Source organism: Crassostrea angulata, chromosome 8, assembly GCF_025612915.1.
Source record: "Crassostrea angulata isolate pt1a10 chromosome 8, ASM2561291v2, whole genome shotgun sequence".
Classification (NCBI taxonomy): Eukaryota; Metazoa; Mollusca; class Bivalvia; order Ostreida; family Ostreidae; genus Magallana; species Magallana angulata.
Window position 1 is genome coordinate 43,543,566 of NC_069118.1, and position 72,089 is coordinate 43,615,654.

The window sequence follows — 72,089 nt, forward strand, 5'->3', positions numbered from 1 at the left end:
ATTTAGATTTAAGAAATAGTCTGCAATTTTGTGAATGTTGCAGAATACTTAACCCCCAAGGTAAAAGATGTTGTTTGAAATATTAAAGCTGAGGCATTCGCTGAGACTTTTATGTTTCAAACAACATGTATCGACCTCAGAGGTTATTCTGCATCATTCACGACAACAAGGGCTTTATTTCTATTCTACTTACAGCTTTTAAATAGGAATGATCGTTTCCTCTATAGAGAACAAAACAAACAAAGGCCACTATGTCTGGAATACACAATGTTTCATTTTACACTAGAGGATCAATTTGTTTTTACTTGTATATCAATTGCATGGGATGCAGACGATTTTAGCTTTTGTTGGGTTAAAATATTCTTTATTAAATGTATTTATAAATCTGTTTGTAACATATATTAATTATCTTTTATGAAAGTAAATTTCAGGTGTCTATTTCATTGCTTCAAAAGTAAAATCATGTAGTGTATTAAATATTGGAGGAGGTCAGTGAAACAACCCAACTTAGCTATAAAAAGTGACATTTATCAGCTGTTTTAGGCAATACAAACTCATTAGACTGCAGTAGACAATGCATCGATATGGTCTAAATAAGAATTAGATTCTACAGTGAAAATTCATATTAACTGTATAGAATAAATATGTGTTTCTAATGTTATTATTTTTTTTAATTATTATTTTTTTTTATGAAGTTTGTCATTTATTGGTGAATAATAGGGATGGGACAATCCACCGATGCACTGATGCATCATGGTATTTATTTTGACGAATTTGGATCGATACATATACCATTAATACAACGATACCTAAGCAACCCTTTTTTTATTTTCCAAAAATATTTGAGCTTCATATATCAGCTATTTTTAGTCCGCTCGCCTAATATGAAAGTACAAAGATGACCGAATACCTTGTAAAGTAGTCAAAACTGTTAGGAAGCTAAATCTGGAGTGTGGACAACTTTTGTATTACTTGTTTATGAAAAAGTAGTGGATACGAGACTAAAATAATGTGTAAATTGTGCAACGCTTATTTTAAATATAATAAAAACAACTTTGGACATGCGGTAATACATCAACAGATTGAATAAATTTTAAAACCATTATTCATGTTTTCATTTAGTTGCAATGTATCATAATATGTATCGTATCGCATCTCATGCATCGTGATATTTACCAAATCAGCTAAGTACAGTATTTCCCAGCCCTAGTAAATAATGTCTGCAGCATTTCTTTGATCTTGACAATAGCTGTAGTAGAAATGAAAATTATCACTAGCTCCTTCTTAGATTCTGAAACGTAAATTTGTTTATCTCTGATGTTAAAATTCTTTATTTTTTGCAGACTGGGGAGTTGTAACAGAAAAACGTCTATGTTAAGGGGATTTTATTGCAGAACACAGGGGCCAATTATGCATAGAAGAACCAACGGAGAGTGCTTACACATTTTTTCACAAGAAGACGAAGTACTGGTAAGTCAGTTTTGTACTAGTAGGTCAATATAGATGCAGAGGTTTTTTGAGGCAGTAAGTGGCTGACAACCTGCCCTGTAGACTGTAAAAAAAACCAATTGATGTTTATCACTCCTTTGATAATGAGCACTGATTTGAAAACATTTTTAAAACATGTATGTTATTTTCCTTTTAAACAAAGTCGAAGGGATCTGGTAACTTGTGTTTTAAAGTAAGAAAGTGTGTCCATGTGTAACAGAAGTAATGATTGACATGAGGTTCAATGTTCTCTTGTGAAGGGATTCTACACTTATGGTGCCAATGTTCAAAATTAGAATTCACACAATATCAAAAATACTTTCAAGGACTAACCTAGACCCAAAATGTAGTGACACTTCACTTTTCTTTTCAAAGCAAATTAAAAAGAAGTTTTGAAGATCAGGGAGACATGATGCGCAAATCCACTAGCCCTGTCTAGGGCATGTGTCTCATGATTGTCTGTGTCCAGTTCATTTTGTGATCAGGCAGGTCGATTTCCAGACAGACTTGTCTGATTAGCAAGAGAATCGTTTTACCTTCGAAGAATATTGTGAATATGATTTTTTTTTAAAAATTAATATTCCACAGAAGTTTTAGCCACTAGCTGTCATAGTTTTGAAATGATGCCATCAGGGTTCAGTCTCTTTTCACTATAGATATTGTTAATTGACAGTGGTGTTCAAGACTAAGTTGCAGACAGTAATACTGCATTTTCCAATTGTAAAGTTTAGAAAAAGCATTTTGATTACAGTGGCTAATGCACTGATTTTTTTAGGGAGTTAAACAAGCATTAACAAGAGTGAAAGCTTTTGATTGTACGTGTAATAAAACAAGAATGACGTTAAAACACAAACTTTATTGACATACATTTCTTATAAAAGAAGGTGTTAACATCAAACAATATGCATAATTTGCACTAAAGTTAGAATCTAAAATATCTGTTTTACCAGCTCCACTTGCCGATAAAACTCGGTTTGCGACTGTTAAATCAACATTAATGGTTGAAAATAGCAAATGAGAATACTTTATTCCCTAATTGTTTTGAGTTACAAATTAATGTTAAATATTATTATCGATATATCTTTTAGCTCTTCAAAATTCTTTATATATGTTCAGATTTGGGCAAGTTAATTAGGAATTCTGACAAGTAACATTAATGGGGTTGGAAACTTGATGGATGGACAAGTGGATATATTTCATGATCAGTTACTGGTAATATTGAGGACTGATGAAGACTTCTTTTTCTCAAAAGTAGATAATGAAAATGTTGGGTCTAGAAATATATATTGCTGTTGGGTCTAAGACTCTTGGATATGTGTATGTACATGTAGCACAGTATTATTGGGTCATAAACATGTGACAGGAAGTGGCATGGAAAAGAAAATGGAAGAAGAAAATCTCCTTGTAACTCTCCTTATAACGGAAATAATATCATCCATTTTTTTGCTTTTCATTTGTGTAGTTATCTTCTATGTAAGTGTGAGGTGGACAAGGTTATTCCATTCATGGAATACAGACATACAGTAAAAAAAAAGGTATATGTATCACTATTAAATGTCTTAGTATTTTGTCTATGCATCTGAATGCTTTTCCATGCCCTAATGCTCATCTCATGTATGTAAATTTTTCACATAATTGTCTAGAGCATCAGGCAAGTTAAGGATAACTTTTTCTATAGTGTGAAACTAAAGATTAAAAGCTAGACAACTAAATTAATTGTGTGCAGATTGTTATCTGCATTTTAACAACAGTTAGCAGAAACAAATTTACTGATGATTAGCATTTGGTTTGTCTTAAATGTAACCCCATAGTATAGGGTCCATGTTCTTGACAGATTAGAATAGAATTAGTAATTGATACATTAAATATAGGCCCTTTAGTGTGGTCTGACACGTGTGACCCAATAATTTAAGTACATGTTCTAGACCTTTTTTCATCGCAAAACATTACTCATTTTGATTTAACTTTCTGACAGAAAATATCTATTTGGAATATGATTATGTATTGTAGAAATGAGAACTGATGAAAACACAGGGTGACCAAGGAGTTTTCAGCATCAGAGAGAAAAACCAAAGATATGTATCAGCAACCTGCATAGAAAAGTCTGGGCTCTACACATAGACAGATAGTCATGGCTCTAGAATAACCAATGAAACACTCATTGAGGATCTTGGCAATGGTAATGTATTTGATACATTTGTATGATCCACAATATTGTCTAACTATTAGGCCCATGTTTCTCAGCAAAAATGTCTACATGTTGATGATTAGCAATTGGTTTGTCTTAAATGTAACCCCATATTATAGGGTCCATGTTCTTGACAGATTAGAGTAAAATTGGTATTTGAAATATGTAGGCCCTATAGTGTGGTCTGACATGTGTGACCCAATAGTTCAGATACATGTTCTAGACTCTTTTTATTGCAAAACCTGCCTCATTTTGATTAAACTTTCTGACAGTATATATGTATCTAAGATATGATTACATATGATTGCGCCCATGAGAAAAGGGTCCTTATGACGTTTTGTATAAAACAGAGAAATAACGTCACAAAAAAATGACGTTACGTAAAAGAAAAAAAAATCTCGTCTGAAAGTACAAAACAAAGTAATTTCGTTACTTCGTTTATGAACATGTGTCTTAATGCTGAAACGTGTTTAATAGCAGTGCCCCACACTGCAGTATCTTTTATAAAAAATAAAATGAACATATTGATATCTATTAAATATTTGACTTATTTATATAAGTCACGACCGAATGTAGATTCCGTGCTTGTTTGATACGAACAAAAAAAACAACTCTTGATCATCCGCATAAGAAAAACTTGTACTGCATACTGCAGTGTCGGAAAGAATAACACGATTAAAAAGTTTACATTCCGTAGATTAACTTGCGGTACTGAATCTGATTTCTGAATTTTTGAATATAATATAATTTTTGAGTTACCGGTTAATGAGAAATCATTATAATCACGACCACGTTTTTTCTACCGATTATAACTTGTTGATCCGCCCGTCGGCATCTGTTTACTCGTGCGACCGACTTTAACTTCATGTAGGTCTTCCATTTTCATCTAAACAGGCTCTGAATTTCTGAAGATTCGGGTCAACAAAGAAGTTTAACAATCTGGGTGAAACCCATATCCTTTTTATAACAAGATAAATATTTTAATCACTGTTTATAAAGGCATTTCGGAAAACAAGAAAGATAATCCACTTCTGTAGAAAATACCATGAGGCTCCGCACGGGGAAACCGATATTAAATAAGATGTTCAATGTATTTCATGTTCAATATTAATGAGTGTTCTTAAAATCTGAATTAAATAGACTAGTGAATGAGTTATTATCAAAAATAGGTAGTCTATAGGTTGATACTACTTGCAGATCCAGTCGTTTATCAATTGATATAACTTGATGTTGCGTTTTATTTATAGTAAGCCAATTTTGTTGATTTTTTAAAATAGATAATAATAGGTTTTCATTTTAACTCCGTCTAATATTCAGACTTTCTAGAGATTTTATAGATCATATATACATTCCGAAAATTGTTTTAACTGAATGTTAAAAAAAAATGTTTACATGTAACTATAAAATGTGTTGCATATAGATTTAGGCGCAAAGGCGCAAGTGAGCTTTACAATTGTCATTTATTTGTTGCGAACATAGATTTATACAATATAACCAACACCTTATTTTTTGACCCCGCTCTTTTTCTCCTGTGGTCGGCCAGTTATATTTTTTAGGCAAAATAGCGGTATTATTTAATAGGTGCTTATACAGTGCGGATTATTCCGAATAAAAATTAAAATATTTTTCTTTCAACTCTTCATTTGTTTGAGTGCAACAAATTTGTAAAGAACAGATAGACATTGACCACGAACATTTAATCGGCTACTTTCTCTGAGTCATCAAAATGTGTTAAAAAAGCGTACATGTTTATTGTAGTATATAATAATAAAACATTAAAAAAAAATTAAGGCAAAGTTACGTTTACAGAACCTTTTTGTGCAGCGATTCAGTGATCTAATATTTCAAATACTTATGTTGGCTAGCAATGTACATGTACTGGTTTAGATTATTTAAAGCTACTGTATTGATTACAAGTCCGTGCAAAAAAATTAAACAATAATTAACAATTGATTAGATTTTTTTTTCAAATTCAAATTAGTTGTCCAAAAGTTTTGGGAGCCTGATTTCTTTCAATATATATATTTTTTTTTGGAGGGGGAGAGGTATTGACCCATTTCTTCTGAAAAATTTCCTAAATGACAAACGGTATATGCATGTAAATTGTGCGTACAATATCTATTGTAAATAGCTTTTAGAATATAACATGCTCAGTTTGTTTTATAATACACGTAGATGCATTTCGGCAGATAAGATACAAGTAATTTTAGAGGACGCTTAAAAACATGAAAGAAGTTTTTTAATTTAAAAAGGTTAGTGTGCTATTCATTCAAAAACTACGGGACATTTGAGCTACATATATAAGCGCTAAATTATTCATGTGTCTACAAATACCCCATGTAAACAAATGAGCTAACTCATTGTATTAACGTGTGTTTAATCACATTAATCACATGTCGACAAATAACCCATATAACAAATGAGCCAACTCATTGTAGTAACATGTGTACACGTTGAGTCATTACATTCTAATTAAATTTCGACGTAAACTATAGTTTTCATTAAACCTAAGAGTATTTAACTTGTGCCCGATTTTATTCTTTGACAAAATCATATTATAATTTATTGCTTCAGGAACTTGATAATCTAAATGATAAACAATGTTGTCTTGACAAAAATAGTGGGTGCTACAAAAACATTAAGAAAATGCTACGAGAGAAAATCACAAGCTTTTAGTGCTTGTATTGAGATTTCAGTAAAAGAAATGTCGAGTGGAGAGGGTAAATAAATCAAGGTTCGCGATTCGATACCTTTGTACAATATCATTTCCATATCACTCCTATTAAAATGGAACCAACTTTTTTTTTCAATTCCACTACGCTTTTATTTGTCATACATACAGTAAACTGTTGTCAGTTAACTTTATGAAAATATTGGTGCTCACGATTTCCATGATTTTATATTCTTGCAATTTCACACAAAACAGAAACAATGCGGAATAAGTGCTCGTGTAAAATATGAAAATCTGTAATATCAGTAACGTTACATATTGATTTACACATAAAAAGAAAACAAAATTAACTACGATGAAGAGTTTTAATTGTGGCAATAAACGTGAGATAAAATAAACATACGTTCGATCCTGGACAAATTTAATTGAACTCAAACAAGAGCATATCTCATTTCATACTTTGACTAGATAAATATTATTTTCTTTTTTAACTTTAATTTTAATTCTAACTCAAACACATTTACGAATTTATTGAAATGTCCATGTATCTGTATCGCACATTATCATGCTTACTTTCAATATGTAGTCCCCATTTAGTTTTGCAGATGCCTATGCTAATTGTCAAACTCTCAAAATCCATGCCAAGCTTGCGAAGATGATTATAATCATTATATGGATATAAACTAAATTAGAATTTGGTGAACTCGGTGTATCTTTTATTGATGCACGTAGGAGCAAAATGACCGGCGCGAATTGTCTCTAAGACCGAAACTTCCTGCAATCTTACTAAGCTTGCTGCGTATTTTCATAAACCAATTACAGCAAATACACTACCGCTTTGCCTAAAAAGCGACTTTTCATTTAAACGACTTGATCGAATTCACGTGTGAATAGAGACAATTTTAGGTAAAGTAATGTAGTAAGGAACAAGAGTAAATACAGTGTATGAAAGAAAGTAATTCAAATTATTACGGATTACAAAAATATTAAAGCAACATAGAATTTAGCAAGCCATGAAGAAATAAAAACCAACGAATCAAAGTAAAAAAAATTATAACCATTGAAATGAAAACGCTAAGTGTCAATCATGTGTAAATGTACAAAAAAATAAAAGAGCAAAATAAAAAAGGAAAGATCTACTTTTGGCAAAGTTTTTTTTTCCATATAGCATGTGCTTAAGAGTCCAATGTGCATATACATTGTATTAACACCATGCAAATGAAAAATGTCATGTTCATTGTACTTAGTTATTGATAATGAATAACTTTAGAAAAATTATTGGAATTGTACATGTAGTTTATATAAGTAGTTCGTTACAAGACTAAGATATGATTTATTCAGAAAACATGAATGTGCGTTAAAAAAACTTCACAGTTTTAGTGACAATTTCATTTTCAATGTGCACGAATTGTGTAAAAAAATATGCATTGATATAAATGCAGTATTATTACTTAAAGTTATTAATAAGGAATCAAAAAAGAATTGAGTAATGAAATCTTGAAAAGCAAATATATGATAAACAAATAAAACTATGGAGCTATGTACCTTATATAAAAATGACGTTGATGAAATCATAGCGTAACGTCGCAAGGTGAACAACGTCATAGTTAAAAAAACCGTAACTTTAAAAGCCAAATAAAGATATTTATAGTTATTGGATCTTCATGAAACTTCATAACTTTAATCTTCTGACAAATATAGATATAAATCCGTAAAAATCTGAAATTGTGAAAAAAATGTCTTAAGGACCCTTTTCTCATGGGCGCAATCATATTGTAGAAATGAGATCTGATGAAACACAGGGTGACCAAGGAGTTGTCAGCATCACAGAGGAAAACCAAAGATATGTATCAGCAACCTGCACTGGAGAGCATGGGCTCTACACAGAGAAATTTAGTCATGGCTCTAGGACAATCAATGAAACACTCATTGAGGATCTTGGCAATGGTAATGTATTCGATAAATTTGTATGATTCACAATATTGTCTAACTATTAGGCCCGTGTTTTTCAGCAAATATGTCCACATGTTGTTGCTTAGCAATTGGTGTTGTATTAAATGTCACCCTATTGTATAGGGTCCATGTTCTTGACAGGTTAGAATAGTATTGGTAATTGATGCATGTAAATGCAGGCCCAATAGTGTGTTCTGACATGTTTTATTTTTGTTTTAACTTTCTTACAGTGTATATGTATTTGGAATATGAATGCGTATTGTAGAAATGAGTGCTGATGAAACTCAGATTGACCAAAGAGTTTTCAGCATCAGTATGGAAAACCAAAGATATGTATCAGCAACCTGCACCGGAGAGTCTGGGCTCTACACAGAGACATATAGTCATGGCTCTAGGACAACCAATGAAACATTCATTGAAGATCTTGGCAATGGTAATGTATTTGATACATTCATCAGATTCGCAATATTGTTTAACAATGAGGCCCATTTTTATTATTAGCAATTGGTTTGTCTTATTAAATGTAACCCCATATTATAGGGTCCATGTTCTTGACAGGTTAGAATAGTATTAGTAAATGATAAATGCAGACCCTATAGTGTCGTCTGACATGTGTGACACCAGTAGCTCAAAATTATGTTCTTAATCCTTTTTATTGCAAAACATTTTGTATTTACTTACGGATAGAATATCTATATCTAAGATAAGATTACGTATTGTAGAAATGAGAACTGATGAAACACAGGGTGACCAAGGAGTTTTCAACATCATAGAAGAAAACCAAAGATATGTATCAGCAACCTGCACCAGAGAGCCTGGACTCTACGCAGAGAAAGATAGTCATGATTCTAGGATAACCAGTGAAACACTCATTGACGATCTTGGCAATGGTAATGTATCTGATACATTTGTATAATTCACAATATTGTCTAACTAATATGCCAGAATTTTCAGCGAAAATGTCCTTATGTTGATGCTTAGCAATTGGTTTTGTCTTAAATGTAACCTGATATTATAGGGTCTATGTTCTTAACAGGTTAGAATAGTATTGGTTATTGATGAATGTAGGCCCTATAGTGTGGTCTGACATGTGTGACCCAATAGTTCAGATACATGTTCTATACTCTTTTTTATTGCAAAACTTGACTCATTTTGTTTTATCTTTCTGACAGTTATCTGTATCCAAGAAATGATTTCGTATTTTAGAAATGAGAACTGATGAAACACAGGGTGACCAAGGAGTTTTCAGCATCAGTGAAGATATCCAAAGAGATGTATCAGCAACCTGCATAGGAATGTCTAAGCTCTACACAGAGAAAGTCATGGCTCTAGGATAACCAATGAAACACTCATTGATGAAACTCTTCATTCTAAGTCTATTGGTTTTGTGTCAACAAGAAAATACGGTATATATGACGAAGTTAATGCCTTTTGTTATGCAAAAAGGATTGATTATATGCCAGTGTATGATGATTATGAAGGAATTTTTCGAATATATTTATTATCATCGAAGCCTTGCAGACCATTGAATTTATTGAAAAAAGAAATTTAAATGCAGTGTTTGTAAAATTTTGTATGATTTAGCTCAACATGAAGGTAACTAATTAGATTGATAAAACTATTTTTCTGAATATGTTTTGGGAATTTTACTGCTATTTCTGTCTTTTTTTTTTACTTTTAAATCAATCAGCGAGTGAAGATCTTTTTATTGGGCTCATCCTTTGATTATTATGCTACAAACTGGTGTGCAACATGTAACACTTGCATGACATACTGGAAGTTTATCAGATAAACATTGACAATAAAGACCACAGGAATGATGTGTTCGTCAACAAATGAAAAATAAACATGATATTTTAAGTGCTAGGCTAAATTGATAAATATTCAATGAAATGCATATGGAACTTAAACGAAATGGAATTAAGAGAAGGGTAAACTTAAACAATTTTCAAAGATATGATACATGATGTCAACGATATTAATGTTGTTTCAGGTATCCCAAAAAAATTACTGTATGCAGAACTTTACAAAAAAAAATTTTTTCAATTATCAGATTTGTTGATTTTTTTTAAAAAATGTGTCCCTATGCACTTTGACTTTCTATGGAAACCATTATGACATTGCTACAATTTTAGAAGCTGACCTGCATTATCATGTATATTTACTGTACAATGTAACATTTTTATGAATGCATATTGGATTTTGTGATACACACTTTTGAAATATTGATTTTTTAAAAATAAGTTTTCAGCTAATACATATCAGTTTCAGTTTTACTTTTATGCACCAAGTAGTAATAAATGAAATTATCATCCATGTTGTTATTTTTTATTAAGACGACAGGCAGATAATTCAGATATCCCTCCCCCTTTTTTTCTTAACAAAAATGTTTGTGTCACATGAGCCTGCAGTGCACAGGAAATACTACATGTATGAGAGACAAGTAACCAGATATAAATAATTTCTGAATTGTTTGTACACTTGTGGAATAATATTTTGCTCTTAATAGTACTGGCCATGGAACTGAAGAGTTCGTGTTATTCTAAAATTTCCATATGACTATATAAAACATTTTTAATTGATGATAGGAAAGATTTCTCATGTTCACCAATAGCATATTGTTGCAGCCCAGTTCAAAGTATTTCGTTGTGGAGGTGTCACCTTGTCGACGTAATCTTACCTCGCCGTGATACTCGGTTGCGATGAAATTATCAAATTTTAGACAGTTGTCCAAACCAAGAGAATATAGATATTGCATTAGACCTTCCCTACGGTACCAACAATTTGACCGAGTTTGACCTACTTTTGAAAATTTTATCCTTGGCCATAACTTTAGAACGGTTGGTACTTTAGGGTTTTCATATTTCACATGTATATTCCTTAAGGTACCTCACTACACCTACACTTATACTTTTTAAGACACTACATCACAAGATGGCGATTTAAATGTTTTGTTAAACTGTTTATATCGTTCAAATGGGTTGTATATCGTCGTATCTCACTGGTTAAAGTATTGGGCTTCTGAACTGCAGATCATGAGTTTGAATCTGCTGGGAGCTTTTGTTCATGGATTAAAGTTTTGAAAATGTAATTTTTCATCCAAAACTTGCACATTTTTTGGCCTATTAGACTTTAATACTTTTTACCCATTATGATATCTATCATAATCAAGTAATTTTCGCCTGATTTGAGAAAATATTTCACGGTGTAGTGAGCCACCTTAATTGTGATAGGTCAGGTACACGAACTTTTATGGAAAGCATTTTTCACATGACAATGTTTTCGTCGAACCCATTCTCCAATTAATTGAATGAATCGCAAAGCATGGCGGTCTACTACGTGTTTACGATTCAATAGCGACATGTGGTTCTCGTTGGTTTACTGCATAATATTTACTTGGTCCCCGGAAAAACCGTACCGCTTCTTTATTTTATAAGGCTGACATTGAAAGTAATTGCGCACGATATATGTTTTTAAAGTAATGCACAGTTTCTTTTTTTTGCTAATATATTTTTAATAATTGGGTCAACGACACAAAACTGTGATGTAAATGCAAAACCATATAAACAGTAACTGTTGCAAGTTAATTTATTTTTAAATAATATAATCATAGCTTTCAAGAATGGTAGAAATAAACGGAAATAACTAAAATGAACATGAATCTACGCATAGAAAACAAGTTTTACTGTCTGAATATGAACACCTGTACATACATAAGAAAAAAAATATCATTCACATATTTATGACATGTTAAATTTTTAGCTCACCTGAACCGAAGGTTCAAGTGAGCTTTTCTGATCACCCGTTGTCCTCACCCGTTGTCCGTCGTCCGTCTGTCCGTCCGTCTGTAAACTTTTCACATTTTCGACTTCTTCGCAAAAACCACTGGGCCAATTTTAACCTTTGGTACAAAGCATCCTTAAGGGAAGGGGATTATAAATTGTTAAAATAAAGGGCACAGCCCTTTTCAAAAGGGAGATACTTGCGAAACAGTGAGTATAGGGTGCGTGTCTTTAAAAATCTTCTTCTCAAGAACCACTGCATCTGTATATATAGTGAAGATTCTAAATTGTAAAAATCGTGACCCCGGACAAAAATTGGGGCCCCATGCGAGGTTCAAAGTTTAACATACAAATACATAGGAAACATGTTTACATGACTTTTGTTCCATTTATTCAACTAAATTGTGCACCAAAAAACCCAACTGTGTCTCCCTGATTATTGACAACTCATTGCATAAGTGTATAAGGTTGTTTAAATAAGAAATGACGGATGAATACGATAAGGTGTAAACAATTCACTAAATGTTATATTAGTTCATCGCTTACATTTTATTTGGATACCATGCCCGATGAAAATAGAAATTAATAAATAAATTTATTTGTTATCGGGCACGGTCTCCCAAATAAATATAAGCGATACATTTATCTTGTGATTTTGTTGCAAGATTGCAGCTAGTTTGGTTGAGCATTATAGATACGGCAGATCAACGCACGTGGTGTGGATTTATTTTTAAACAACCAGACCATAGATAATCTTGTTGCACACGGGAATTAAAATTAAAAACAAGTATGTTTTATTATAATTAGGGAAACACTGTTTATGTGTTACCCTCGTATACAAATGACGAACCCGTAAAATTTGTTCAAACTTGAAGAGTGTTTAAAGCAGAAAGAACATAATTTATTTATGAACTTTGAAATTTCTTCGATTTTTGTAACCGTGATGAGTTATGATTCATTGTATTACAAATGCATCACTACGTATTTTATAAGGAAATGTACTGGGAATACAGTCACATGGTGATGTTAAAATTGCATATACAAATGTAGTTACATATAGTGGTATTTATGGACTTATTGTACGTACGACCTAACTCAGACAGTGCCTGCAGGTGTCATAACAGTATTTCACTGACATGGCTGAGGCAAAATAATTACCGAATTTTACATTGAATTCGGGACGTTTCCGCACGCGACGGGAGCTGATTGTTTTATAAGATGAAAAACAATGTGTAAGAGGTCTAACTATCCCAGTTTTGTAATAATGCGAGGTCATTTGTATTTTTGATTCTTGTTGTTTCCGGAGGAGGGGGGGGGGGGGGGGGCTAAAGGCCCGGGCTTGATTTTCAAACACATGTGTAACTTGGAGGTAAACAAAGTCTCACGCCTTGCTGGATGACCGTGTGTATTTTGCTAGAAAATTGTAAATGAAGCGTTGTTTAAAAATATGTCAAAAGGCTTTTTTCCAGAAGCTCGTTTTGAACTTTTTAATCTGTATGTCAAGTTGTGCAACTTTGGTAAGAATAAATAGTAAAATTTAATACTGTAGTGACACCTGCACGGATCTCCGCAGGCTCCCTGGTCGAGAACGGATGTGTCCCGGTGCACGGTGATGGTTATTGTGAACACTTGTTGATGAACCCATGTTTTATGTGTATTTGTATGTTGTCTGCTTGGCAATAGATACTAATATGTAAACGGTGTGACCGTTGGACCAAGCGCAGACTTAACACAGTGCAGTTTCATTTTTGTACAACAGAATTTATTTGAAACGCACACAGTAGGATCCGCCTAGTTGCCTACTTTAAAAATCATAAGCCAAAGTTTAACTAAACGTCGCGTGCTCAGTCTGCATTATGACGTTATGTTTCAGACGTAAAACGTACACGTTTTGTTTCCGGAAATAGCCGAAGAGAGTTACGTTATTTCGAACTTTTTGTGATCGGCTTCGGCCGATCACTCTTGTGTCCATATGAGGCATCCAGCAACTACTTCCACGTGCGCACACATTCCGCTTGCATAAGTTGTTCTTATAAAAACTTGAAGCTTTGGTTTAGTATTTATATAAAATTTTACTCAGTTTTATATCAATTCATTTACCTTAAGAGATGCAAACATACATTAAATACAATTCGACCTGTTAATTCAAGAATGCGTTTTTTGTCTCACGCGTAAGAATTTCGATCGAAAGATTCATTCAGTAATGCAGTTGACATCGATGAGCTGACCTCAATCATAAGAAGATGCTCCATGAACTGACCTCGATCTATTGATGTTGCATCATAGAAGCTAGGAAGACGGCTTGATTTATAAACAAGGTTACGTTATAATGCGACCTCAATAGCAAGTTATGATTGCATTCAATGTGTTTCAGTCGTATTAGATTATTTTAATACAACTCACTGGCGTCGGAAGCAAATTGAAAGTGGGTAGGGGGGGACGGGCTAGACTTATCATCAGAAATATTGAGGAAGAAAAATAATTCCCAAAATCAATGGAAATCCTAATCCGTGGGGGGTATACCTATACCTACCAAAACATTTGGGGGGGGGGGGGGGGGGGGGTAGGCTAGTATGCCTATGACTCCAACTTCTCAATCTAGGAACAATTATCTTTGCTGCGAGAAAAAGTGTGTGTGTGTGGGGGGGGGGGGGGGGGGGGGGCTGAACCATCTATGATGCTATGTCCCTAATGGTTAGGTCTAACTTTGCACAAAAAAGTGCCCCCCCCCCCCCCAGGATTCCGACGCCTATGCAACTCTTTCTTTGTATAAGTGTCAATGCTTTTAGAAGAGTCCTACTCAGTATTCTGAAGAAGAAGAAGAAGATACATTAACATTTAATAATTACGATAAAAATATAAAACTAGGCAAGGAGTTTACAAACGGCTTTCCCCAAATTTATTTCAAATTTAAATTTGTTTACGGTTTATAATGATGCAATTATGGTGTACGGATTCAAAATATTCTATATTTTGTAAACATACAGTATTTTGAAATTATTTTACATCAAACTGATTATGTTGATTGCTTCTAGCTATCTATATATCATCATTGCCGATCATTCCTTTAAAAGGAATACTTTTTTATATTTCTTCTTTTATTGATTATCAATTTAATTCATATAAATGCAGCGCTAATAAAATTGAATACTTTATTCAGTATTTTAAAGATCAATTCCTTGATGTTAATGTTTTTATTTACCATCAGATAATTTGATAAGATATACATAGAATTAGTCGTGTTTCTTGATTGAAGCACTATTGAAACTTATCTTGGTGTCCTCTTTTATTTCTTTTAATTCAAATTACCTTTTATTGAAACACTAGAAAATTTCAATCGAGTTTAGGTGCAATAAACATCGATAAGTACCAGTCAATCAATGATCGAACTAACTTTTTAAAAACAAAATGGCTGCCAATATTGCGGTGCCCAGGGCTGGAAGAAATTTTGTTTGGCCTTAGTACCCCTGATTCAACTTTCATTTTTCACCGATTTTCTTATATATACGTGTTACCATTAATCCTTGCTTCGCGAGGCGGGCTTCGACCACCTCTCGCTGCGCTCGGTATAATATGTACGAATTTAGTTACACAAAATATTTGTTATTCTGATATTATTTGATATACGACTATTTGTACAGAAATCTAAATTAATGATACCTATCTTAAAGAAAATTTCAGCTCGAGGCCTTTGTGGGCGTTCCGGCCTTTGATATGTATAGTGAAGACGCTAAATTGTAGAAACCGTGACCCTCGGACCAAAACTTGAGCCCCAGGCAGGGTTCAAAGTTTAACATAGTACTACATAGAAAAAAAATTAAAAATTTTCTTCTCAAAAACTACTGCACCAAAATGCCAATATTTACACAAAAGGTTGTATATATAGTGACAATTCTACAGTGCTGCTATCCTGAAAGTTGACAAGGATAGGATAGGATAGGATAGGATGCAGGATGCACGATACATGATAGAAATATTAAAGTTAAGTTCTATCCTATCCTATCCTATCATATCCTGCATCCTGTAGCCAATCAGATTCGATTATAAATTTCAGAGTTATTTAGCGAAACGAAAACTGGCTAAACAATGTATTTTCAATGTCAATTTAATACGTTTTACAAGTTAAAGCATCTAAGAATAATTATTATATCAAGAACGCGGTGCATAACATTGATGCGCGCTAAAATGTCGGCGCTACATCTTTGTCAATTTGTACGCAAGTGCGGAGTTACTGCGAGAATTCGATGGAACATTTGACAACGTCAGAAATAGATTTCTGTATTTACTTCTTTTAAAGTCTGCAAAGTAATAAAAGCTTGAATTTATAAACGACAAACTCGGCATTTTAAAAGATAAACATGTATACAAGAAAACATACATTGTTTCACGTTTCATGTAATTTCTTCGATGCCCAATAACAGGGACACATATTTCTGTCCGATATTAACCTGAACATATCGAATTAATAAATGTTAGCTAGCTATAAATGCTTAAATATTTATACTTAAAAAATAACTCCGAGTGGTTTAACTATAAACGATATAAACTTTAAGTTACTAAAGGAATTCTTTATTTCCAGATCGTGTTTACATTTATCGCCGAACGAATCGCTCGAATAATGACAATTACGCTCAGTTATATGTGCTAAGAAAATAATTTGATAAAAATATGTGACTAAACAGTTCCTAATAAGTGCATCGAAGTTATTTATCTGTTTTTTATGCATAGATATAATAAAATCAAACATCGAATCGCTTACCTGTTTGTTTACGTTACTGTGTCCATCCCGCGTACGATTTAATTTTACCGTAGCACAGGTAAATAAGTTATACCGCTCGAAGAATATTCGGTCTTAAGATTTAATTATTCATTTTGAGTACTACATTAATTGATAAAATCATTTAATTCTTACATTTCTTTTCATTTAACTTGCATTCGTATATTTTGAAGGTATGGGATAGGATAGGATAGGATAGAGCTTATTTGCAGGATAGGATGCAGGATACAGGATATAGGATAGGATAGGATAGTTTTGTCAACTTTCACGATAGCAGCACTGTAAATTGTTTAATCGTGACCCCCGGACAAAAAGTGGGGCCCCAGGAGGGGTTTAAATTTTAACATATACAGGAAAATGTTTTAAAATCTTCTTCTCAAGAACTATAATGCAACAGTTTGGGATATTACTATGCATACATGTACATCCTTAAATAATGTAGATTCTAATTAAATTTTGTAAAAATCGTGACTCCCGGACAAATAATGGGGCACCAAGAGGGGTTCAAAATTTAAACATTTTTAAAAATATAAAGTAAACGTTTAAAAATGTTCTTCTCAAGAACTACAATTCTATAGTTTGTGGAATTACTATGCATGCATCCCTGGGTTATGTAGATTCTTGATTGGTAAAATCATGACCGATACTGGGGCCCCAAGAGGGGGTCTAAGTTTATAATAGAAATATAAAGGTAGCATGTTAAAAAATCTTCTTCTCAAGAATTACAATTCTTCACAATTTGTGAGATTACTAGCATGCTTACAACCTTGGATAATGTAGGTTTGATAGTTTTAAAATAGTGACTCCTGGACTTATACTTTGGACGACCCAAGCTGGATTAAAAGTTAAATATAGAAGTATATAATTATGCAAAATGTTTTAAAATCTTCTTCTCAAGAACTACGATGCTTCAATTTGTCAGATAACTACGTAAGCATTCTCAAATAGTTATATTCGAAATTATAAATGCCATGACCCTCGATCTAATACTGGGCCCCAAGAGGTGTTCAAAGTTTAGCATAGAAATATAGAGGGAAAATGTTTAAAAATCTTTTTCTAGGGAACTATAATGCTTCAGCTTGTGAGATTACTATGCAAGCATCCTTAAATAATGTAGATTCCAAATAAATAAAGCTTTGGCACTGGACGAATACTGGGACCCCAAAAGGGGTTCAAAGTTTAACATAGAAAGATATATTGAAAATGTTTAAAAAAAGTTCTCGAGAACTATAATGCTACAGTTTGTGAGATTACTATGCAAGGATCCTCAAATTCTGTAATCTCTAGTGTAGTGGACCAAGAGTTATCTTTCTTGATGTTGTTCTGTACTCCTATTGATGTGGAACTCTTCTACGTTCATTTTTTCAGGCTGTGTACGTGCTGTCCCGCCGCAGTGCTACACATTTTCATTCCTATGTTACTATTTATGTTGTTAAAGCCAACTATAAACCTCGGACCAATACTGGGGCCCCATAAAGGGGTTCAATGTTTAAAATAGAAAAAAAGCATATGCTACGAAATAGAATGTCACAAGGAACTGGTGTTCAGGTGAGCGATGTGGCCCATCGGCCTCTTGTTTATTAATCTTTTAATTTCCCATTTTTAAGGTCTTCCATTTCCAACGGAAGACCTTATTGTTATTGCTTTGTTTCTTTTTCACTATTATTAAGGTCTTCCGTTTCCAACGAAAGACCTTATTGTTATTGCTTTGTTTCTTTTCCCCTATTATTATTATTTTTTTTTCTTTGACGTTTTCTCAAAAACGCTTCAGCCGATTTTCATGAAACTTTCAGACCTCACTGAGCACAAAATTTTTAAGAAATTTATCGATCAAAATTTTGGTCGTCACTTCCGGTCCCGAGATATTAAAGATTTTATGTTTTTGCTTGTTCACGCGTTTTCTCAAAAAGTATCAAAGATAAAACTTTCAACTTTTCAGTGGTGGTAGAGAGTCGTTAGCCACAGTGCCTCTCATATATCCGAACGTCTGTCGTCACTTCCGGTCGTCACCGGAAGGAAATGAAAAACCTTAATTTTTCAATTTTTTGGATTTGAATTTTTTTATTTTTTCATTCGATAGAGACGCTCTCAAAACTACAGAATATGAAATTCGTTTTAAAATCAATCCACGCATTCTTGAGATTTGGGACTCCAAAGTTCTGAAGCGAGGGTCCGCGTAGCTCAGTCGTTAGAGTGGTGGACTTGTGCCCAGGCGACCCGGGTTCAGTCCCCGAGTGCCGAATCTTTTTTCTCTCTTATTTGTGTTTTGATTAATGGTTTTATCTTTAAAATAATGGATTTGAATGTTTACCGTTTTATTTTTGTCATAAATAAAAGAAAAAATAGCGGCTTTTTTTCAGTACAAATAGAGCAAATTCTGTCAGCAGCTCTCTAAATTCCGACGCTCGTCGCATCGCCCACATCAAAGACATGCCGCCGAAGTGCCCCTGCAGTTCGACCGCATTAGAGTTCGCTGGGTCGCTTTGCCGGCATCAAAGAAATGCCGCCATCTCAATAAATAAAAAAATATAATTGTTGTATGAATCATTGGTTGTTTACATAAAAACACACCACAAAGAAGAAAATAAGAGTTGGTTTTTCTAATTTTTATGGTAAATTTTAATATACTTTCAGCAACTTGTTTTGAAGTTTAACTATTTCTATTATCTTAAAGAATCGATTTCGTTACTGTAAGCATTTCTAACGGAAATTGTATGATCATTGCCATAGTATAAAGTAATGGAGAACACATTGATTTGTACATTACTCTAATGCAAAGTGCAACTCATCATTTTTCTCTTGGAGATTATGTATTTCAAACCATTTTGGGTTATTTTGGTTGCATTGTATTGAATGAAAACTTAATGTATTAGCATGATTTCAAGGGTCCTCATAATAAAATAAAAATTTATTAGTTCAAATTTTCCAGTCAATTCAAATTTTCATTTCTGTCATATTCTTGCGTAAATAATTGATATAATGTCATTTCATGAAATTTTCTACCACATTTTACATGGAAATATAATAAATACACACACAAACTCTTTTTATTTGACACGGCGCATAGAAATTCAAAAATATCATTCATATAAAATTTAATGACATTCAGGTCTTTAATATTTTAGGTCTTTAGTATGTCCCGCATACCGATCCTGATGCATTGTTTTGAAAAGAATGAAGAACTCCGATATTTTCCGAATAGATTATAGTCTCGATAAAAACGCGCCAAATACGACAATTTGCTAAGTTTGACCTACTTTTCATTTACGAGTAAAAGAAAAAATATGTGATATTTTCTAAAAGGCATAAAACATATTTCTACATGTAAATTGACTTTTAATTCATAAAAATAAGCATAGTATTAATTCTAATAAAAAAGAACTATCCCGCAGAAACGCAGTAACAATATTTAAATGTGTATCAAATAACGGACCGCCTTCCGGCGGCCCGTAATAAAAGTAAATATCAAAGAAAAAATCATAATTAAGATTTTGAGATTTTAAATTTCAAATCAATGGTACAGTGGCTTATACAGCGCTTATACAATGTTCTAATATATGTATTTTGTTTAGAAATTGTGTAATATGTGATATTTAGAATTTAATATTCTACGTTTAATAAAGATGTCACCGACCAACCCCCCCCCTTCCCAATTCATAAAATCATTTAGTTTTTCTGGCCCGATTTTACTTGATCTTTGATCTTGGGCCTTTAATTTCAACTAAGTACCATTTTAGATTACTGTACTAATTACCTGACCAATTCGTTCCTTATTAACAGAGTTATGAAGATTTTGGCATTTGAGTTTCAATTGTCGTGTTTGACATGCACCATGATGCACTGTAAAAAAAAATCTAACTCCCAAGCCCTTCACTCAATCCTAATGAAAATTCGTGAAAATAAACCTCGGACCCCATTCTTATCATCTTCGCTAGCCAAGTGTCCGATTCGTTTTCTGAAAAACGAATCGGACACTTGGCTAGCGAAGATGCATTCTTATTGTCTGTCAAATATTCAGCGGATTGAACAATTAAGACGAAATTCCTGAGATTAAACGGCGCTTATTGCCTAAACGTGGAAATTAAATTTACACAGTACACGCACCGAACCCCCCCCCCCTCCCCCACCTTCCTATTCACAAAATTATTTAGTTTTTCTGGCCCGATTTTACTGGATCTTTGATCTTGAACCTTTATTTTTAACCTAGTTCAATTCTAGATTACTGTACTAATGACCAGACCTATTCGTTCATTTTTAAGAGAGTTATGAATTTTTGGGCATTTGAGTTTCGATTGCGTGCTTGACATGCACTGTAGAAAAAAAATCTAACTCCCGAGCCCCTCACTCAATCCTAATGAAATTTTATGTAAATGTACCTCGGACCCTATTCTTATTGTCTGCCAAATATGCAGCGGATTGAAAAATTGAGAAGAAATTCCTGAGATCAAACGGCGAGTATAGCTAGCCTGTACGGGGACTTAAAATTTACACAGTACAAGGGATGTAAGCAGCCGCATAATATTTCTGTTGCATGTATATTTCTTGTTTTCCGTTTAGTCTGTATCTACGATAGCGTGTGAACTACTTATGAATATTAAAACTGTGAAACTACTGTCATCAAAGTTTTACCGAATAAATTTACGTGTTACTGATTTCGTTATTTCTACATTAATTGTATACAGATTTTATCAATCCTGCTGAAAAAAACCCAGTCAAACATAATAGTAAACGACACGAAAAAAAATTATCAACACTGAAATACATGGGTAAAATGCATCAGTCATTGTTTTAGGACTTCCCCTATTGTTGTTAACCGAATCCAAGATCCACACCTCAAAATTCTATTTTCGATTTATTTACAACGAAAATCAAGCTTGGGTCTTTTTTAATTTTAGTCCGAATTTCCTCTGTCTTGCTAAACGTCCAGTTTTGTTTGCGCCTAATTCCATAAATTAGTATAAATATTGAATTGTTTGTCAATAAAAATTCATTTTATGAAAACTTTTAGTGTTCATAACAAATTTTACTCAAGACATTGAACTTAATAACAATCCGAATTTTAGAACTCAAACCCTGAGTAAACAACGTCCTCAAGGACAGTTTCAATAACTTCAAGGGGTGTGTATTCTTCGTTTGCCAACATATTGTTTCAAATTGATTAGATTCACTTTTGTCCGTAGCAAAAATCAACATCATAAGGATTAGAAAGGCTATTTTAAGAAAATCGTAACACATCTGAGAAAGAAACGATGGATAACATCTATCATTCTAAACAGATTTTAGTTTAGCCAATATTAGTAATTAAAGCAATGGATGTACCTGCCTTAGTGAAGATATTAAAATAATTGAAAAATAGACATAGTATTTGCAAAAAATAATAATAATAGATGTGTTATATTAGTCAGCTCCCGGTCAGGCATGTAGTAAGGGAGAAAAGGGGGCAGAGTTCGGGGTTTTTCTCCATATAAATATGCTTAAAAAAGTACAGGATGCAATAAATGACTATGCCTTCTCCTCCAAGATAAAGAATTTGGGGTTTGTCGTAAATGCTGGAACTACAGAAAATATTGCCTTACTTTACAGGTCTTAAGAACAAGTTTCACAACAGTCCGAAATACACAATACGTAATATTACAACCTTGGGATGGTCTTAGGGCAATGTAAATTATCTCCTAAAGTTCGGACAAAGTAATGACGATTTTTAAATTTAGGAGAGCTTCGAGAAACAGACTAAACTTAGACTTAAGACTTAGACTTACACTTTGAAGACAGACTTAGGATGCACAATAGTCCTAAGATAGCTTTGTGAACATGCCTGCTGGTGTATATATTTTCTCTTAATATATGAAGTGATGGTTCACAATCTACATGTTTACTGTAGAGTATATTGAGGATAAGACGATTGGATGTCTTCAAGTTAGGATTGTTTTTAGGAAGTGCCGTTAGATGGAACGACTTGGAGAAACTCTCTTAAGACGAATATTTGTCCAAAGATAAATCTGAGACATATCTTAGTCTTATGATACTTTCATGAACATACCCCCTGATTTAAATATATTTCATTTCAATATCTTAATGCGTGGATCTTGGAATACGCACAAGACGAGCAAAATCACATGGACCCGCGAAACACACTGCATTCTTACACTTTATATTCTGTGTAAAAACAAACAATATTATCATTCAGCCAGAGAATAAATCCCATTTCTAGACGGATTATCTTTATTTAGAACTAGTTGCTGTCGCTAGGATACAGGTTTTCAGATCCATTATTTCATTGACTTATTCTTCCTCTAACCTTTCAGGTTAGTTTCAATTCACGGCTAGAAGGCTAAAATTAAAACAAAGAATTTACATTGTATGTGAGATTAAAGTACCCGGGTGATAACGGTGAAACAATTAAGTATCCTGAGTGACTTCTGAGTGGAAAAAAGATGTCAACATCTTCGTAAGAAATGTTATGGTTCCTGTGAGCTTTTACAAGTAAAAATGAATATGTATCAATGAAGATTTCTTGGATATTTCCCCTGTCATCTTTTTTCGATTGCACTTCTTTCACAGGTATGTGAAATATAATTAAAAATTGTCCAAATTCGCTGCATTTGTATGTTGTACATACTATAGTATTAACATAAACAGCCATAACCACGTATTCGATAGATATACCTCAAATAGGTTCATGTTTTCTATATGAAGCATGGATTGAGGAAAACAAGATTCGTGTTCTCACTAGGTACTATACTTGATATAGCCTCAATACATTGGCAACGCATGCTGCATGTTGGGTGAAGAATGGTCATGCATGGCTTATGTAAACCGATGTTGATTTGTTCTTTAGTCAAGGACATTTGAACAATTGTTTGGTTAATAACCAAATAATGTTACTTACTTAGTGTAGTTATTAATAATAAATCCTTTTAAAGGAATGATCGGCATGTGACATCATGTTGCTCATGTAATGCTAAACTAATTTATTCGATCTTACACATGTATTACTTTCAGTGAATTTCTAAAATTTATACATAAAACATATGATTTGGTAATTATCAAGTTTCTCGATAAATATGCGATTGAATTGAACAGCACTATTTGTATCAGAAATAAATCTGTTTAATAAGATGATATTAAATGTCGTATCATCGCTACTAGAAACATCAGTTTCAGTGTCTTTTGCACAGCTCAGAACACTATCGAGCATAATTAGACTCTGAAGTGCATTGTCTGAGTGTCTCTGAAGTCGTATATACCACAGTTCTGATGCACGTGGGTATTAAATCAAAATTCTTACAACTGCCTATTAAGCAGGCTCCATAATTAGACTGACAGTACCAATATTTTACATGGTCTCCCTAGTCCGATGCATCAAACTACGCCCACAAATGGTCGGCCTTTGTTGAGGCACGGGTGAATGTAAAATTAATAGATTTGAGTCACGTCTTAAGAGGTCAAGAAGGGTTGAAATTGGAAAACAACTTAACTAAACATGCACATAAGATTTTGCACTTTTAAATTAAAAAAAAATATATGAACGCCCAACTATTTCATTTTCTTTCATGGATTTAAATGATTGATATCATAATAACTGTTTTGATTGACTATATTTACGACAACTTGAAACAGTTAGGTGCTCTTATAGAAACAGGCTCTTACAATTTGGGCGTGGCCAAAAATCTATGAGAAATCAATGTTAGGAACATACCCCTGCTATAATATTAGAGACAATGCCTACATGTAATAACAATGAAAGGAAGAAAAAAGTGAAATAAAAATAAAAAAAAAACTCTCAGTTTGAAGGAAAAATAAAATAATAATACATAGAAAATCTCTACCTTCATTCTTCTGCAAATTATGGGAGCCGATTTCGGACGCTTATAAGATTCATTCTATTCGTCAAAATATTTGAGATAAATGATTCATTTTATTTTATATTTTGATTAAGAGAAAGTATATGTATACATCAAGCAAGCGATTCTGTATGTTTATTTCCACAATATCGTAATCAACATGTGCTGCCAATATACAAAATGTTCTTATATTTAAGAAATAAACAACGTTATTTAGTGAACATGGCGTTGTGTATAGCAACTGCTCTGCTGGCATATTCCATGATGCGCGCTAGCGCATCATGGAAAATATGCCATCAGAGCAGTTGCTTTTCTTAACGCCATGTTCACTAAGTAATTGTTGTTTATTACTTATATTTGCATTTTACCACTCGCAAATACCCTATACATGTACTAGCATAGACCTTGACATTCAGCTATTGCATCAAAAATAAACGTTTAGACTGTAATGTATTTTTTAATTCACATAGATTTTTAAACAGAATCAATGATCCGTAATTATAACAGTAATTCCTTTGACATGTTTTAAATACATCAATTTTAGGGAGTTGGAGAAAAACACATGACGTATCGTATAGTGGTTTTAGTTTATAATGTCATGGAAAAATATATAACGTCACACCTTTATGGCGTCATAGTACGCCAACAGTAAGGTACATAAATTATGGTATAGTTAGGAAGAGTTATCTTTCCTTATACATATACATTGAATTTTGTACATGAAAATATAAAGATAAAACACTTTCGTTTTATTTGGGTACATTTGTATTATACAATAATTAATAACATTTGTTATTGATTAAAATTAAATATGAATAAAAATAAAATACATAAAATTATATGCAATCAATCGGAAAATACTGTATACAGGGTTATTTTCGTACCGTGTTATTTTCGCTCTTCTACAGTTGCAGGCGGTTTTGCCCAGACCTGAATTCGCCAAGTTGCAGTTGTGTTAACAGAGATATTATGTGTGACATAGAATTCGCAAAGTCTTAAATTTGCCCTCTGATCAGTGATCAGTCTGTCCGTCTGTCCGTCCGTCTGTCTGTGATAGCTTTTTCAGAGCATAGCTTTTCTCTTGGCCAAATCTGGCTCATACCTCAACTACAGAGTGCCTTTGGGCAAAGGGTGTGCAGTGACCTTGAACCATGTTTCTAAGTCTAGGTCATATCAGAATTATGTTTGGGGCATATTTTCTCTCCCTTGGTCTAATCTGGCTCATACTTCACCTACAGAGTGTCTATGGTCAAAGGGTATGCAGTGACCTTGAATAAAGTTTGTAGGTAAAGGGTGAAGGTCATATCGGACCCCGCAAAAATCCTTTTCTAGGAGCATTTATACTTACCACTTAGCCCTATATTTCATATAAACATAGCTTTTGAGTGAAGGGTGTGTAGTGACCTTGAACCAAATTTTAAGGTCAATTGTGAAGGTAATAGCAGAATGATATAAAAAATCCTTGTCCGGAGTATATCTTCTTTCCCTTTTCACCAATCTGGCTCATACTTCACACTCATGGTGCCTTTGATCAAAGGATATGCAGTGACTTTGAATAATGTTTGAAGTTCAAGTGTCAAAGTCACAGCAAATAATACAGAAATTCTTTTTAAGAGCATATATATACATGTATACACACACACACACATATATATATATATATATATATATATATATATATATATATATATATATATATATATATATATATACACACTCTGCAAATATTTTACCTATTCAACTGAGCTTTTTTGTTAATGGCGTGCAGTGACCTTGAACAAAGTCAATGTGATAGTCATAGCAGATATCTTTATAACCAGTTTTAGACTGTATTTTATTTTACAGTGGCTTAATCTAGGTCAGATTGAAGATACAAAAGGCCTGTATGTTAGGGGTAATGAGATTAAATTAGAAGTTATCTGCCAGATGGAAAAATTTCGAAGCAAAAGGTTAAAGCAAAAATATCTAAAATTCTTTTTATCCTATTGTCTATTGCTTAAGCAGGGCCCTTTGAGATGGTCACCATCTCAATGTTTTTAGTTAGGTACAAACTATGGTCTTTATACATTAAATACCTCGGAAAAAGCATCGCAATAGTACCAATATCCAATAAAACGTTATTTTACAACCTTAAATCTGGCTAGGTATGTGCTACATGTACCTTAAAGGTTAGACAAAGTTATGGCGGTTTCTAAACAGAACAGCTTCAAAATACTGACTTAATGTATTTCATATATAACTACAATGTATCATACTTCAAATCAAATGGTCTGCAAATTTGATCATTAAAGTCATCGTGTGATTTTAAGGGTTAATTTGAAATAAAGATTCACCCAAGGCTTGAAAAAATTTGTCTGATCTGGATGTTAACATGAAAGGCTTTGGGAAAAGTACATATCTTAGATATAACAGCTCTCACGACAGTGGGTATCCATCATTAACAACAACAAAAATATAGTATATAGATCACTTGGCATATTGATATAAAAACATTAATTTTCTGCCAAATTCTTTAATATACAATGTAATTTAGTACAATTAGAGTTCGAGGTATGAAAAAAAATCATTTTATAAAAGTGATTAGTATATAAAATGAAAAATAAAAGTCAACTAAAATTCTAGTACTGTATTTATACATACATGGAGGTAAACATAAAATGCATAAATATAATCATGTTATCACAAAAATGTACATCCTTTCATAACATTCATTTACATTTACAAACTTGAAGGCTCTTGAAAATTACAGAGTTTTTAACACACTAACAGATTTAACACAAAAATAATTATAACATAAAAACTAAATAATATCCCTTAAAATTCAAGGATAATTGTATGTGCTTTTGTTTGTATGACAAACGGTAACATCATTTTGTTTGGATTCATCCGCATATGATATGAATAGCAATCTCTACTTTTTGGAATTTTTCGACAGGGAATTTGAGCTTAAGATGGATCTTGTTATGTGTCAAAAATATAATTTACGTTATCAATCTTTACCATGCACTATGAATGAGTAATCCAAATATTGTCAAAGGAGAGGTAATTTCATTTCATTTATTGCAAGTGTAAATATCTACTTTTTTGTATCCTTTTTTTAACAAATAGGTAACACTGACCCTGTTAGTACCATATACAAATTAAATATTGATAATTATAAGGTATACATAAATATATTTTTTATTAAAACAATGCTTCAAAATATATGACACATAATTTATCGATTATTTTCAAGTATTTAGTTTTGTCAGCGGTGATGCGCTACTATGATATGTGATTAGGTCCAAACACTGTTTTGCTTATATTTTGTTAAAAAAAAACTGCACAAAAAATCAATAAAAATCAACTTTCAATAAGAAGAAATAAACCATTGGAATTTATTTCGTTTTCTTATTCAGGTATTCATATAACATAAATCATTATAAATTGCCTATTGTTAACTTGATTATTTTGTTATTTTTAGAGAGAGAGAGAGAGAAAGAGAGAGAGAGAGAGAGAGAGAGAGAATGAGAGAGAGAGAGAATTAATTTAAATATTGATTAAATCTTTCCACTTTTCCCAGACCTGATCATATAGTACTTGTAGATTTTTTTTTACAAGTAATATATTAACTTGTGTCATACATATTCTTGATTGAGGGTACCATCCCATTCAGAGACGGTATCTTTCTACAGCATCTCAAACTAAGTTGCAATATATTTGACTTGATCTAAATTTTCGTGAAATCCAACTATGATATCTGTCTCTACTAAAAGCACAAAAACGTAAAAAAGGTATATTTCTAAAACAATAAGTAGCAAATTCATTCAATGAAGAACTATATATGATAAGAGTTAAATTTGGCCCTTATAATTCGCCATTTTTTAAGTGTTTCGGGTACAATAAAATGTTAACTAATTTTTTAGAAGAGTTGTTATAAAATATATTTTTCATCTATTTATTTGATTTATTTGCACTTACTGGCAGTATATGACGTAAGAAGTTACGCCATTTCTATAATCTAATCAAAATCAGCTAAACATTGACATTTTTCTTAAACGGCGAGAAAATGTTGTTTTACAATGTCATATTTCTAAATTGTGGGCACTTGAACCAAAATGAATATTATGTAAACACATCACATACATATCTGTACTAAGAAAACAAAGAATGATAGTTAAATGATGATGTTCATTTTAGGGTGCAATTTTAGACCCTTATCATATAGAGTCCTTTTGTATTAGTTCACATTCCTCCAAAATATACTCAATAGTTTGATATCTTTATCACAACGGAAACATTCTAGTCATATGAGTCTACCTTTTTTAATTTACATGTATGTAAAAATGTTTGTTGCTAATATTCTAAGGTTAATTCGAAACTGAAACATTTTAAGTTTTGTATTTTTGGTGATTTTGAAAGAGAGGTTGAAATGGTCGAAATCACTTAAAGCTGAACACCGCTCTGTCGATATTTATTTCATCACCGCTATCCCTTCAACCCCTATACAAGCCACATATCTCTGAGCAATTTAAATTTTTCCAAGGCAGAAGAATACTGACATCAAATAAACATGTCAATACATTATTTACAGACAATGCAAATAAAATATGAAATAAATGCCATAAAACCTAAGATAACGATTAGAATAAGACACGTCGACTACCTGTGTTATCGGTTTGACGAACGGTTTGAACACATGTGCCTGTGTGACAATGCCTATTTACGAGATTTAGTTTTAAATTATAATAGAGAAAACGGCTCGAAGAAGTTTGCACAATGGTTCATTTGTATTTTTATTAAAGAATTTTGTATAGATCTCTAGATTTTTTTAGCATTTAGTACTGAACTTGTTTTGAAGTAATGAATGGCATACACACTTTTGACAAAAGTACTATATTTTTTTTTCCAGAAATTATCTTATTGTTGCTATCAAGTCATTGTATTCAAGAACATTCACATTAATGCTATGTATAAAAATATCTAATAAAAAAGAAAATACAACCATGCATCTAAAATATCCTTACAGAATATATTTTTGTTTACCTAAAAAGATTCTTTCCCATATAAAGCATTTTTTTTTATATCTATGTCTAAACCTAAATGCACATTGCTACAATGTACTTTCTAATATGATGGTCTTCTTTCAAACCAGTTGAATGACATAATTAATTCGTTGATGCTAATTACAATGTATCTTTTCAAAACTGTCATCTTTAAATTCCGTAGAACACACAATCATTCTTTTTTCAATCGAATGGGGTTACTACTAAATACAAATGAGTAAAATGCACAATATCAATCGTTCAGCTGTGAACCAGAGGGAATAGCAAGCGAGGCAAAACTGTGGTTTAAGGTTGGCTAATAAAAGAGTTTTTAAAATCGTTAAACGACCCAATGGTGTAAGGTTTTCACTTTCCCAATCTCTCATTACTTTTTTATATATATTTTTAAACTTCCGCTCAAAAATCACTTTAATAATATTTTGCAGATTTGAGACCAATTCTATGCCAAGTAATTTAAAAACTTTCTTGCCTAACCCTAGAGCTCTATTTCTAAAATTTATTTAAGAATCGTCTTAGTGGTTAAGATGAAGTCGTTTGTCAAACATAGTATTGCTTACATGTATCAAATCAAGCAACGCCATTTCAATGAAAAAAAAGGGACATGCAATTGTAAGTCAGAAAACGCGTTTCGAAACTACGCCTCTATTTTATAAACGAATCAGACGAATTTATTGTACTCAACAAAATACAATGTACCAAATGGGATAATCTAGAATCGGTTCATCAAAACTAGTTAGTATGTGTTCTAGGCTAATTCTTTAACACAATTATTTTATAGTTTTAGAAGATTTCACTAATCCTTAGATTGTTATGATTTTACCTTACGTTAGTGCGATGTCGTCATTTTTTGTAAGTGTAACAATCACAGAATGAAAATTCGAGGATTATTTAGCAAAACATATTGAAAATGTAAAAAATAAGTATATTGTATCATGAATTTTGAAGCGGATTTCGCATGCATAGATTTCAAGTAATGCAGGGTTGTGAAAAAAAGAAATGTGACTGTTTTCATGAAAGTCAATCAATGCAGAAATAATTGCCATACAAATGAATCATCATTTCAAACACAAAGGAAGCTAAAGCACGTGTTGTCGTATTTAACACAATATCACCAATGGCCGGTTTTTTTTAGGTTAAGGTAAATATTCAAATACCAAGTTCACAGTTCACTAAAACGTTTAAACCATCGGCTGATTGCTGACTTCTTTTTCAGCTTGTTGGTCGCTTGAATTAGAACTGTTAACTCATAAAAACGCCCTCGACACAAGAACCTTGTCAGAACTCAAAGATTCGAATATAAATCGGTCTACTTGTTGCTTCCTCTAAAATGAACAAGAATGATTGATGTTTCATGTGTTACAATACACGATATTGGGTATCAAGTCACATACAGGCTCATGCATTCATAGTTTGAGTACACGTGATATGGCACATTGACAGTTGCGTGGTCAGTTAAGTATCACAGCATATTATGACGACACTTTGTTTAAATGTAATATTGGATTTTCTTTATTTTGTTTTTTTCTGCCTCGGTCACATAGAGATTGTCACTTGAATCCACACATAAATCCCATGGACGGTGTAAGTTACAGTTATCAAATAAACGTAGAAGCTGCCCGTCCTGATCTAAAATGTGGATACAATCATATTTATATTCTGATGTTAGGATAAGGCCATGGCTGTCTGTAGCGATACCGTATGGCTCAAATGGTCTTTTGGTAATAAAATAAGAACCGTTGTAGGTAAATCGGAACTTCCCTTTCCGATTAACAACCACTATTTCGCAGTCGGTATAGTCTGAGACGCAGATATCTTGGTTCCTGTTCTCAGTGATGTATTTAATTTCACCCCCAGATGAATAGAGAGGATCTCCTTTATCGTCGAATTGAATACTCTGTGTCTCCTTGCAGTCACAGTAACGAACAACTTTTGAATCTTCACGATCATCACTGTCCATGACAACCAAGAGGTCACCTGAGTAGGTACTACAGACATTGCGGGGTTTCCATCCCCTTAGTCTGATCACTGCTGGCTGTACCCGTGTGTTCTGTCCTTGGTTTACTATATTCACGGTTCTATCTCTGTAATCGGCATAAACTAAACACCCATTTCTAGTCACTTCTATGTCATATGGCGGGAAGCCTGAAGTAGTTTGAATTGTACGTACAAGTTCTCCATAGATGTTGTAGAGTTTCATATTTTTGTCTTTATAGCCACACGTCCATATGTATTGATCGTTCAGTAAGGCCACACCTCTTACTCCATTGGAGGCTTCATAATCTGTGCGCATGTGTGAGATGATCCGGGGTTTATCAATAAGACGTTTGATAGGGACAGGTGGCTTAATTTTCGAAACAACCATTGTGTAGCCATGATCTTCTTCTTTGATAGGCAAACCGGAGAGAGAACCAAACTGTTGAAAAATTTGCTTTTTGTCTATATCCCCAGGCGTAAAATTTGGTAAGGACGAAGGAAGTTTAGGTGGCCTTTTTTTGAATTCATCATTTCTTGATTTGTAAGCTGATACATTCTTAAAATCATTGGAGTTCAGAATTTGCTTCATATCATCAATCTTTTGTGTGATTTCAGAAATTGCCGATTTCATTTCAATTTCTTGTTCATTGAAGACAGCGATATGTTTGGAGTCAAAATCACTAATATAAGATATCAGTGTTTGGATAACAAAGTCTATTTTTTTGTGCAAATTTTCTCCATGCTTAATAACAGCTGCTGTGAAATTCTGGGAATTTTTGCTCAAAGTATCTTTCTGAACGGGGATACTTGATTCAATCTTTTGATATTTCGGAAAAATCACATTTTCTAATTCGTCTAAATCTCTTTGAATGACCTCTTTCTGGCTTTCAAAAAATTTCAAAATCTCAACATATGCATGACCTATATGTTCTCCAGAGGATGCACATGTTGCACAGATAGAAATGTCACATTCTTCACAGTAAAGTTCACATATTTTTGTGGAATGTTTTGGACATTTGGTAGCAAGTTCTCGCTTGTTAAACGGTACCACTTTGTGTTCAGTGGTTTCATCTAAGATATGTTCCCCTACACATACTTTACATAGATGCAAATGACATATGCCACAGTACAAAGGGGGACTAGGAGTTTTACAAGATTGACACCGTAAAACATCCTGGCCACTGCACGTGGGGTCCATAACTAGACACCTTAGTGATTGTGAAATCCCCTGCAAAAAAAAAAACAAAAAACAAAAGAGTCACTACCGATGACTGCTGTAGAGTGACCTTAAAAACAAGTTTAGTATATGAATATCACAGCTTCACTTAACCAAGTACAACGTATCTTTCGTGGGGTCTACTACATTTATATGACCAATCCCTTGTCCGGTACGCAATTTTTACTTGCACAAAAAGCCAAATAGCGACTTTGCTCTCCTAAACACCAAATACAATGTCATGCAATCTGTGATCCAAAAAGTAAGTGTGGTATCTGGCAGTGTGAACCCTACGCCGTTTAAAAGTGGCAAAATAAATTCGATCGATTTTAAAGCCAAAATGATAAAAATGGGGGATGTTTTGATGTATATAGTTATTTTAAGTTTTGTATATTTAAGAATTTGTATCCGTATATTTTGTTTTAGTCGGATTTTTTTTGAAGGATTGTAAAAAAGAATTGCTATTCTCATCGCTTTTTGAACGTTGATTACAATGTCTTAAAACAGATGCTTGAGCAGATTTATTTATTTTTTTATTATATAATATCACTTCACACATTAAAGGTTCGAGACAACGATGCAGGTACACAGGTAAACTAACGGAGCTGGGATTATGTACATATGATGCACGGGTCTGGTGAACAAGGGGGGTTTCACACCTTGAGACTTTTAAACTGATTTGTGTATAATTAGCTACTCAATTATCATCAGATAAGCAGAGAAATAAATTAGACTATGTAAAATCAGGCGAACATCAGCTAATACGTGTATGTAACACGTCCATCAGAAAATGGAAAAGTAACTATTGTTCAAAAAGCCTTCATTTTCACTTATTTAATTACCTAAAATGAAAAAAAAGGTTAAAGTTCAATAAATTTAATCTTATTTTTAATCTAAACAAGTAGCTAATTTCTGAAATAGTTAAGGTCTTAATTTCTTACCTAATAAAGATCAACTTTCTTTCGAGCGCTTGGCCAACAAGTTCATATAGCTGAAGTTGCACAGACACTCAATCATTATGAAATATGATTAAACTTGAACATTTTGACAAAGAAGTAAATAAGTGTGAAACAAATTAATTTTCGTATATCAAGAACCACGTGCATTTTACAAAAATATGAGACAAACTTTATCAGCTATCCATGGACTTCGGCCATGATTTAGAATCGTGGGTTTATTTTAATATGCATGCTATTTTGATTGTTCGTGGTCCCTAATCAATATTTAGAGACAATCGGGTGACATATTTATAATCTAAGATCCCATACGAGTAACAGTTGTTAACATAGACTTCAAAACCTTTTACACAATAATGTATTTTATCAACATTACAGTGCCGTCACGGATCACGTATTTTCCGCACACCAATTCAATGATGGATTAAAGAAGTACACTGCAGAAAGTAAGGAAAAAGAGGGATTCAAATACGGGGTGGACTTGGTTTTTAGACGGGGTCACGTGACCCCGTCTATTGGTTTACTGTCAGCCGAAGTCTCAAACCGGAAGGCACGCGTAGAACACATAAATTAAGTCTACGCGTGAGAACATAGTGCAGAAAGTTTTCATGCATTTCAGTAAATATGTATTATAAAAACACGCATTAAATCTTTTTAATTCCTCTGTGTATAAACAAAATTATATTTAGAAAATAAACAAATAGTTTTATTGATCAAAATAGTCTTGCTGGGGCTCAAATGTGGAATGAGTTACGTAACTGAATGCACAGCGCCGTTGACGATTCAGTTGGTGTACGAGCTCATTAATCAATAGAAGAGGTTGATTGTGGAATCGAAATTAAAGTTCCCAAACGCAATGTGTCATTTTTTAAAAAGTTGTGAATTTCATTTTGACAATCTTTCACCTTAATACTACCAAACTTCATGCGCAAGCTGAAGTTAAAATCGGGACGGGTTAAAGACAGATGTTTTACAAATTAAATAGGTGTTTCATTGGCTTCCAGTCTACTTGCGGTATGATTGCTGTTCGTCTCTAAAGGAATTTTGTACAAATAAATTAAACACAAGTCTAAATTTGCCTCTCGTTCGTTGGCTCTTTAGTTGATTAAACTGAATTTAAATTTTAAACGATGGATTGAAAGCAAAATCTATAATAGATTATACATTTTGGAAGACTTATACATCATATAATACATACAATCTCATTGATTGAAGAACCAAATTAAATGTTAATGTTCATGTTTTCCGGCTTAGTTGGAATCAGGCTTGAGGTTAATTACATTGTAAAATAATGCATTACATTACCATTACTACATGAATAAGGGCATTAAATTATCATTACCATTACTTAATTTTCTTGAAATAATGCATTACATTACCATTACATGAGTAAAGTAATGCATTATCATTACTTTGTGTAAAGTTTTAAAAAAGTAATTTAAAAACTAAATAAAGATTTTTTCATATATTTCATAAATAAAACATGATTAAAATATTTACATGTTCATGTTCACTATCAGGTTCAAATTTAATGACTTATACAAGATTGCTGTTACACTTGTAGTTCTCAAAGTAAGGTCTGTCCTGTAACATTTACACGCTTATGGCGGAGTTGAAAATCTCTGTAATTTATGTCTCTGATTTTCGGAGTATGATTTTTAATGAAAGGAACGGTTGTATCGTAATTCGTGTAGGTGATGCATGAGATTACACAAAAAAGTAGTAAGTGGCGAACGGATTTATTTTTACCTATTAATTTTGCATGAATTGCAAATTAAGAAAATCGTGTCAGATAAGTCGGTCTTAAAAATCAAAATAGCGACCATGACAAATCTTTTTATTGTAAAAGATCTTGGAATCTTATTGTAAAAAAATTTCTTATGTCAGGTACCTGTGTTTGTTATCGGTATAAAAGTGTTCACTTGTTTGTTAATTCAGCAGTTTTAGAGTTTTCGGGGTTTTCATAAAACTTTTATTACGAATACCGTCCGACTTGTGGATTTTCCCTTGGATCACAAAATGGAATAAATCTAATGATTAAAATTATCTACTTTGATATAGTTGTTTTATTTTCCCGTTAGTAGTAATTTTAAAAAATTATCCTTGATGTCTTATTTTGCATAATTTACCGTTGTGTTAATTTTCTACAATTATGAAGGCCGGGAATGAGTAAAATTTAGACAAAGTATCAGACATTTGCAAAAAAGCCGAATTAACATAGGTTGTAACAACTAATTCAAACTCATAAATTTTGGAAGCATATTCGAGGAAATCCTGGACAATTACAAATTTAAACTTTCAAGACCCCGTCTTTCAGTACTTTACAATACTTGGATTTTTTGCTGCGGATCGCTATAAGTTGTAGAGAAGCTCAATTTTGACCTATAAGCGCCATGAGTCTGTATATTTCTGGTGATTTTTTGTTAATGCTTGGACTGAACCAGGGATGGGGTAAATTACAATATAAAGTAATTAATTAAATTACAATTACTTGCTTAAATCCTTCAAATAACTTACCATTACCATTAGAAGAGCTTTCAAATGTAATTGATTAAATTAAAATTACTTTGCAAATGTAATTAATTAAATTTCAAATTACATTTCCATCAACATTTACTAAAACCATGTTGTACCGGTAGTACAACAAAAAAACATTGAAATAGGTATGTATATAATGTGAATAAAATGTTCTCATAATCAAAATACTTTCACACTTTTAGAATTTGCTAACCACTCTGATAGGTAACGATTTTTTGGAAAGAAAAAAATATAGATGTGGTTTTATTGTTTATTTCAAACCGCAGGTAGTCATAAAATGGAGATGTACCACCTTGATATTCAATAAACATTTTAAAGTCATATCCTCTAACCTATACCTATCGTGTCAACTAAAGTATTTCCTGCATGCAAATCTTTTATTTGAAAATTATCTCCTTTGCATTTATATCCACTTTTTTTCTTTATAATTAGAATGCCAAAAATACAGGTTAATATCAGGTAAAGGGCAGTCTATCAATGTTATCAAAACACAATTCACACCTGTTGTTTTATACCTAATTATCAAATGTTTGCAATAAGGGAACACATCCTGTGGACATGCTTGGCACCTAAAACTTAAAACCCATTTGAAGTCATACATTTTAGCTCTATGTTTTTAGGCTATCAATTACAATGCATGTCATAATAGTTTAAATAATTTAGATAACACTGATTTTGTTTATAAATTAAACAGTTATTTTTGTTTCACTAATTCAATGATAATTGACACACTAATTATTCCACTAAGAATGAAAGTTTCTTAAAAAAATAGATCAAGTAAATCATCAAATACGTATGCTTAATTAAATTTGAAAAAACTTATGATTTAACATTGAATCACTGAAAAAGTTCATTTTGAAAAATCTTTAGTATAATGATTATGATAATAGTTCAATGATTTTTACTACTCTTCCTGATTTTGACATTGCATATTTATATGTACATCAGTGTGTAATTGAAAGTAATTGAAAAATCGTTGGAATAACATGCCTTTCAGAAAGTAATGAATTAAATTACCATTACATGTAATTGAGAATTTGGCTAATTTCACATTACTTACAAATACATCAAAATTCGTAATTAATTACACTCAATTACCATTACAAATTACCATTACCCCGTCACTGGACTGAACTTTCAAATGTGACCAAGGATATGTCTGTAGGTAAATAGCAAAATAGCCAGGTCTGTTTAAGTTAACATTGAGCCCTATGGGAAATGAATTGGTTACCTTTTCCCCTCAGGTAAAACTGCATAACCAAGCGACAGGGTCGTACAGCAAACCAACACTGCTGCAGTCTTAACTATCAAATAGAAATGAAGAAAAATATTGGACTGAAACCCTCGACTAAAAAATGATTGACAGCTACAAGTAACTATATAATTGATACATATGATTTTAAACACATGCAATAAAAAATGTTTAAAACAATTTGAAAATACATGTGTATATCGTCTGTAGTGTTGAATAAATCCGTTAATAATATGATATAAGTAACTGTATAGTTATATCATATTATTAACGGATTTATACACGACGATATACACATGTATTTTTAAATTGTTTTAAAAAATTATATTGCGTGTGTTTAAAATCATTCATCGATTTAGTAACTTGACTGCGTATTTACAAACTATCAAAATTGACGTAGCCTATACATAAGTTTATGTTTACCAGTATTTTTTTTCTTTTCCCGTAGATAACATTGTACGGAAGCAGTGAAATTTTTCCTGTTTTAACGTTGCAAATTACATATAGGTAAATCAAATTATTGAAATATGTCCGTACGATCGAGTTTCAACAAACTTTCAGTCAGTTTGCAATCGTATTTTAGAAATCAGAAAGGACACATTTACATGTTTTATTTTTATTAAATTCGTATTTTTAGATTTTAATCTACTTGTTCAAGGGCAAGATGATACATGTACATGCATAATACACGGTCTGGAAAACAGCGCACTAACCGATTATTATGTTATAAAATTCGCGACGCAGTTTATGGCGTTTTAAGGTCGCGAGTAATTTTTTTAGTTTTACATTAGAGTTAAGTAGATAATATTAAAATATTTAGACTAGTGTTGTTTGCTTATTTATACCTTATAAGCTTGTTATATTTCTGCTGTTTTAAACTCGATACTAAAGTGTTACTATTACATGTACGTATGGCCAGTAAAGAATGACTCTTCACGTTAGGTGTCCGTCTTATTGTCTAATAGCGTGCAGGTAAAATTAAATTTCTGCTTATCTTGTTCAACGGTAAGTCAAACCGCCGCGCTTTAAACATGGCTGCAGTGAGGACTGTGATGGATCAACCACGATGGTGTAACGCGGAAAGGGTTGAACAAGTATTCCTTTTAAAGGAATGATCGGCAATGGTGATATATTGATAGCTAGAAGCAATCGACATGATCAGTTTGATTTAAAATAATAAAAAAGTACTGTATTTATACAAAATATAGAATATTTTGAATCTGTACACCATAATTCCAACGGAAGACCTTATAATTTTCGTACAGTTTCTTATCATTATAAAGGTCTTCCGTTTACAATGAAAGACCGTATTGTTTTCGTACTGTATATTATTTTTTTTCCCAAATTTTGTGCACGCGATTTCTCGAAAACTACTCAACCGATTGTTTTGTTCGTCATAACTTCCGGTCGTCACCGGAAGCACTTCAATTTTTTTGGCATTTAATTTGTTTCATATAGAATTGAAATTAAAGTAATAATCCTTACATATGTTATTTATCCGATGCTAAATAAAAACAAACAATTCTACTTCCGGTTAGATATCTCAAATACCTCAGAAAGCGTTTTTAAATAAATGTTTTTTTTTTGACATTTGAAAGAAAATGCGTTTAATCGCGTTCATTTTGTCAACCTCACTTCCGGTTCTCACCGGAAGGGTTCAAACATATGAAGCTGTTTCACTGTTTTTCTTTGAACATTTTTATAAAATTGATAAACAATAAAGTACAAATGTATAATGTTCAAGAAATACTAACGTTTTATTTTCACTGATCATTTCCGTATGTCCATTTCCTGTCAAATGACCAAAAAAAATATCACTACACGAGATCTCAAAAACGGTGATGACTTGAACAACCAAACTTTGTGTGATGATAGCCCTAAGTATTTATCCGTGTTTACATTATTTTGTTTGAATCGTCGTCACTTCCGGTCGTCACCGGAAGCATTAAAAATGTTTTATCCTTATTTTTTTTTACATAGAATGAATACCGGTATATCATTTCACGATCTTATACATGTTAAATAAGCAAACATATTCTTTTTCCGGTGAGCTATATCAAATAACTATGGTACGTATCCTTTTGACAGATTTGATACCCGCGAGATTGTTCTTACTGTAAGTGATTGAGACACGAACTTTTATGAATGAGAGACAATTGATTGAAGATGTTTTTAACGGGTTTTATTTTGTCAACCGTCACTTCCGGTACTCAAAAGAATAGTTCAAACAATTCATGTTTTTAACAAGTTTAATCGATTGTCTTTGGTGTTTCACCTAGCATGATAAACAGTGATGTACACTAGGCAAATGTATAAAAAAAACAGCTTTTATTTTCAGTAATCACTTTCGCTCGTCCGTGTCCGGTTTTGAGACAAAAAACCTAGTTTAACCAGAATCTCAGATACATTAAAAATTATTCAGAGTGGTTTAACTATTAACGATATAAACTCCCTAAAGGAATTATTCATTTCCAGATCGTGTTTACATTTATCGCCGAACGAGTCGCTCAAATAATGATAATTACGCTCAATTATACGTGATAAGAAAATAATTTGATATAGATATGTGACTAAACAGTATCTCAATAAGTGCATCGAAGTTATTTATCTGTTTTTTATGCATAAATATAATAAAATCAGAGATCGAATCGCTTACCTGTTTGTTTACGCTATTGTGTCCATCCCGCGTACGATTTAATTTTACCGTAGCACAGGTAAATAAGTTATCCCGCTCGAAAAATATTCGGTTTAAGATTTAATTATTCATGTTGAGTTCTATATCAATTGATAAAATCATTTAATTCTTAAATTTCGTTTCATTTAACTTCCATTCCTATATTTTGAAGGTATGGGATAGGATAGGATAAGATAGGATAGGATAGAGCTTATTTGCAGGATAGGATGCAGGATACAGGATATCGGATAGGATAGGGTAATTTTGTCAACTTTCACGATAGCAGCACTGTACTATTATGCAACACCAATAGATCTAGGTCAGTTCATGGAACATCTTCTTATTATTGAGGTCAATTCATCGAGGTCAACTGCATTACTAAATGAATCTTTCGGTCGAAATTCTTACGCGTGAGACAAAATGTTTGCATCTCTTAAGGTAAATGAATTGAAATAAAACTGAGTAAAATGTTATATAAATACTAAACATAACTTCAAGTTTTTATAAGAACTACTTATGCAAGCGGAATGTGTGCGCACGTGGAAGCATTTGCCGGATGATTCATGTGGACACAATAGTGATCGGCCGAAGCCGATCAAAATAACTGCGGAGGAGGGGGGCGGTTAAATACGGGTTTCACGTTGACCGTCCTGTATTAATACTATCTCGGAAAATCTTTCCAGGAATGACAATATTAATAAAGAAAAACGAAAATACGTTTCTTATAAGAAAATGTTTTGATTGAATTTTATTTTGATATAGTCTTTGAATCTATATGCAAAGTGAATTACATATTTGACTAAATTCATGACGCAAATATTTTTTACCGAATTCGGCATTTCTGGGCTGATAAACAACAGATTATGAGCTCGTATTCGTCTGGAGCTATTGTTAACATCATGTCTGAAAAACTGTTGCAAAATCATTAAATTGAATGTTGACCCAAAAATGCACATTGTTTGCTTAATTGACGTTAACATTATACTTCTCATACATTTCATAATTAAGGAATTGTCTGTTCATTCATTTTAAGACACACTGAACAATCTTAAAACTAAAATGAATTTATAGGTAAAAATAATCAGACTTTTATGTTTTTCAAAACCAAAATTCAAAACATTACCGCATATTATTGTTTAAAAAGGAACACTCTTATAATGTCATTAAAGGCATAAAAAACTTGCAACGTTAATTCACATGATTTAAAATGGTGTACATGGACATAGAGAAATCGACCCCCGTTTAATAGTTACTTATCTAACAAATTTATAACATTGTAGCTGCACTTACATTTTTTACATAAAATCCAACATGGCGTGTCAAGAGCTAACAAGCGTTTACCAGTCTTGATACTGGGGCAAGATCACGTGATCAGAAAATTGTTGCATTTTTATTGGTTGGGCTAAGGCTTAGTCTGACCTAGTTTATTTTTCCGGAGGGTTGTCTGTTGCATGTATAGACTGGTCCTCTGTCTCTATCGTACAAAAGAGACAGGTGATTACCGCCATCGAAGCCAGGATCCTTTTACACCGTTGTTTCAGGGTTTTTGTCCCAATTAATGCTACAATTTGTAATATAAGGGTACAAGGTGAACATCCCAAAAATAAAATAGCATTATGTGTGAAAATGTAGAAAGTTTTGTGCGTAACAGTTAGATGAAATGTTCAATACTCCCGTGAAACAAAATCTAAAAAACGGAATATTTGTGTTGTATGTGGAATACAAGTGGACGGTTCCACGTTGACCGTCTTGTATTAATACTATCTCGGAAAATCTTTCAAAGTATGACAATATTATCAGAGAAACACGAAAATACGTTTCTTATAAGAGAATGTTTTGATTGATTTTCATATTGATATAGTCTTTGAATCTATATGCAAAGTGAATTACATATTTGACTTAATTCATGAAGCAAACACATTTTTTCCAATTCGGCATTTCTGGGCTGATAAACAACAGATTATGAGCTCGTATTTGTCTGGAGCTTTTAATTTGTTCACATCATCTCTGAAAAACTGTTTCAAAATTATAAAATTTAATGTTGACCCAAAAATGCACATTGTTTGCTTAATTGACGTTAGCATTATACTTCTCATATATCTCATAAGCAAGGAATTGCCTGTTCATTCATTTTAAGACACACTGAACAATCTTAAAACTAAAATGAATTTATAGGTAAAAATAATCAGACTTTTATGTTTTTCAAAACCAAAATTCAAAAAATTACCGCATATTATTGTTTAAAAAGGAGCACTCTTATAATGTCATTTAAGGCATAAAAAAAACTTGCAACGTTAATTCACATGATTTAAAATGGTGTAATTTTTAACATTGTAGCTGCACTTACATTTTTTACATAAAATCCAACATGGCGTGTCAAGAGCTAACAAGCGTTTACCAGTCTTGATTATGGGGCAAGATCACGTGATCAGAAAATTGTTGCATTTTTATTGGTTGGGCTAAGGGCTTAGTCTGACCTAGTTTATTTTTCCGGAGGGTTGTCTGTTGCATGTATAGACTGGTCCTCTGTCTCTATCGTACAAAAGAAACAGGTGATTACCGCCATCGAAGCCAGGATCCCTGGCTTGATTGAAGTGCCCTCTATAGCTGCTGCTTTACACTACAGTATGGGAAACGAGTATTCCTTTTAAAGGAATGATCGGCTTGAAATTTCATTGGTCAGCTCTGTTTATATAATATACGCAACATGGAGTAAACTATATATAGCTCCGTTTTATTGATTTCCGAAATGGCAAGGCATGAATGAGCTTTACTTTTAGTAGGCGAATAATATTTCCGACTAATATTCCTTCGCATATGTGAAAAATAGTTATTTGAATCATTATGAATGTATCTCTATAAATGTCTTATTTTGAGGGTAAACGGATAAGATTACCCTTTTAGTAATCTACGTCTAATTACAGATTTAAATAAGGTGGTCATTGCATAGTAAATAAAATAATGGAAGGCGCAATGCGTGCGCAGATAGTTCAATTTGCCGGATGCCTCATATGGACACAACTGTGATCGACCGAAGCCGATCACAATAATCCAGTAATAAAGCGATCCGCTGAGTCCGTAAAACCATACTCTTTAACTCGGCCGATTTATGTTTTTGTGTGGTTAGATTTGTCAGTCTTAATAAACAAAACCTTTTACACCGTTGTTTCAGGGTTTTTGCCCCAATTAATGCTACAATTTGTAATATAAGGGTACAAAATGAACATCCCAAAAAAAAAATTGCATTATGTGTGAAAATGTAGAAAGTTTTGTGCGTAACAGTTAGATGAAATGTTCAATACTCCCGTGAAACAAAATCTAAAAAACGGAATATTTGTGTTGTATGTGAAATACAAGTGGACGGTTCCACGTTGACCGTCTTGTATTAATACTATCTCGGAAAATCTTTCAAAGTATGACAATATTATCAGAGAAACACGAAAATACGTTTCTTATAAGAAAATGTTTTGATTGATTTTCATATTGATATAGTCTTTGAATCTATTTGCAAAGTGAATTACATATTTGACTTAATTCATGAAGAAAACATATTTTTCCGAATTCGGCATTTCTGGGCTGATAAAGAACAGATTATGAGCTCGTATTTGTCTGGAGCTTTTAAATTGTTCACATCATCTCTGAAAAACTGTTTCAAAATTATAAAATTTAATGTTGACCCAAAAATGCACATTGTTTGCTTAATTGACGTTAACATTATACTTCTCATATATCTCATAAGCAAGGAATTGCCTGTTCATTCATTTTAAGACACACTGAACAATCTTAAAACTAAAATGAATTTATAGGTAAAAATAATCAGACTTTTATGTTTTTCAAAACCAAAATTCAAAAAATTACCGCATATTATTGTTTAAAAAGAAACACTCTAATAATGTCATTTAAGGCATAAAAAAACTTGCAACGTTAATTTACATGATTAAAAATGGTATACATTAACATAGAGAAATCGACCCCCGTTTAATAGTTAAATATAAAAAGACGAAGTTTGATCGGGAGCATAGAAAAAAAACTTCACTAAACAGCTGATGCTATGTGACTTACATTTTTAACTCCCGATCACGTATCAACTTAACAATTTTGCAATTGAAATTTTAAAGTTTACGATGAAATAATATGACAATTACTTATTACTTATCTAACAAATATATAAAATTGCAGCTGCACTTACATTTTTTACATAAAATCCAACATGGCGTGTCAAGAGCTAACAAGCGTTTCCCGGTCTTGATACTGGGGCAAGATCACGTGATCAGAAATTGTTGCATTTTTATTGGTTGGGCTAAGGGCTTAGTCTGACCTAGTTTATTTTCCGGAGGGTTGTCTGTTGCATGTATAGACTGGCCCTTTGTCTCTATCATACGACAGAGACAAGTGATTACCGCCATCGAAGCCAGGATCCCTGGCTTGATTGAAGTGCCCTCTATAGCTGCTGCTTTACACTACAGTATGGAAAATAATCCAGTAATTACGCGATCCGCTGAGTCCGTAAACCCATACTCTTTTACTCGACCGATCTATATTTGTGTGTGTGGATTAGATATGTCAGTTTTAATAAACAAAACCTTTTACACCGTTGTTTCAGGGTTTTTGCCCCAATTAATGCTACAATTTGTAATATAAGGGTACAAGGTGAACGTCCCAAAAATAAAATAACAGTGGGACGGACAACTTCGGAATGGACATTTTTCCGGCGTTGCGCACCCCTTTCCATACACACTAATGACCAAAGTTTAGTACCAAATGGTGGGGTTTTTTATTCTAAATAAATTTATGGAAAAAAAATTGAAACATTTTTAGATAGTTTTTTAGATATTTGAACTTAAAAGTTCCAACCCCATGGGATTTAAGTTTGGAAAAAATACCCCACAGAAAACCCCATGCAAACCCCATGGGCTTTTGCAATAAACCCCATGGGGCAGAAAACCCCATGAAAATAATGTGGGGTTTAAAAACCCACTTTTTTCTTAAATAACAGTTTAGGGTTTTTAATCCCATAAAATAGATGTCATGGGATTTATTATCCCACATATGCATGGGGTATTTTATCCCATTTGTTCATAATATAAAATTACTAAAATATTTTACCAATCTATTAAAATACCAGTACTCACAGTGCAGACAGTATGGGGTGACGTTAACTAAACCAATCCAAGCAAATAAATCAGATTCTCAATAATAAGTTACTCGAGACTGATTTATTCATGTTTGCATTAGTTTAATGACTCTAGATTTTCTCTTGCTTTGAATTATAATCCACAGATGTTGGTAATGTCTTCCAAAAATGCTTTTTTTCAAATGAAAAGTGTCAGCATCAGAGGTATGCTCTGTCATCCTTTAATTTGCCTAAAAATATGTCATGAAAACTATGTAAATTATGTTTAAAAGTTATAACTAATTCAAAATAAGTATTGCTCTGCTTATTATAAAACTCTTTAAAATCTGACAGGTTGTAAATATTTATCAATACTGAACTGTATTGTATGTACCAATGTTATATGATCCACTAATAAAGGCATAAATGTACGGTTTATGCAATCACAAAGATTACATATAATGTTTAAACTTCTGTTAAACATCATAGCATATTAAAACAGTTTAAATCTATGGTCTCACTATTTCGAGAAAATTCGGTCCAAGAATAAATGTCGGGTTTTTTTCATTACCTAGCTTTTCACTTGGAAGCTATTAAAGAATATATAGACGTATAAATTTAAAATGAAACTGATTTGCAGTCAATGGAATTACCTTTGAAAATGGACAGAAGAAACACAAACTTAGCAACACTAGCCCAAACCAAGCGATGGAGTTGAAAACCGGATGTTGAAATAGTTACAGACAAATCGGGACACAGATATTTCGATTAGAACAGTCGATCTTTCGTGAATTTTAAGTATAATGCCGTTTAATGAACTCGAAAATCCTATCAGTTATTTAACATCCTGAACACCGTATTATTATATAGATTATTCATCTAACTATAAACATGATGAATTCAGTGTCAATGGTGGTGGGGGGGGGGGGCGTTATAACAATATTAAATGCAGTACTAATAAAGTATGCAAAATGTTTTATATCATTATACTATTAGTAAAACCAATAATTATAAAATTCTTAATTTAACAGGAGATAATAAGGTGGTTATCAAGGTATATATGTACAATAATACTTTTCGACGGATAGTTTCAGCTTGTGTACATGTTTTCTCATAAGGGGTGGGGGTACTTGATGAAAAGTCGTGTTGTTTTTTTCTTTTCCGTAGAATGTTTTAGTGTAAGAGTATAAATTTTGTTATAATGTCCAGGATGATAAAAAATAGATACCATGGCTATAGTACATCAGAAGCATGTGACAAAATCAGTGCGTTTAAATATTCTGTAGAAGCCTCTCACAATAATTATTTTGTTTTTAAATTAATTCATAGCATGTATACCGGTAAGTACCTCTTATCTATTTCTTTCCCACTCTTCCCATTGTATAGGACTTATCTCAAGCGAGCAAAAGCTGGAATTTTATTTAAAATCGAATTTCCCATTGCAATTAATTTGGCAAGTATATATAATGGATAACCTTTATACAAAATAAACCAGTGCTTGAAATACATAGTCATGGGGAACAAATCATGCAGTCTTTGGAATGATTAAAAAGCTTTATCATGAGAATACTTGGAGTGATTTCCACACCGGCAATAATAACAGAGTCTAAGACCGACAAAAAGGCATCACTAAATCTAAGTCAAAGGATGAGGCCCATTGCACATTTGTATCGTTTAATTTATTCCCACGATTTCATAATAAACTGAACAAGACCAATCCCCGTGTATACATGTACTTTGTATTCACTGTCCAAATTTCAACACATGTGTATACACATCATCGGAACGCTGTGTATAATAAATATATCAATTGCATGCTTGATTTTAGGTTGTCAAATTTGTATCGAGCCGAGAAATAACTGTTAGTAGATTTATATTATTTTAATTTTTGTGGTATTTTACAGAAAGAAAATTTGGAGAAAAATCATTGCCGGCCGTGAGATCCGAACCCACGACCCTTGGGTCCGTAGGCCAATGCGCTACCATATGCGCCACTGCGCTCATTAATTTCCACCGATGTAATTAAATATTTGAACGATATCAAAAAGGGCCATAAACTGATTACGGAAAAATAATAAATAAATGGTGTTTTTTTAACTAAGATATTTTAAAATCTCATTACCTATTTTTATACTCACCAGATATGATTTAGTATTCAATAATTGTTTCTCGTTTAATTACCCTGGGCGTCGGAAGGTATTCATACCCGTGCGGCAAATTTTATCGATAACAGCGGGGGGGGGGGGGGGGGGGGGGGGTCGAGATTAAACCTAATTTGACTCGAAATAATGATATATTCTACGACGTGTCCAATGATTTTTACATTTATGTTATTTATCATTGGTACATACTTACTACTATCAGAATCAACGCAAAATCATTGTACTTGATCTTTTGTTTCCATTTGACGACATTTAATTTAATTAGTTTATATTAATGTATGATCATTTACTTATTAGTCTCTGTTGCACATCCAGAACGTCTAATATTTGCCGAAAAAACTTTGAAATATACAGCTGATTGTTATATTTATCCTTCCAGTATTGATATTAGAATGCAGAAATAATTCATTACTGATAATTGTATTAACTTGTTTAAGATGTATAAAGATATCTTTACTACAGTAACTTTCACCACAATGCACAATGTTTGATATGTTTATTTATTGTTACAGTAATATTCTCCGATTATTGGTAATGGCTTGCATCTTGTTATAAATCATAAAAGCTAGAGAACGTATTTTCTTTACTTTTATTTAATTAATGCCCTGTTAATTGTGACCACACGCCAGAAACACTTCATCGCTCAATTGAACACAGATCGCTGTTATCATCGCCGCTGCAATAAACTGGTCAACAGTGATACATCTTTGCAGAAAAAATCCGACGAAGGTCATTACTAGATGATTAACATAACATATCCTTTAACCATTCAATTATTGCTCTTTAAATCTAAGTCCCAACGCATTGCCTTTAATCCCAACCCCCCGATCCGGTAGCGATTTACTTCCTGATCAGAGCCGTTTAAGTGTGTTCAAAATGCACGGTTTTATGAGCAGGTCCAAGTTGCATATATTTAAATATCGATTATAAAATGCGTGTGTGTGTGTGGGGGGGGGGGGGGGGGTGATAGCGTGTAGTCAACCTTTATCTTCATTTTCCTCTTTAACATCTTTTCTTTCCAATTTTTAATATTCTCCCCCAAAAGGTATATTGTGTGTGTGGGGGTGGGGGGGGGGGGGGGTCGGGGGTGGGCTCTATGATAACTCAATTATAATAAAAATCTTTGCTGCAGAAATAGACCCCCCCCCCACACGGCCCCCAAGTTGACATCCAGATTAATTGCAGCCCCCTGTCCATTACTTTGTTCCTGCTTACACGTGCACAGCTCGATCGGACAACTGCTCTCACGTGTCGTGTGTATGTACCTTTGCTCCGTTGAACAATAGGGTGGTATAATTGGTATACACAGAACGCAAATAATAAGAGTCCAGGCAGTGATGGATTTACAACAGAATTCTATAAAGTTTTTTTGGAACAAGATAGGACATTTTGTGGTTTAAAAACAAAATGTCCTATCTTGTTCCAAATTTTTTTTTATAGAATTCTGTTGTAAATCCATCACTGCCTGGACTCTTATTATTTGCCATATTTTTTACAACTGTTGTAGCTTCTTTAAAGGAAATTTCACCTTCTAAGGAGTCTCTTTGTTTATTATTATTAAGTGTTTTATTTCAATGTATGTTAAAATTTTATTTCGATTATAGATAATGTTTTCATTTTTATTTTATAAATTCTTATAAAAACTTTTTAATTTCATTCATTCAGATTCATTCAGAATTTCACTTTGGTTTGTAATTTCTTACAAATTATCAAGTTCTCATGTGTCGTGTGTATATAGTGCTTGCTCTGTTGATTGTAGCATTAGGAGAACAATAGGGTGGTTTATAGGTATACACAGAATGTGCCCATTACAAAGACTTGTGAGATTTCTTAGTTAATTGCAAGGTCTGTGAAAGAACAATAGGTGCTAATGAGGTATACACAGTGTGTCTCCTTGGTTCATCTCAGGCCAGCTCAGCACTCTCATCTTCTAAGTTACAAAAACACACAGGGCTATACATTCTAGTAATTAAATTATTCATTCAAACACATTATTAGAAAAGAAATGTAAAATTGTTAAAACATACATGCTGCATTTTCCTTAATTTGGGAAGGGTTTATGGATTTTTTTTAAAACTTTCATACTCTTATTTAGAATGTTTTGACATAATATATATGTACAAACACCAATTTCTGCAGATTAATTTCACCTAGGTTCATTTTTCAATGATAGAAACTCTTACAGTATTAGAATATTGGACAATTTAATCTCTAATTATTATTAATTATGTCTAAGTATCTATACATGACATGTACATATTCTGGGTACATACATGTATTTACATGGATGTCAAGTTTCATTTATATCAATATCATCCTGGTCTCAATCAATTTAATTCAATTTTTATACATCCTGAAAAAGTTATCATGATATGCAAAAAAATTACATTGTTTCTTCAATGAAGTGTTTCTAAAAATACGCAAACCCATCGGCATTTCTTGAATCTCCTAAAACAATGTCCATGCAGTCCAGTCTTTGATAAATGCTATCATACAATGCATTATTTTGTAGTAATGAGGTTAATTCTTAAAATTATTGATATTTTCATAATCTCATTATTAATCAAGCTCTGTAATTTGATACAGTAATATGTTATCCTATTGGGAATGCATAACATTAAACTAAACAAGTCAAAATTTCAAAAGTCTATAAACTCGGTCAGCTATAACTAACTACATGTAATTTGCATGTATCTCTGGTATTCATTGAGTGCTCAGATGATAAGTCTTATTTGGGTCACACAAAATTGTAGATCATAATTAACACATAATTTCTGCAATAAAACAAATACTGCTATATGCTACTATGCCAGATAATCAGTAACCTAATGGCGAATTTGGATTGTACATGTAGATGTACATGTAATATCAAAATACAATTTTATATTTAAGGTGGCTCTATACACCACTTTTTGATGACGCAGTACGCAAAAAAGTAAATCTGGAAACATGCATTTCCGGTACTGGCTGATTTAAACTGAGGTGAATTGTATGGGAACCGCTATTTTGAAAAATTTGTTAAATGCCATGGATAGATTTAATTTGATAATTGGAAAATTCATTACTTACAAGCAATGTGGTATGTGACACCTTCACGTTGTGTGGTATTATTTATCGAAATAAACAATAAAATCAAGTATAAATTTTTAAAAAGTTTCTTTAGCATCATCGATATGTTACACCGTAGCGCAGTGGGTTAGTGGGTTCACTACAAACCAGTAGGTCATGAGTTCGATTCCCGTTGAGATCAATAAATTTTTTAACTTTCCAAAAATTTCTAAAACGTATTTTTTGGTTGAATACCGTGAAAGAAAATTCTAAACAGGTGAAAATATTTCAATTATAATATACTTTAATGCACATTAATATCGACACCTAACGGGGATGAGAGGGTTGCTTTGAATTTCTCTCAGGTTGGGATACATAAATCCTATTAGCCTAGTCAATGTTCCCCTTTATTTATTTAACTTAGTTTTGCATTAAAGCGTATTTATTTACTTATACAGGGCAAAGTCTATAATGAAATATGTATGTATTTATCATTCCAACATTATATTTAGGAAATTTTCTTCAACTCAGAAATGAAAAGTCCCCAAGGTGTTTGGGCCTTGGGACTTAGGAACGATAACCCTTACATGAGGAACTTTCATACCAAATAAAATTTTCAAAAATTTTTGTGTTTATTTGCAATGGTTTTCATTCAATTTTTTATGTCACATTTATTGAAATACATTTTCTTATAACATCAAGCAACTTTTTCAGATGATTTGTCAACAGAGTAAGAAAATATGAAAAATTATGTTTTAGGGAAATACTGAAAAAAATTGCAATAATAACATTTTTGAATGTTAAGAAGTGTTATATTTTTTTATGTGTCCGAAGGAAATATCCATCATATGACAAAATAATATCTTTCAATTTGTTGATAACTGTCTTTTTAAAAAATATTTTACAAAAACACGAAAAAACATTAAAAAATTCTTTAAAAATACCTATAGTATCCCTATCGTTATTTTAATATTTGATAAGTATATGTTTTGTGGTCTTCTATTGAAAATTGGAATAAACTGTGGGTGTATAGAGCCACCTTAACTGAATAGCGCGTACTTGTCACTCAGATTTATGGAATCATACCAGCAGGATTTTTTTGGATAATGAAATTCAAATTATGACTGCATTGTTTTATCCATTAAGTAAACATACATGTAAATGTCAAGGAGGAGAAAAATACATTCAATGACTTAGTGGCTAATTTTCTTATCAATCTTTTTGTATTAGTGAAGATCAATTTATTAAGGTTCTAATATTTTTGTTAAATATGAAGATTGAGATAACAATTATTTGCTCTAATTAATATTTATATTGACAATCAGGGAAAATGAGCTGCCAATGCACTAGCGGTATTAGAAGTTCTTGATCAGTTATCAGTTGTATTCGATACCTTATTACACCTCATAATATTTATCCAAGAATAAGGGTTGTCTGCCGCAATCTACATTTAACTATATATTATTTAGAACTAGTTAAACTTTTTAAATACATGTATAATTTTATCACATACATGCATATTGAGATACAATCTGTTAATTTTCTAAATACAACTGAGACAGTTTTTTTGTCGATTAAAGAAATATGTCAATTAGATATATACATGTATTGGATATAGTGTATTTCTTACATGTGGGTCGGGGCGGGGTTGTTAAAAATTGTTAAAATTGTTCTGCATGCAAAGGTAAACTTAATCCTGACTCTTGAGATTTTCAAATGATTATACACTAACTAGAGGAGCCCAATCTCAATTTGTTTTCTAAAAATTTTACCTTTCTTACTGGCCAGCATGCACAAGCCCCTAGTAACTGCTGGAAGCAACTGTACTTGGGATATTGTCTACTCATGCAAAAAATTATCAATTATTGGGGGGACCCATACATTCTCTTTTTCAAGCACAAATCAAAAAGTGAAAATTTTGGCAACATTGTTACAGTAGCATTTTCTTAATCTATTCGATAAAATAAACAACCAATATTAAAGTGTCATTATATGAACAATGGACATGTGCTCCACTCCCCAACAAATGATTGCAATAATCATTCTGACTATACTCCTAAAATAACCATTCAAATGTCTGGTTTCCCCCCTCCTTTTTCATAAATTAGACAGGTCTTTCAGACAAAACTATACCCTTACCAAAATATAAGGCCTCTGGCAAACAGTTGCCGCAAATTTGCAGAGAGGTTGCTGCAAATTTGCGACAAACAGTTGCAGCAAATTTGCGGCAAGTTCAGAATTCGTATGCAAATTAGCTTCTGGCAAACTGTTTGCTGCAAAGTTGCGGCAAGTTCAGAATTCGTATGCAAATTAGCTTCTGGGAAACTGTTTGCGGCAAAGTTGCGGCAAGTTCAGAATTCGTATGCAAATTAGCTTCTGGCAAACTGTTTGCGGCAAATTTGCAGCAAGTTTAGTATTCGTATGCAATTTAGCTTCCGGCAAACAGTTTGAGGCAAATTTGCCGCAAGCTTACAGATAGACATAGCAACTTTAAGATATTACAACATAAGAAAAACAATTAATAAACACTAATAATCATTTAATAATGAGTTACTAATACATGTACTATGCTTTTCAATCAATTAACAAATAACTTCTACTGGTGATTGACAAAGATGTTGTTTTACTTACAGTTGCAGCAAAATTAGAGATAAAGGACACAAGTAATTAACTTAAAATTTTACACATTTTATAAATTTCAAAAATAAACACAAAACTGATGAACAAACCATATTGAAATTTGACAAATGGTACTCAACCGATAGGTGATGATTTGTTGCTGCAGATCGATAAACTTGAATGCAGTTTGATCACAACATGCATGCACAGATGGACTTGTCAAAAGTTCACAATGAGCGAAGTTCAAACCATATACCATATTTTTCGGAAATTAGGTCGATACTTTTACCGGTAGTTCACAATTTAGCCCTGCACGGTCACTGGTCATGTTACAATTAATCACGGATTCTTTAAGGCATTCTCGATGTCTTTTTTATGACGGTCTCCTGTACGTGCTCTCCGATTTAATTTCACACATAAACAATATCACACAAATAGCCGAATATCACAATAATGCCCACAATGGAATGGTCAGACTTCAGCACTGTTGTTTATATGCTTTTCTACGTAAGTCTTACACAAATTCTGTCTTCACTCTTTTTTGGTTGCATCATTTGATCATAAAATCAGTGGGTTTTTTTTTTTGCATGGTTTTCTTTAGGTCTGTGTAACCCAGTCACCAGGGCAGACACCTATTGGGAAGATAAATGGATTTCATATAAGCACAATTGTTTTCAGATTAAAACAAGTTAGCCTATCATATACTTACTCAATCTATAAATCTATATATTATAAAGCTACAAATTTGCACTAGGCCTACTCTAACTCTGACTATGCGAGTAGAACATGAATTATTTTATTTAAGTAATAAAAATGTAAATCATATAAAATGTACTTTTACACTATGTAATGATAATTTCCTAAATTTGGCGTTGTTTAAATAAATTTTAATCATTTGTTCATGCATCACAACGATGTCAATCAGCTGTCAATAACGAGCGTTTTGCTCGATTCGACACCCCGCATTGTCATAGGGACGGCCTTATACTGTTAAACTCATTATAAAAGATCACAGTGAGTCTTTCGTTTTAAATTCCAATAACTGTTTAAACTGCCATTCAACGAATATGTTTTCATTACTTCACTTACTTTTTCAAAAACGTGCTCATGATCATGCAGATGGTGCATGCAGTGGCCATGGGTGTTGAGACTCGATTCATTCACTTATATTCGTCCTCTGTTTAGCCGTGGATTTTCCAAAAGTAAACACTCCATTGACAATGTTTCTTTTACCTTGTGCACAGCCTTATTCCCTTATTTTCATTCACTTTACCATCTCGGTGATGGCAGACAACATGGCAGCATCGAATGTGAAAATTGGCGGCTAGCTATTGATCGACCAATCAGCGCGCGCGTAGATTAACATTGAAACAAAAGTAAAAGTAGAAACAAACACTGAACAGCATAACGTTACGGAAAACTCTTCAATCTACATGATTCAACATCAAGCGGTTTATATACTCAAATCCAAGTTGACTGATATTTGAACGTAGGAAAAAAGAATATAGCATAACAAAAGAACAGACAGGTTGGTGTTCACGTAATACGTGGGGTCTGGGGGGGGGGGGGGGCATCATGCGATTAAAGTTGATCTTATCTTCGTAATAATATTTTTATCGAGACTATCTTAGAATAAAACTTAAATCCAAAAATATTAATTAGATTTATTTTTTCTCTATACACAAATTATAAAAGCAATTCATTATAATTGACATGTGCTGAATGTGTATATGAAATTGTATAAGTCTTATTTCTGGTAAAGCTTTGGCAAGCTCACGAAGTAAAACAAACAGAGAAAAAAGAAGAAATGTTTGTGATAAACTTCTGGCAAATTTTTAGGTGTTTGCCAAAAGTTTGCCACTTCTGGCGAAGAAGCTGCAAACATAATTGGGTGTCTGGTAAACTTTTGGCAAAATATAAGAGGTTTACCAGAAGTTCGCTACTACTGGCAAAGATCGGCAAACAAGTTCTAAAGTTTTCTGGTAAACTAATCAGTTTGCCGAAAATTTGCGGCAAGTTTGCTGCAAGTTTGCCGCAAACAATTCATTTTGGTAAGGGTAAATTTATCCACTGCCATCTTTGACATTAAGTCTAAGAGTTTATTTCTCACAAAAACACTTTATAATCAGTCTGAATCAATGCTAAGGCTGTGCAATTTTAAGTAGAAATTTTCAAATTTAATCTTATTTTATTGAAAAATAAAAAAGTTAATTCTGTTTTAGTAACATCCCCATTCCCGGCTAAACCAATCACCTTGTACCGGGTAATAACAGTTTCTGTAAATTGCTTTTAAGATTAATTATGACCACTTTTAATTCAAAAGCCATTTTTATTACAACCAGTTACATCAAGAACTCTGTACATTTAAACGATGTAAACCCATTGACTATTCCCCTTTGAATAAAATGTTTCATGTTATATTTTACCCCTTGTCTATTGAGTCAACACAACAGTCATAGCTGCAAGATGAATTAAAAGTTTACCAGTACTTTGGATCATAATGAACTTAATATAAGTCATTAGGGACCTACATATCGCATACCAATTTCAATAGGAGCCATCTCTCTAACTAATGCTAGTCACTGAAAACTATTTTATGACTTTTTGCAACACAACATAAGCCTGAAAGTAGAGCAATTCTCCATTTCACCAAATAATTGACAGGTACCGTACAAATAATCTGAACCAGTCCCTTGCTACCTTTCACTTTCACTGACTTTCTATAAAAAAGAGTTTTGTATAATACATTATGTAATAAGAAAGAAATATGCAGTTCTAAAAAAAGTAAACCCCATAATGCCACTTCCATTGAGGTTTAAGAAAAAATATAAACATTTAAGTGATCCCACTATCTCCACTTCACTTAATCATCTTTCTATAAGTATATAAACATGCACATGCAGATTCATGGGGTTTAAATTTCCTTCAGTAAAACATTTTTACTAAATAATCATTAAGAAGTCAATTGCTCTTCAGTCTCCTCTAATAAGAAACCTTAATTATTCAATACTACAAATATCTTCATGATATTATCATGATAAAATCATAACATAATATAGAAATACCCTTACATGTATACCCTCCCCCTATCTTTTGATTTTCATGAAGTGCAGCTAGATGTTAAAAACCTTTCACATAAAGGATCAGAAAACCTATGGCAATTTCCTCCTGTCAATTCTCACACACACATTTGAAAACAATTGTCATAGAAACTAAAAATTGACCTTTAGATTTGTAGCATTTTACATGTATATATTTATATATAGCCACAGACAAAGAGACATTCCATCCGGCATATGATATTTCTTGATTCGATCCATGAAAAAGTGAGCTTAATTAAACACTCATTTTTAGTGAATATCTTATATATACTTATAGCTATATGGGGTTTCTAGCTACTCTCTTGTCAACCATGCTAAAGCAATAAGACCTACATGTATAGCTACCAGTGTGATGCATGCTTTTAAGTAAAATAAGATTAATATACAGCTGGATAGCTGCATGGTGATAATAGAATTTCATGGGAAAATGTTCAAGTTTTACCTATATGTTTTTCTACATGTATATTAAATAAATATTCCAAATATATATATTTTTTGTTCATTTTGAAAATAATTTTCAAAGTAGATGTTATTTTTACAGTCAAAGATACATTTAATTATTCTACATGTTAACTGAAGGATGAGGTGATTTTCAACCTGTACTAGATGTATCTAACATTATTCAAATATAACTTTTGGACAGAAGAAGCAACAGAGCAAACATGGGTTTTTTCACATTTTGTTTTCTATGATAACTTTGTTTGTCTACATGTCAACTTAATTTCAAAAATATTTTTTTACTGTAACAGAAACAAACACTTGTGTTAGGGTCATAGACCCCTTCACGGTAACTGTGATGACTGCTCTTTTGCAGGGCAAAATGACTTTATTTGGCGAAACATGACGTACCATTAAACCAGGCCCCCTGAATCTCTAGGCAGGTGCTCTACCAACTGAGCTATCTGGCGCTGGTATTTGAACAGGCCTGACCATCACATTCCTCCCCCTTAAATGATCTTCGCCCTTGAAGATCAACCCAGACTCTTCCCCTGGCAGGAGTTAACCTGTCAATTCCAGGGGTTGGTCACGGCACCAAATGTAACAGGATGGGAGAAATAATGATGGCTGTGATTCGAACACAGGCCCCCTGATTCTCTAGTCAGATGTTCTACCAACTGAGCTATTTCGCCCCGGTATTCGAACTGGTCTGCATGACCATCACAAGTACTTAAACTTCACAATAATTGATCATATATCCCTGCAAGAGAGCAGTACCACTCTTACAGTAAAGGGGTCTATGAGGTTTATTGAAACCCTATTCCAAGTTAATGCATTTCATAAATTGTAATTACTTAAAATAACAGTTTAATGATCATTCCTGCTGTTAATCAACTGCACTTATTATAACTTAATGAAAGTTTACTGATCTATTATTTTCATTTAGTATAACTTTCATAAAAATATGGATTCATGGCAGTTATGATTTGTATTCATATCAAACTGAAACATTTTTTTTTTTAAATTGCTGCCATATAACATGTATAATTCATATTAGTTTACTTATTAAATTTATCCTCATTATTGACATATAAAAACCAAGACAATAAAATCAGTATATCATATAATAAATCAAAAAATGGAAAGGGATAAACCTTATTTACTTATGTAATATATATAACATTTGCTATATTAATTCCAGGTTATATGACATGTTGCAATCATAAAGTTTTGGTTTTTTAATGATGCAAAACAATCAGTCTAATGAGTCTAAATATGTTCAACATTCAGGGATGACATGTATTCATCATTAGGGATCAAACCCATGAAGACCAGTAGAAGTAATGGGGGGGGGGGGGGTGAATTCCTAGGGAAGGAGGATGAAAAACAATTTTAAGGGGTATTTAGCACATTAAAAGGAAGGTGTGTGGGGTGTCTTTAGCTAGGTATCTTAATTAGGGTTTTCTCTTTCTTTAACTTGGAAATGCATGCACTTACACTGGGAAGTGTATGAAATATAGTTTGCCAGAAATTAGCAATGTTAAGTTGCTAGCTAGCTCTCAGAGTCAGAGAAGTTCAAACAGTTTGCAGTTAATACTATAAGATATACCCATTTAAAATGTCATGTTAAATGTCAACATACACTTGCCTCGGAAGTATATATCTTCACCACGCTTCGCGCTTGTGTATACAACAGAGTTTATGACCACTGTTCGCTGATGCAGCCGTTGTACAATATATTCACCATTAGTGGCATTACACTGCAGTACTGTACTCCAATATATGGTCGAGGATACACCTGTACACTAATGTAAAAAAAAAAACGATCTTTTTTCTGAGACAACAACCGTCACCGCTGTTCCGCCGGCCTTATAACAATGTTCTGATCTATTTCTAGAATATTTTAAAATATTTTTTTTAAAATGAAATAACTTCAAAACAGACAGTATCGTGTATTAGCTTCCCCAGTTGCATGTTCTGATTTTAGTCAACACCTGTCATAGTCTTGAAAGCGCTTACTGTTACGTTATTATCAGTCTGGAAAGAACAATATGAAACAAACACGATGCAACATTTGAACGACAGTCACAGTGTTTGGACTGAATCATGCATTTGTAAATTGTTTCTCGTGAAAATAATTTTCCGAGAATCTAATTTTCGATGCCGTGAATCAGTTTACTAAACATCACCTTCAAAGAATTAATTTGCTGTAAGTACAAAATAAGGGATTGTAGATTTTTGCGTGTGAAACTTGCTATTGTAGTCATTATATACTCATAATATCACGAGTTCAACACAGAACCCCAGACAGTATATATGTGTTGTAGATTGATATTGAATAGGCTAACTGGTCCAGTTTTATTTTGCTGTTTGTGATTTTTTCCTAATCGTTTTGCTGTTGAAATATTTTCACTTTTAAAACTTCATTGCCAGCAAAATTTTTGATTGGAACATTACAGACTACATGTAATACGTCCTAGCTGTCCAAAATCCTGATAAATACCACATCTTGCCATTGCAATGTGAAAGTCACAATTAATTTAGGATAACTTATGAAAGTCTTTGTGAGAATACATGAACAGATACTTTCCAACAATTGATATTAGATTAGTTAAGTTTTCACCTGGGCTGCTATATATTTTCCTTGATTTTTAATGCTAATTTTAAGCATAAACTAGCTAATATGGAAATATTATACAGATTTATTCAAACAACCAAAAATTAAAATCACTTGCAACCTGGTCTGTCACAAAGAGATCCATCATACATTTGATGAGTAAATTCAACTTTATTTGAAAATTGCCTAGTAAAAATTTGTAAGGTATATCAACTATGCAATCGGCCTTATATCAGACATTAAGCAGATTCTATTACTTCATTTCAGATTAATATTTTGTGGGTTTTTTTACCCCATTATCATTACTTTAGTAAATATGGGGGAAAAAACCCAACATTAGCATTAAATATGGGGATAAAAAACCCATCTGATTTTTTTCGGGAATGGTGGGTTTTTTTTCCCCATAAAAAACTTCATGGGGTTTCTTGCCCCATGGGGTTTATTGCAAAACCCCATGGGGTTTGCATGGGATTTTCTGTGGGGTATTTTTTCCAAACTAAAATCCCATGGGGTTGGAACTTTTAAGTTCAAATATCTAAAAAACTATCTAAAAATGTTTCAATTTTTTTTCCATAAATTTATTTAGAGTAAAAAACCCCACCATTTGGTACTAAACTTTGGTCGATATTGTGAATGGAAAGGGGTGCGCAACGCCGGAAAAATGTCCATTCCGAAGTTGTCCGTCCCACTGTTAAATAGCATTATGTGTGAAAATGTAGAAAGTTTTGTGCGTAACAGTTAGATGAAATGTTCAATACTCCCGTGAAACAAAATCTGAAAAACAGAATATTTGTGTTATATGAGGAATACTTAAAGAAAACTCGAGTTACTGATAACCGTCCATAAAACTTGTTGTCGTTCTGCACTCGGTGATCTGTTTTGGGTTCCCTGAGACATTTAAAGTCTGTGTCACCGGTACTTTTATCATGCAATGAGCGCGGCCACAAGAGGACCCTTTACATTACTGAGCACCTGTCTGTATATCGCGCATATCAGACAGGCATTGCTAGTTTATCGCATGTAGGTTTTTAAAAAATGATACAAAAGTTATATGCTTCCAATAACAATGAATGAAACTAAATATAATGCAAAGCGTATTCTTTTTAAACATTATTACAATGTAAAGTTGAATAACTATATGTAAAATTTAGATTACCAAACTATGCCTTCACAAGAAGGATTCAACGAAATGGGTGTTGCTAAAACACGGAACGGAAAACGAAACAGAAAGCGAAACGGAAGGGAACGGAAAGCCGAACGGAAATTATCATATCACGTTTATCGCTTTAAAAGGGTATAGACTGACCAGAAAAGATTTACTTTGTATCATTTATTCAAATTAAATGAATGATTATCAACATGTGGCTGTCTGGTTGATATTTTTATAAATGTCTATCAAATATATCATTGTATTTAATAAGCTTTAGTTGAATACGAAACAGAAAAAAATGAAATATATGCGAATTGTGAAATATTGATATGATTAAACGAGAAAATTAGCTATACTTTTTTCTCATTTTTCTTATAAGGTATTGCTGGAATAGCAGCGTAACGCACGCAGTTAGTGAAAGTGTTTCATGTGTTTTATGAGTATTTTTATATTTCAAATATGATGTATATTCTTGCATATACATTGAATTTTCGGTGTTCTATACGATCTTAAATCATACAGACGATGTAGTATCATTGAGATGGAAAAAAGACCGCGCGACTGACGACATTTAAAATTAAAATACATTAAGCATAAAAATACGCGGTACTTAGTGAGACTAGTATTTTTAGCAATGCAATTTTGTTGGCATTGCTTGGCAGTTGTTCATTCCTGCAGCTATATACATATGATCCGAATAAAGAGCTCTAGACGTTGCCTGGTTTGATTTTCCGATTATAAATTGGGACTATAAGGCCACATAAAATTAATTTATAGATTCTCATCACCGCCCGCCCCTCTCAAAATGGTCTGCCCCGAGGCATTTCATTTTTATTGAAATTGAAATAAAATCGGGCTCGGTATACAAAAAATTCAAAACATTTTAATGGCTGGCTAAACATGTGGATTATCGTTTGATTTCAGTCATGATTGTTATAATAAAGATACAAATGTCTTCATGCATTAACAGTTAAGTTAAAATAAATTGGAATTAAAAGATTAAAAGTGGGTTTGTGTACTAATATTAGCATTAATAATTTATAAGAATAGGGCTGTTGTTATTTCTAGAACATGGACGATGAACATGGTGAAAAAGGGTTTAAAAAAAAAAATATAATAAATAAAATACGCCCACCCAACCTATTTTTTTGCAAATCAGATTGAGAATTTTAATATTAATCACATGTGGCCTAATTTGTCGATTTCAAAATATCCATGCAGCACATTTGAACGATTTAAAAAAAAATACACATACCTGTAAGAGATGCAATTAATATAGATAAAACGGGAAATATCTAAGAATACTTCATTGACACATTATCATTTTTAATCGGAAAAATTTTCAGGATCGAAAAAAGATCTCTAGCGGAAATTTATAATGGGGAATGTTGACATCTTTACTCTGTTTGGAAGTCACTCAGAAGAACTTGAACAATTTTTCAACGTTATCATCCGGGTCTATTAAAATGCAAAACCCCGTAGACTTCTTTATTTTTAGCCGTGTATTGAAACCAGCTGATGAGCTAGAGAGGATGTTTTAAAGAAGGGATAATAAGAATTTGTTATTCTTCTGAAAGAAAATCGCTTGAACCCTGAGGTATATATGAACATCGAATTATTGAGCAAAATGTAAATCGAGAATATTTTGGGACAGAATATAGTAGTCAATGCATGAACTGTTGATATTGAGGAAATAATTATTCTTGAATAAATCATCTAAAATTGCTAATCTTTCAGCAACAAAAAATTAAAAATTACATTGCAATCGTGTAGGTGTGCGAGTCTGAGTATGAATGTGTGTTATTCTGATCGTGTAACCTATAAAACTCGGGCATAAACACATGTAAGATTTGACTCAGTTCTTCTTTATGATGCACATGTTCCAGAGTTATGGTTTTTATTGGTTAATTAAACCTTTAACTTTCAATCCGTAGTTTCTGCAATTGTATCTTCAGACTCGACAATAGCACATCTGACATGATACAAATTGACAAATGATAAGTCTACAAGTTTGTCGAATTTTGACATAACCTTATATGGCAACTGCTTTGCTGCTGGAAAAGGCATGCCGTAATCGCCGGAATTGACGAAACATAAGCATAATATTTCACTTTTAATGAACGGCACTTTTTCTATCGAAAATTCTGGTATTTTTTTTTAGCAACAATTATTAAGGTTTGATTTAACCAAACAGGAAGAGGTTCATGTATATAATAATCGTTGTCCATGTGACGAATGCGTTAATTTATATGTTATACAATTCTCATGGTATTATACGATAAAGGTTAAAAAGAAATGCCTTGTATCTTAGTTCTCTAAAATAATTTTACATGTAATTTAAACTTGAACATAATTTAAAGCTATACACGCTATAATTTGCGTCAATTTTGAATGACAGTGAAAACGCATGTGTTTGTCTACTTATAAAAGTTATCCTTAATCTGTAAATTACAAGGGTGAATTCCATCTCGTTACAAAGATATAGATTTTTAATTGTTTATTTTCCTGCCAGGAAAATATACCTTTTCATGAATATTGATGAAGGAAGAGCAAACCGACCTCATTGCGCATGTCCGCGGAGAACTAGGTGGTCGTTATTGTTTGCCTAATTAAATATCCAACTTGATTTTTAATATGCTTAACAGTTGTTAATTTGAAATACATACATGTATAATGAGTAAAATACGCTTGCCATTCACGATACCCTTACTTCTGCATTAACACTTATAGGATCTATAAATAGCACATTGGGGAAAAACACAGGTCTACGTCATTTTTTTAAAGGAAGTATTCATTTCTACTCACAGGCTTGTATTTTTTTTCTTTTGTTTGTACTCGTATATCGGACAAATTTATGCTTTACTGAAAATATCCTTTCCTTTGTGAAACTATCACAATTATGAAGATGTTGACCCTTCACCAGTTTTGGTATTATAGGCTAAATTTAGCTGTCGATATCACGTGATAGATTGATATTCACGAGGAGGCATTACTTTCCTGGCAGGAAAATAAATATTTTTTATTGTTTAATATTTGATATCTTTGTTATGTGATCGAATTGAGCATTATAATTAACAGAATAAAGGTAACTTTTATTAGTAATCAAACACATACATTTTCCCCTTTATTCAAAATTGACGCAAATTATAGCGTGTATAGCTTTAATGCGTACTCTTTTCTAGAAATGAGACGGATCAAGAAATTTCCTAAGGGGGTGAATATATTTTGAGCGACATGGGGTTTGGAGACCGCCATGAGGTCCCTTGTGGTTCCATTGCTTCTGAAATCTAAGAATTTTGAGAAAAAATTTTCAACCGGGTTTTCCAAAGGAAAAAAAACTGGTGATTGAGATAGTGAAAATGGCTGGCGGGCGGGCGGGTGGCTGCCAAAAGGGTACCCTTATTGTACCGATAACTTCTCGTACAGTTTTCGAGATACGTAGTTGTTCTTTTGCAGATCAATTATACATATATCAGTAGTATGCAACGTGCTAGGATTTGGATTTCTGATAGTTTAGGGAGGAAAAAAAATACCAGCTGTTGAATTTTGGAAAATATTGAGTATAGAGTACCCAATTTCTCTGGATACGTACTGCAGTAGTATTAATTTTATCAATTCAGGATTGACCAATGGATTATGGATACTGTTAACGCAAAAGAAATCATGGTTTGCCGTCACATTGACAGAAGTTCCTTTGATACCTTTGTTATTTTTCGGAATTAGTCAGAATTCAACGACTTGCATAGTTTTGGTAATTTTTCGCAGAAAAATGTATGTAACTATACATGTATTTATACTTTTTTTAAATATCAGAATGATTTTATTGTGCAAGTGCAAACTGAATAATAAAACAATCTAAAACTGTTAAAATAAAAAAAAGGTGTTTTATAATTATCAATTAAAGCGGAAAGTTTTGTTAAGAATTGAAAGGTTTTTAAGAATTGTAAGGGTATACTACTATTATAATTTTTATGTTTTTGTAATTATGTTTTTTTCCTCCAAAATGGATTCTAAAATTAGGGAACGCGGTGGGTAAGCAGCCCCCCCCCCCCCTTTTTCGCAGCAACTAATTTTCTAAAATTAACATATGAAATATTGAATTAATATGGATTTGCCGGATTTGCCCCCTACCCCTACTTTTTTGGAGCATGTAAAAAATTGAAATGAAAATAAGAAAATTCTGAGGGAATTTAAAAATATAGATATACTACACTGCATATTGTATTGACGATAATTTTACAAAATTAAGTAGCTGCTTTATGGTAAACAGTACAAGTTCACAAGTGGCTGTAAAGCTGTATTATAATAGCTCTCCGGAAATTTTTTATCAACAAACTTCACTAAATGAGTCTGTATTGAACCGACAATCAGGACGTCATACTCATATCCCTTAATAATTGCTTAAATTAAACAAAAATGACAATTTTCACCCGCATGATAGACTTTTTCCCTGCATATTGCCGACAATGCAAAATGAAATATTTAAAATAATAATTCATGCACATGTTGATTTCACGACAGTTAACCTTATATCTTCGGAATTATTATTTATTGTTTCAAAGGGGGGGGTCGCTTTTTACGTCTAATATCAATCAAAATCTCAAAACAAATTACATGAAATGCCTTTAAATAGTTTGTTTTACTTATTGATAACTTTGAAACTAAGTTCCATGTATTTAATTGACCAGTTGGCCGACCCCGTGTAATTTTTTGCGGGGTGGAGTGGGGGGTGGGGGTTCTTGTCCCAATTTTGTTGTAGCGATAAAGATGTCTTGAAGATATTTTATTTATTCAATCTAGCTTTATACTTCACCAATTTGAACTCTAATAAAAATATATCTATAAACATGTTTCTTCAAACAAAGTCATTGTATGCACATGTTATTTTTTCCAGTTCAAAGGAGATATCTGAAGCCGATCGAATTCTTCACGCCCATTTTCTAAACATTTTCTTGATAAAATGTACACGAAGTTCATTATTTTTTTTTCTCGAAAAATCATACTTCCTAAGAAATGTTGTTATCTAAAGATAACATGATTATAGGACGACCTTGTATCAATTTCTTTTATTTATTCCGTCCCCATTCCGACGATTACGGCATGCCTTTACCTGCAGCTAGCCTTTTCTATCGGTGACGTTACTGTTTCCATATATGGTCATGTCAAAATTCGACAAACTTGTAAACTTTACATTTGTCGATTGTAACATGTCAACTGTGCTATTTCAGAAAACAGAGGTAGATATGGTGTTCAGATTGGGCCACTTCGGCCTTCGCAGTTTCGCCTTTAGATCCGAGATGCGAGAGTACGAAGTTGCGAAGGCGAAAGTGCGAGAGTGCGACGGCGAAGGAGCGAGAGTGCGAAGATGCGACGGCAAAGAGCGATGATGCGATGGCGAAGGTGCGAAGGTACTCTTATCGCTCCTTCGCCTTCGCAACTTCGCACTTTCGCCTTCGCAACTTCGCACTTTTGCCTTCGCCTTTTTTGATAGCATTCAGAAAGTCTCGGTCGATTACATAGAATTTGATGCAGGCATCATACTCGCCAAGGTTTTCAGATTAATCCAGGATGTTATTGGTACGCATGCGCTAGGCCATTGTGCTTTCTATGAATGTTTATATATATTTAAATGTGTATGCCTAATCATAATATACTCCATATGAAATGTAATGTCCGCTATTATGTATACATATGCACTTCCAGACTCCTGTCACTTATCAGTTGTGTGTTTTCCGTGGATCAAACACAGTAACATTTTAATTTCATTATGCGACACTCCTTGCTCATGAATCGATCAAGAGGGGGAGAGGAGACCCCCCCCCCCCCCCCCTTTGGAAAATTAAATATTAATAACTTCACACATGCAGTAAAGGTAGAGAGAGGGTCCCATTTTACAGTTGGGTGGAGTGAGGAAATTCATGTAAAATGCTTTACCCAAGGACACAACGTCGACCTGCCGCGGCCAGGATTCAAACCAACAACCTTTCGGTCATGAGTTCTGCACCTTAACCACTCGGCTACCGACGCCACCAATATACACATCATTTGTTTGCATTTAGCTTTGATCTAACTATTCGCTTGTCATGAAAAAATGTCACTCTAAATTTTAAACTTAAGCTAATCAATATTTTATTTCAGGAACAAAGGTGATGGAAAAGTTGGAACTTATAGTGAATAGCCGACAAATGAAGAGAGATATCCCAATGTTTTCACCATCATTTCAAACACCAAGTTTAGAAGCTTACCATTCCATCATAAACCAGTTTGCCCCAAATATGTACACGGTTTCATACTTTGGAATGCAGAGTCGGTATGTAAATGTTTTGCACTTTTATAAACATTTGCAAATACTTCCTTTTTTTCAAGAAAATTAGTTGAATTATATTCATGTAAACCGGCTTTATGTTTATGTTAGCCTAACACTACATGTATTACAACAGCTTTGCTTCGTCTACATGTAAATAATGGAATAATCTTCATGTAGAAAAGAAATTTTCATCAACTTTATCTTTTTTTAAGTCAAAAATTAAAAAAATGAAATATACCTAGATCTTACGAAACTTTCAGTTAAGACAATAGGATATATTTTTAACGTCAATTACGGAATAAAGCTAGTAAAGCTTACTTATATAAAGATTTTTTAACTGATGTGAGTCGATGTTTATACTGTGGGTCTGAATCTGAAGGAAATGCGATTTTCCCCCTGAATATCCAAGATACACTCAACAAAGAAATGAACTGTTTAAACAACTTATTGACATTAGTTTACCTTTTAATATGAACTATATACTTTATGGTAGTTCTGATTTTTGATATAGGTTACATTGCAAAATTGTTTCCCATGTTTATACTTATATTAGAGCTCCAAAGCGTTTTTGATTCTCTTAAAGTACACTTTTGAAACCTATTTAAGTATTACACAGGTATATTTACTGAATATATAGTTCCCTTTTCTTTACTGTTCTTTTCAAATGGGCTGGATCATGTAAATTTCATTCTTATTTTGTATCTCTGCAAGTATAATGAAGGTTTGTTAATGTAGGTGTGAGTGAACATTTCTATCAACAATAGGTCATACAATCATATATGATAAATGTTCAGATAATTTTTTAATATTCAAGTATCACCTGTCTTGTATACACATTCTATACACATTTAACATGTTTAAATTAAATTAATAATGTAGGTGGCTGTGATAGGAAGGTCAACCATCTACTCCAACGCTGCTGTAAGATCTTCTATTACATATTTCTATTCAAAAAATGCACTTTACCAATTTATTGACGAAAATAATTAGTGTTAGTATATTTATGATAAATTTTTGTGATCAATGCAATTTAAAACTATTAAAGCAAAATTATTTTATTGTCATCCTGTACAAAAATTAGTTTGCTAACTTGCTACAGATTCCATGAAGCAGAATTGTTTATGCCTAGAAAAGTTAGCGATTTGATGATTTTTAGTTACATCAGAAGTTATCCTAACTGCACAACTAATACATTAAAAAATATCGGCTTTCAAGATATAGTTACCACAGTTAATGAAAGAGTAAATGATAGCATATCATCATTTGTTTACTGTTTTTTGCTGGATGGGTGTGAATACAAAATTCAGATAGTCAAAGTTTTAACAAACTGAGTGGGTGCAAACACACAAATATCAATATGACATACTGTAATTCTATATTTACACCCACCCAGAAAAATTACAATGAACAATATCAAAGTTTCAATTAACTAGGTGAACGTAAAACCAAAATTTAACCATATGACGTATTGTAATTTGTTTTAATTTATTTACATTTGTACACTTCTCCAGCGAATATAAAAAAGGGAGTTTTACTAAATTGAATATTTAAACGAGTAACCATGTAAACAAATATTGTTAAAAACATATATTTCTTAAACAATAAATAGATATCACACAAAACAGCAATTATTCGCGAAAAGTTTATTATAAATAAAATAGTTATCACATATTTAAAGGTATAATATGTAAATTCAAAAAAATATTTATTTAAGTCTCATTTTTAACCCCCCCCCCCCCCCCCCCCCGTTGAAACATGTACACATGTACATCTTTAGTATAAATATGTAAAAACTGATAATTTTTAACAAAATAAACTCAACTTATAATACTGATTTGTTAATTTGTGCTTCTTTGCTGTTGAATTTTGAACAGGTTTCATGATCGAAATTCCACGATGCGAGTCAATTTTAAACGGATTAGGGTCATTATCCAACACCTTTGGTCTCAATATTCAACGTGGAAAAATGACCCAGGGTCAATTTTCAACCCGGTCACAATTATTCGTTACAAGCGCAGTCCGCACAAATCTCATTTGAAATTTCAGATTAATAAATTAAAGTAAGTGTATTTTTGTTTACTTCATTTCATGTTCTTAACTTTAATTAAAGTTGTTCTTAATGGGAAAAAAAATATTAAAACGGTCTCCATGCACAAGAGGCTTCATAACTTGCGCTAGGTATATTGACTTTGTTGTTGTTGGACAGGGATCCCTCCAGCTTTCGCTTTTTCATTGTCAGGATATCTTCTTTTAATTTATAAATGTTCATCTTTGCAGCATGTTCTGCTTCAGCCATCTATAACTGTCGGCTTTTTACCTGTTCTTATTTACCAGGAAGTCTTCTCTTCAACTTTTGTGGTACTAACAATAAGATTAATTTTCCTCCCATTTATGTATATGATACTTTATCTTGATATTGCCTAAAAAATAGATATAAGATTTTGTTGATTTCGTAATCCTTATAACTAACCTCTTTAACTGGACAAGGAGGGGGGGGGGGCATGGAGAAAATTGCTGACTGAAGTTCCGTATCTGCTTGTGGACCCCCATATGTTTTTGCTATCTTCCTTCGATCTTTTGCAACGGCAGATGTTGTCCTTGATTTCATTTTTTTTTCCAAAGAAATTTTAACTGGGTACAAGTTCTTTGATTAATACCATGGCTTGCATTAAATTCAGATGTAATTTTCTCCTATTCTTAGTTTTTCTTTGAAACCAATTTGCCATCGTTTTGCTTATTTTCTATAATATCTTTCCTGAAATCAATTAGTTCTAATAGAATTGTCTTTCCTATGCTGTAAATTTTGTAGATTTGCACGATTTCGAAATCCTCCTCTTCGTAAGTTTTGATCAGATAAGTCTGGTTCAGTTTTGAAGTGTAAAACGGAATCACTACTCAGGTAAATCCGACTCACCTGGTATTTAAACCCGGCTTACGTGATCAGTGAATCTGAATCTGAGCTGTACTTACCTAAACCACAAATGTGCATCCGGCCGTTGCTCATGACATTGAACTTTAAAACAATCCGAATTTAAGAACTCAAACCCTGAGTAAACAAAGTCCTTAAGGTATACAGTGCATATATTGTAAAAACAGGGAACTTCTCCTTTAAATATTAAGAACGAATAAATTGTGGATGTGGCACAACTGTATATCTTTTGAAAAAAGACGGATGTTGTAAATTTATTAAGAACCGACACTCTAGACCACATTATGAGTACACGTGTAAGAGTTATGGTTTAAACTCTTAAGGCCCGCCTCATCAGGGGTCTACCTATTATGATTTTCACATAATTGTTATCGTGATTGAATGATCATTTCGCCGATATTCTTGTGTTTACTGTAGGCGATTATAGGTTCATTGGTAAATAGTTCTTTGCATATTTCATCATTTTTAAGGACATTACGGTATTTCAGGATACGCTTTTTGAGACCATTCCAGTGTGGGTTGTACTTGGTTATCATGACATTTGGTTGTCGTTGTTTGCATTTTAGATCTGTTTTCACCAAATACTTTTTTCCATTGTACAAATAATGGGATCTATTTCCTTATCAGAGTAACCTCTCTTTGATAGGTGTGTCTTGAAATCCGTTAGAAATGAAGTTAGAATGCAAGGATCACTGGTATTCCTTGTATGTCTGATGCATTCGCCTTTTATAAACCCTTTAAAGACAGAAGGGCTGTGTGTGCTTTTTCTGTGTAGATATTGAAAATTGTTTGTTGGTTTTACATATGATTTAATATCAAGTATGTTATTTTCCTGAAACCTCACGCCTTTGTATATAGTAGTGTCCAGAAAATTGACGCTTTTTTCGGAGATTTCATACGAGAATTTCAGGTGTTCGTGACATGTATTGCCGATGTCAAAAAATTCTAGAATTTCATTTTGTGTGCCGTTAAAGGCTATAAAACCATCGTCTCTAAATCGCCCGTGGTAAAGCACCTGATTGGCGAATTTGAATTTTGACATTATATAGTTGGTAATTTGATACATTCTTGTATCAGAAATTTCTGGAGATGGTATTGCACCCATACTGCATCCTATGATTTGTTTAAAATATCTTCCATTGAACTCAAAGTAATTGTTTTCTAAGACGCATTTCAATAAGAAGATAAGATCTTTGCTCTCTGGATAAGGAATGTCGATTTGCGGTTTGTTTGCGTTTTTGTAAGTTTCAATGACGGCACTGAGTAATTCGCCGAATGCCATGTTTGTATACATACTAGTTGACTCATATGTAATTAGTAACACTTCTGCTGGAAGTTCAAGAGTCTCAATTTTATTGATAAAATCGGCGGTGCCCTTAATATAAGTTGATTGATTTTGTACTATGGGAATGAGAAAATAATCGCAATATGCGCCGATTTTCCGTGTTGGGGTATCACACTGTGAAAAAATAGGGCGGCCAGGTGGTAATTGTCTGATGCTGCATTGGCCGTTTTGAAGGGCATATCGGACTTCATCTTTGATTTTGTGTATTTTAGGGAGCTAGTATAGATGACCGCATTTTAGCGATGGTTTGTTATCGCAGAGATAACGATACGTTTCCTTATCTACTGAGCCCTTAGTGTACATTTGCGTTACTCTATTTTGTATAATATGATGCAGGTTCTGTAGATCTGGTTTATCAACTTGCATGTAATGTTTTGATTTGAGTTGGCGCATGGCCTCTGCAATATACTGGTCTTTGTCCATAATAACAATTGTATTGCTTTTGTCCGCTTTTTAGCTCACCTGAGCTGAAAGCTCAAGTGAGCTATTCTGATCACATTTTGTCCGTCGTCCGTCTGTCCGTCCGTCTGTCCGTCTGTCCGTCTGTAAACCTTTTACATTTTGAACTTCTTCTCTAAAACCGCTCATCCAATTTCAACCAAATTTGGCACAAAGCATCCTTATGGGAGGGCGAATATAAATTGCAGAAATAAAAGTCCGATCTGTATTCAAAGTGGAGAAAACCTGGAAACTGTAGAAAAAGGGGGGTGCATTTTTAAAAATCTTCTTCTCAAGAACTACCGAGTTCAATTCAACGTAGTTTAGCATAAATTATCCTTATGGGAAGGAAAATATAAATTGCAAAAATTAAGTGCTAATTCTGTTTCAAATCTGAGTTATTACGAAAATAATAATAAAGGAAAGGCGTGTTTCAATCACTTTAATAGCTTGGGGCCCGGCAT

General features: G+C 32.8%; 1 protein-coding gene and 1 pseudogene across 1 annotated transcript; one reads left to right on the forward strand and one right to left on the reverse strand.

Moving 5' to 3' along the window:
- Positions 1 to 8,128: 8,128 nt before the first annotated feature.
- On the forward strand, positions 8,129 to 9,884 carry LOC128160997 (uncharacterized; annotated as a pseudogene).
- Positions 9,885 to 28,176: 18,292 nt separating this feature from the next.
- LOC128161176 (uncharacterized) lies at positions 28,177 to 32,920 on the reverse strand. The gene has a single exon (XM_052824405.1). It carries the CDS (start codon positions 32,918 to 32,920, stop codon positions 31,235 to 31,237), a length of 1,686 nt encoding a protein of 561 aa, XP_052680365.1. The 3' UTR covers positions 28,177 to 31,234.
- Between the last annotated feature and the right edge of the window lie 39,169 nt (positions 32,921 to 72,089).

Bases quoted from the DNA above. Each gene is read 5' to 3' on its own strand.
- LOC128161176 (XM_052824405.1), bottom strand. From the start codon at position 32,920: ATGGACCCCACGTGCAGTGGCCAGGATGTTTTACGGTGTCAATCTTGT.